This window comes from Electrophorus electricus, chromosome 3 (genome assembly GCF_041902795.1).
Source record: "Electrophorus electricus isolate QZ-2024a chromosome 3, ASM4190279v1, whole genome shotgun sequence".
Taxonomy (NCBI): domain Eukaryota; kingdom Metazoa; phylum Chordata; class Actinopteri; order Gymnotiformes; family Gymnotidae; genus Electrophorus; species Electrophorus electricus.
Genome location: NC_137499.1, coordinates 21,916,308 through 21,973,428, shown reverse-complemented (window position 1 = coordinate 21,973,428; position 57,121 = coordinate 21,916,308). Strand labels below are relative to the sequence as shown.

General features: G+C 41.4%; 1 protein-coding gene and 6 long non-coding RNA genes across 7 annotated transcripts; all 7 read right to left on the bottom strand.

The window, feature by feature from the left end:
* Positions 1–14,981: 14,981 nt before the first annotated feature.
* Positions 14,982–17,801, bottom strand: LOC113578870 (uncharacterized). The gene is made up of 3 exons (XR_004776152.2): positions 16,186–17,801; positions 15,830–15,910; positions 14,982–15,519 (listed from the first exon to the last, which is right to left on the bottom strand). It is a non-coding gene; the product is annotated as an uncharacterized LOC113578870 (long non-coding RNA).
* Positions 17,802–18,321: 520 nt separating this feature from the next.
* On the bottom strand, positions 18,322–21,105 carry LOC118241914 (uncharacterized). The gene is made up of 4 exons (XR_014119891.1): positions 20,986–21,105; positions 20,579–20,629; positions 20,093–20,143; positions 18,322–19,893 (listed from the first exon to the last, which is right to left on the bottom strand). It is a non-coding gene; the product is annotated as an uncharacterized LOC118241914 (long non-coding RNA).
* Positions 21,106–24,691: 3,586 nt separating this feature from the next.
* LOC118241537 (uncharacterized) lies at positions 24,692–27,399 on the bottom strand. The gene is made up of 4 exons (XR_014122657.1): positions 27,361–27,399; positions 26,962–27,012; positions 26,476–26,526; positions 24,692–26,276 (listed from the first exon to the last, which is right to left on the bottom strand). It is a non-coding gene; the product is annotated as an uncharacterized LOC118241537 (long non-coding RNA).
* A 5,167-nt stretch (positions 27,400–32,566) lies between these two features.
* On the bottom strand, positions 32,567–33,376 carry LOC118241538 (uncharacterized). Its single transcript, XR_004776156.2, has 3 exons — positions 33,323–33,376; positions 32,837–32,887; positions 32,567–32,637 (listed from the first exon to the last, which is right to left on the bottom strand). It is a non-coding gene; the product is annotated as an uncharacterized LOC118241538 (long non-coding RNA).
* Positions 33,377–37,658: 4,282 nt separating this feature from the next.
* Positions 37,659–39,760, bottom strand: LOC145653725 (uncharacterized). Its single transcript, XR_014119890.1, has 3 exons — positions 39,720–39,760; positions 39,234–39,284; positions 37,659–39,034 (listed from the first exon to the last, which is right to left on the bottom strand). It is a non-coding gene; the product is annotated as an uncharacterized LOC145653725 (long non-coding RNA).
* A 4,263-nt stretch (positions 39,761–44,023) lies between these two features.
* LOC145653723 (uncharacterized) lies at positions 44,024–46,577 on the bottom strand. Its single transcript, XR_014119889.1, has 4 exons — positions 46,488–46,577; positions 46,085–46,135; positions 45,599–45,649; positions 44,024–45,399 (listed from the first exon to the last, which is right to left on the bottom strand). It is a non-coding gene; the product is annotated as an uncharacterized LOC145653723 (long non-coding RNA).
* A 6,073-nt stretch (positions 46,578–52,650) lies between these two features.
* LOC118241536 (protein phosphatase 1 regulatory subunit 12C-like) lies at positions 52,651–56,362 on the bottom strand. Its single transcript, XM_081707921.1, has 5 exons — positions 56,237–56,362; positions 55,456–55,560; positions 55,029–55,079; positions 54,543–54,593; positions 52,651–54,343 (listed from the first exon to the last, which is right to left on the bottom strand). The coding sequence occupies exons 1-5, from the start codon at positions 56,360–56,362 to the stop codon at positions 54,257–54,259; spliced, it is 420 nt and encodes a 139-aa protein (XP_081564047.1). The 3' UTR covers positions 52,651–54,256.
* Positions 56,363–57,121: the final 759 nt, after the last annotated feature.

Genomic DNA, 57,121 nt, shown 5'->3' with positions numbered 1-57,121 from the left:
TATATATATATATATATATATATATATATATAAAATACAGATACCATTCCCCCCCAGCCCAACCCCCACACCAACCTGTATGGACCTAATGTGCCCATAATGAATAATGAATAATGTCATGAGAATAGTATTTAGTAATAGATATTAAACATGTCTACAGTGTCATATAAGTGTCAAAAGCAAAATGAAAGCTATAATCAAATGAAGGAAATGCGTTTATAAATGAAATCCCAGCAAGACTGCGCTGTTATATATCCTCAGAGATGTCTCCCCAAATCAAAACCTCAGTACATAATCTGTACCGGATCACTCCAACAGACATGACACACAACCTTGGAATAATTCTGCACAACCAACTATCGTTCTCTCCTCATATTGATAAATTGTCTTGGTCATACAGGTTCATCTTCTACAAAATCAGGAGAACTTGGCCAGTTGTCTCTCTCCACAAAAGCCACTCCTTTGTCATCCCTTTGCCACATTGGTCCAGTGTAGTGGCTCACATCAGATTTAAAACCTTTATGCTTGCCTGCAAAGCAAAAACTGGACCAGCTCCCATGTACCTAAAACCACTTATCGAACTCTCACTTCAATACCTTAGTACGCCTCGACTCTAACCCCTACCCCTCAAAACACAAAGAAGGCATTAATCATGCCTTTTCTTTGTCCTGGCATCCAGGTGGTGGAAGGAATATCCCCTGGTTGTCTGCACACCTAAGATACTGCCTGTCCTGAAACGAAAACTGAAGCCACCGAGTCACTGAACACATAATCTGTCCTTTATTACATTTAACTTGAAGCTTTATTTTTGATTAGACAGACACCGGGGGCCTCATTTTTCTATCATAGCCCCTTAGTGTTAAAGAGGGGTGTTTCTAAATGTTTTGATCTTCAATTGCGTTTTGGACTAGTTTGCCTGTAACCTCTATTAAATGGATCACATGTATCCTGGATCACATGTATCCTGTTTTAACGCAGCCATATGTCAATTTGATTGGTAAAACACATGTATTTATATTAGCTAGTTAGCGGCCAGTGTCAAACTAGCACGAAGTTAATGTCCATTTTCACTTATTTCATTTTACAAGCTAACTTCCACACAGCTGCCGATGTTAGCTGGGTAGCTAAGATTTATTCATGCGATAGTATAACGTCGAGCGTTAAGGAGGCGGACGCATGTGTGGAGAAGAGCGAGATTTAATAGGGGCAAATCCAGAATCAGAGTCGTTATAACAGTGCAGGGTTAAAGAGCCGACACGGAGAGCACGTGGACTGACGAACGAGACAAGGCCTAGGATACACGAGAACTAAACACACAGGCTAATACAGAGACTAGGGACCACAGAGCACAAAGAAACAACCATCAACAAACGGCCAAAACACAAGCCTCAAGACAGGGTTTAAATACATGAACTTAACAAGACTCGAAACGAGAGACAGGTGTGGAAAATTAAACGAGCCTAGGAGAAAACGAAAATATGGAATGGAACTAAGATACACAAGACGGAAAAACACGGAACACGGAAGATGGGAGGGACTGATCGTGACAGATAGCATAATTTAATATGGTGTTGCAAACTCAAAAAGCTGTGCATTGTTGTTGAAGCATATATTTATTGTAGATTATTATTATTATTATTTTTTATCAATTATTCTTCCAATAACGTTAGCAACGTATTTGTAGACTGTGGCCCCACAAATTTGGAGGTCGTGCTAGGGGATCACACTGTTTTGACATTGCGCATTGGACACTGTGCATATTTGAACAACCAAAGAAGATTCCAGGTAAGTAACTGCAATGTTTTCTAGTAATGTAGAGATATTAAAAATTGTAGTGAAGTACACCAGACGTGCTTTGCTTGCATAGCTGATGAAGGACCTGTATCCGAAGCGTCCTGTTAGGGTCGGTGCCAGGCCGAGGCCCCCTCCGGCCACCAGAGGGAGGCGTCGAGTCAGAAAATGGAAGTAACGCAAATGACACCTTTACATAATAGTTTGTGCATCTCAGTCATATCATCAGAATCTGTAAATGGTCTGCTTAATATTGATAACACATTATTAGAATTGGTGTGTCTAATTCTTCTCACATGACATGATTCACTGACTCTCCTCTCTTGAGTTTCACTCATTCTCATCTGGTCGCCCTAGCCCACAGCAACTCAGTACTCAATGAGAAAAAATGCTATACATTGATATGGATCTATTTGTTTTTATTTTATTTTATTAATTAAAATACTCATTGTGTGATTATTGGTTATATTTGCCAATTGGTTGGCAGCACAAAGAGGGAGAGAGAGCAGGACTGCGAGCAAGAACCAGCTGAGAAAGTTGACAGCTAACGTTATACAAGACCATATAGTTATTATACCACGGCAGCTTCTGTTTCCTGCCCATATGGTGCTGAAGAGTACACGATGACTTGTGTCTGCTTTTTGATATTGTGATTGCTTGCATTTGTGTGTATGACTTTGGATTCTCCTCTTGACATATGGTTGGTTCGCTTTGTCCCTTATTGGTTTGGTTGCTGGTTATTATATGTCTCATGTATATAATGTCCTGGATATGGTTACGCACGGGTGGTGGGGAGTGGCTGCCAGTTTGTTTGGGTGTGGATTTATGTGTTTATATCAGTATAGTCGGTGTAGTCATTGTATGTTTCTTTTTGTAGCTTAGTCGGTTGTCTTTTTGTTTCTAGTGTGGCTTTGTTTGCTGTGTTGGCCTGGGCCACTCTTGAAACTGTTGTACCAGTTCACCAAAGCTTGTAAATACACTTGCCATGAGTAAAGTGGATCACTTGAGCATGAGTGGGAAGGACTCACCCAGACATTTCTCTGTTCTAAGCTGAGATAGATGGCACAAGAATTCTGTTTCTCTGCAGTATATTTTAATACTATTCAAAGATATTACTTTTTTATATTGTTGTCATTATTCTTTATAGTTTGGATGTGTTTTCTGAGAATCCCCTCTTAATAAGAAACAGACTTACTTTCCCTGGATCTGCAAGATACAAAAACATGGAACTGTCACATGTACAACACGCATGAGAGATTAGAACCGGTCCAGTGTTTTAAAGAGAAGCCATGGACTTTACTTATAGGAGGGACTAAGGATACACTGTGGTCAACAGGCATCACTGCAATCACTCTACATAACACATCGTGAGGATGTAAATTACTGATATATTTTTATAGACACATCCCTCAGAAATTGACCTATAAATTCATACAACATAATAAAGTAACTTAAGAAGATCTGTAACGTACAGAGCCCTGATGGTGACATCCCTTAATTAAATGTTTATTTTATCAACATGTACATGGGCTAATCTTGTATTGGATAAGCATATAACTTAGTGTATCAAATGAAAATACAAATCACTGTTTACACGTGCAACTGCACGGGAGCTTCTGGGTTCTGTTGACTTTTAACACTCATGTGTTTACCTCGTTGCGCAACCAGTGAGATAAGAGTCTGTTTATACTTGTTTATGTAGCTTTTGTGATGCCGGTTAGTTAATAGTAAAGTGTGTTACAAGCTAAGATAGTTAACAATCGTTAAGATAATTAACTGGTGATAGAGCATATAGTCAAAGTCCCAGTGTTATTATACTCTATATTAACACTCATGCATAGTGATAAATATTATAATGAACTCATAAGGAGAAAGGAGTACCCTATAAGTTAAAACTTTAATTTGTTAAAGTCAATAGTACACTTCATAGTGCCCCAGTTTGTTTCAGTTTTGTAGTCTACAATTTTAGAACACTTGGCAAGATGTCTTTTATTAGTTTCTGTATCAACAAATAAACAGGCACTGTTCTGCAGTTGTTCTGTGTAGACAATTCTGTGTAGACCTATAATAGCTGTTGAGTAGAGCAGCAGATACTGAGCTGGACCCATATGCTGTTAATAATATACAATTAAATGTCCAGTAGAGCATTAATAATTTTATAGCTAAATTGCCAGGAGGTATAATAGTGTTATATTTTTTTAAAAAACCACTCAATGTACGCTTCTGATAAACAATGTAAAATATACAAACAAATAATACATGCTTATGATGACATTGCATTACCTAATTTCCACAGTGCTCTGATTATTTATAGAGTAAACAGCAGGTGACCACTGAAAGTGTTGTGGTGATTCATGTTGTCAAAAACAGTGCTGTTCTCCCATAACTCCACAGAAACCACGTCTCCTGCTTCCAGCTGTAGAGACGCTCCATTGGAGGAGGTCACAAAATGTGGACCAACTTGGAAGCTATATGACATGAGCACTTGCTGACCGTTCTTTATTAAAAGGGTACTTACAGGGTGTAATGCACTAGCAGAAGCAAGATTATGCATCATGAACTGGTAAACGCCTCTCACAGGTGCTCTGAAATTCCCTGTGTAATAAATGAATAATAGTTATTTATGAATAAGAAATTATTATAATTCAAAATATTATAATGATTGTTATTAGTATTTGTAGGAATAATGTGAATCATAAATTATCATTTAGAATATTATAGTTATTGTTATTAGTATTTGTAGGAATCATATTTAAAAAATAACTTCTGATTAAAATTAGGCAGATTACATATAATAGCACTGATAACAGCATAAAAAGTTTGAATACAAAGCATAATTTTGTTGTTTCTGTAATGGATCTGTAGTGTTTGTACCTGTGTTTGGATCATGTGCATTGCCGACGTTTGTGAAAACGTATACGAGAGGAATTCTAGTGCTCACTGGCCCAAATTTCTGCTCATGTGACTGCACAAGTGCAGCTGAGAATGCTACCTTTAAGTCTAAAAAATACATGAAATATAATTAGATTCTCATTTAGAAACAACTATTTTTTAAAAATAAAACCAGACAGCATACAAAAACATACTTTAAATTTTGCTACTAGTCACAGTATTGACAGGTAGCAGGTAGTTTTTCTTCTGACTGATTTGTTTTATACCTTTATGACTTTTTTCCAGATCCTCTACTTTCTTGTCAGTGAGGTTTAACTGGGCACTTAATCCTTTCAGCTCCACTAACTGTGCTGAAATAAACATAACAGGAAGAGAGTTTTGTACTTTATGTCCAATTAAGGCAGTTCAGTTTCAAGAATAAAAGAAGACACTCTCCTTCTGTAGGGTCTTCATCTCTGCCTTGGTGTTTCGGAGCTCATTTCTCTTCCAGTGCGGTGTGTATCTGGGTCAGAATATGGTCAATATCAGGATCCATCTGTCGTGCGAAAAACCTCTGTCTAATAATCAAGAAAAATGCTAATGCACAAAGAGGCAGGAAAAAAGTAACCAACTTTATTGTGCACAAAAAATCTAAAGTAAACTTAGTTGGTCTGGAGAACAACCGAGGAGCAGGTACTAGGCTCACTTTTTATGCCAACCTTCTCAGAGGAGGAGCTTTTTCCACCAGTTACTGACATTGCTTGCTCCTCCCTGTTATGTAACCTATTAGAGTTTTACCACTGTTATCTATTTTTAATATATTCAATCACTTTAATTCATACAGTATTCTTTCCATTATGTCCGCTTAATGATACCGCTTTCCCCCCCCCATTATCCCTGAATCTGCTATGTTTCAGAAAGGACGCATGTGAAAGCAAAAATGCAGGTTTCATAGACTTCCATACAACATTAGTGACGAGGATGGTCAGGCAGAACCCAATCAAACTGAGGCAGCCTGAGGCAAAGTCCAAAACAATTCAAAGTCAAACGGGTTCAGACAAGAATGAAATGTTACCGTGTGCAGAGGGAGGCAGAAAGCAACCGCTGAATGGAGTAATGTTTATTTCAGCCATATCCAGAATCAGAGTCCATCAAACGGTCTGCGGACAAAAGCCAGAGGGCTTAGACAAAGAAACATAACCAGTATACATAATTAAAATACAAAGCCAGACGCACAACACAAGGGAACATAAAGAAAATAGCATGTAAATGATGGTACAGCATGTAAACAAATGAGAAGTATTACAGACTAGAAAACATATTTTTTAAATAGACAAGGGAATCGCAGAGAAACAAGGAACACCTGGGGACAATTAGGAGTGGAGAAAGATGAAACACGACAAGGAGCGCAGAGGAAGAAACTGAAACCAAAACACGAAAAAGCACAAAATAGAGCAGACAAAATGCAAAAAAAAATCTCCAAATATGGCCCAAGGTGAAAAGGGGAAAACAAGATGGGGTTTTTTGTTTTGTTTTTTTACATATCCTTGTTGTGCAACAGGAGCATGGCTTGGAAACTTGGCACAAATGACTTCTGAGGAAATTGTAGAAGTTGCTTATAAAAAGTCCATGCTGATAATAAACTGGTGTGATTGCAGGCCAGTGATAACACACCAGCGAGGCTGATCTACAGGGTGTTCTGCTGTAGTTGGGAGTGTGACAGTAGCAGCCCACATATTCTCTGATCTATTAGACAGCAGTTAACTTTTACTGCCTTAGTTGTCCTTTTTAAATGTACACATTTACATCCTGTTCTGTCCCAGCAGGTGCTATTAAACAATCATTGGGTGGATCCTGTGTGGTTATAATAAATTCTTTCTCTATTGTTTATACCATTATTTATGAGTGACCACGTGCAGTCTATTACTAGGGACAGGCCCCTGATTAATGTATCTAACATATTCATAACACAAAGTTACCCCTCCTCTACCCTGCCATGTGCTCTTTTGGTTTCTTGTCAAGCCATGTGCTTTCTGTTTGTTTTGGTTCTGAGCCACACGTTCCACCTGTGTCTGCTTCATTGTCCCGCCCATGTGTAATCAGCCCCAGGTGTTTCCTATTCGTTATCCTGTGTATTTAAGTCGTTTTTCACCTGTATGGATACTGATGCTTGTTTGATGCCTTAGGTTGTCTCACCGTGTACGTGGGATCTTATATGTCATTGTCTGACCAGCCTTCTTTGACTGGCCATAAGCAGTTCTCTAACCCTTAATTATTGGCTGGATTCTCCATGAGTGAGTCAGACAGCAGATCATCATTTTATTACCTTAATTTATCTGAAAAGCCACTTGAACCCAACTGAAAGACCGTAGACAACAGCCCTCCCAATAGATATATCAATATTCATATACTAACTAATGATTAAATATGTACTCTGTATCAATTATCAGCATGGTTAACCATATTCCATTTAAGTTCCACTTTTATATTCCATTATATATTCCATTTAACTTCCACTTTTGCGGTGAGCACTGCGTAATGGTCCTCAATGTTGTCCCTTTCTTTGTGCTTCTTCAAAAGAGTTTGTGCAGCATATTGAAACCCCAGTGTGATTTGAAATCTTGGCCTGGGAAAGGCCTTGTTGATGCACTAGGCACCTTGCTTACTTTTGCACCCTTGATGTACCTTGTGTCTTGTTGCTGAGTTTTGCCATGGTGACCTGTAATATGAATCTCATGAACCTTCCACAAACTTACCTTTGTAGCAGAGTTTGGCTATTCCTTATTCAGGTTTAAGCCTCCTACACACCTCTTAATGACTGCTGTTTCTGTTTCAGTTAATGACTGTGTTAATGACTTCTGTTTCAGTTAATGACTGTGTTAATGACAGTGTTAATGACTGTTATTGACTTCTGCTTCACTTAATGGCTTTGTTACTGACTGCTGTTTAAGTTTCAGTTAATGAGTATGTTAATGACTGCTGTTTCAGTCAGACTGTGTTAATGATTGTGTTATGACTGTGATAATGACTGCTGTTTCAGTTAATGACTGTGTTAATGACTACTTTACATATATATATATATATATATATATATATATATATATATATATATATATATATATATATATATACTCTTACCACAAAGAATACATACAACTCATCATGCATGTACGAATGTGTACATTTGTTTTCAACAGGGGCTTTTCCATTTAAAAAACAAAATACTGGATTCATGTCAGAACTGATACACTCAACTTTAAAATGTAATAAAGGCACAAATATTGCTTTCCACTTAAAACAAATGTGCCTCACTGAAATGCATAAGCTAGCAGCCCTCTTCTGTGAAGAAAGGGTTAATTACCTTCACCTTCATGCATTAGTACATTCAATGGTTATTTAATTCTGAGTGATTTAACCATCAGTTCATGTATTTTTATTATAAAGTGTTTTACAATTTTTTTTTAACATTCTTGACTGATCATTATAATGTTGATGCAGATTTGCTTAAGGCATTTCTTTGTTATCAGCTAAATGGCACTAATGTTTAAGAATTCTGTTATTCTACAGTATGTTATTAATGTGCATTTTAATTTTTATATAGTGTTATAGATGTTTTTATTGTTTTACAATAATCCTGTTAAACAGAAGCACAAAAATGCAAAAACTATAATACTTTGACATGTCTCACTAAGAAATAAAATAAATGTAAATGTTACTAACATGGGGTATTTAAATGAATGGAACAAAAAAAATGACAGTAAATGTAGCCTCAAACATACAACACAGTCCGTAAAGTATAATTTTGTACTTGGAGATTTGCATGTATGTTACATTCACTTTCTTAAAACAAAAAGCCCACAATTTTAAAATAGAAAAGGGGCTGATGTCAGGAAGAACTGCACTGTGAGGAATCAGTGCATCTTTTAAAAAAATAATCGCAACAGAATTTATAACAATTATAAAGGTTCTTATATACCCTTAAGGAGACAACCCCAGTACAGTATGTAACGTTTTAGCAAGGATGAGGCGAGAGGCAGAAGGCTAATGCAGGAGGCTGTTTAATGAGTGGGGGTAATTAAACATGGTAGGCTAATAAACAGAGACACAGAGAAAACACTGAGGCAGAGTAACACACGAACTAACTACACAAAGAAACCAAGGACGATAACGGCGACGACTCCACGGATGACCAAACTTACCAAAATAACTTATAACATGGGAATCCAAACACAGGGCTTAAATAACCAAGACAATTAAGCTCTAACCAGACACAGGCGAACACAGGAACAGGGAAAACCAAATGAAGGACTGGAATAAAGGAACAGACGAGGGGCGGAGAAAACAAAACAAGGAACAGAACAAGGGAGTAAAGGAAAACAGACACGACAGGGAAACCAAAGAAACAGGGATGCCAGGAGGGTGGCATTTAAATAGTTAATCAAACGTAATATTGACAGTATATCAGCACTGAATGAGCAGATATAGCAAGTTTCTTACTTTTATAAAATGTGCAGCTGTATTATCTACAAAAACAAACCTTGGTACTGGCTGGTGGGATGTCTGCTAACACTTTTCACTTAAGGGTGTGCTTTAGGTACACAGACAGAAATGATCTTTTAGTGCTCTGGTGCTCTTATTTAAGGTCTGACATGCTCCAGGAATCCTCCATTACGTAAACTCTTTTTTCTTTCAGCCCTTCCGTATGTTTCTCACAGGATTTCGGCTTGAGCACAGTGGTCATCGCTGCATGGACAGCCTGCATAAGGCACAATAAAACACCCTCTCCACTGCCCACACACACACACACACAAATCTCACTGTTGGTTGTGTGATACAGATACAGAGCTCTTGATGTAGTACTCACAGTATACCTCCGTTTTAATTTAAGTGATATGGGCTCATCTCTGTATAGAAACAGTAACTGTCAACATTGCAGTGGATATTTATGGTAGGCTAAAAAACAAACAAACAAAAAAAACCACTGGCAAACAGTGCAGTATAGTTTGTGGCATTTAATATTATATATATATATATATATATATATATATATATATATATATATATATATATATATATAAATTGTGGCTTATAACTCAAACAATTACACTCAATTACACTCAATTATTAGATTGAAGATTCACCACCAGAGGCCACTCAAGTAAAGTGAAGGGCCCTGTACTAAGAGTGATTTCACTCAAATTTGATTTTCCAATTTGTAAGTCAATATTCAAACAATATTTAAAACCTCACCCCACACCACCACCCAAAAGACAAAAAATAATACTTCTTACATACCACTAACAGGTTCAACATGCCAGATGTATAAAAAAGACAGTCAGACAAAAGGAAATGTCCAAAAGAGTGCCACTGAAACATAACACAAAAATCTGTAGGTTGGTTCTAGCATGAGAGTGGTCTTTTGACTTCGGCCAACACTAGCCACACCATAACTTCTTTCTCCTTGTATGTTTTAGCTTTAAAACAGCATTAGCTGATACCAAACATAATAAATTCACAAAATGATGTTGAAAGTTTTGTTTAATTAATTCAAGCCGAGTACATATAAGACAAAATTGTTATATCGCTGCGTTTTTGTGATGGCAAACTGTACTATCTTCAGTTACCCAATTTCAAGATGGCTATAATATTTTACTGGATTAAAATATAAGATGCATGCTCCCCCTATACTCTGCACTTCATGCATCATGCAGTCCTCATATGATGACATATGACCTTCGAAAGAAGCTAATTTGCTTATTAAAACATTGCAAATTTTAGTTTGCTATTACATATTTACAAGAAATGTTTTGATTTTTAAAAAAACTTTCATGACTTTTCAGATATTCGACCATTGAGGCTCACTCCAGAGCACCTCACCCTATACCACCCCACTCCTTAAACCAAGAATGGCAGCAAGACCAGACATTCTGTTCACTAACACAACAAGCAACATTAATACTGGCCAAGCACTGTGCACATTTATATTTACAGTGTTTAGCTGACGCTTTTATCCAAAAAGACAATTATGATGGAATACAACTTGAACAACTGAGAGTTAAGGGCCTTGCTCAGGGGTCTGACAGTAGTGATTTGGTGGTAGTGGGGCTTGAATCGGTAACTTTCTGAATAGTAGTCAAATAACATTAAGCACTCAGCTACCACTGCTGTTTTTCTGTTGCTTCTTTGTCAGATCTGGTTTTCTTGATTATACCACATTGATTTCAGTTTCGATTCGTAGAAAATAAGCGTGGCGTGGAAAGTGTCATGTCTTAACTAACCAGAAAATCTCACACTCTCATCGTCCAGGAAGTCTGTGTGCGTGCTGCTCCACGCCCTTCGGCACTCGTGCCACAAGCGTTACACAAAGTACTTATGCATTTTGCATGATTATTTAATACTTTTCTTACATTTTGTGAGGCGGGATGCACAGATGAGCTGTGTTGTAAACACACGGGCGTTTATTAGCACACGTAACAAAACGTAACCAAACACAAAGAATGTTAAACTCGAACACTACTTAGTACGCAATAGCACAACGACACACAGCTTACTTGGGGTCAGACCAATCGGTGGCCGCTCTGCCGGACGCTCTGGATGACACAGACTGGGACATGTTCCGCAGCACTGATGATGTCAGCGAGTTTACGGAGGCAGTAGTAGGGTTCATTGGGAAACTGGTGGACGACACGATTTCAAGAATCACCATCAAGAAGTTTCCCATCCAGAAGCCCTGGGTGGACAAAACCATCCGCGAGGCTCTGAACTCTCGCACTGCTGCCTACAATGCGGGGATCATCAGCGAGAACATGGACGAGTACAAGTCTGCAGCATACGGAGTGCGCAGGGCGGTGAGGGAGGCGAAGCGGCGCTACGGGAGGAAACTAAAGACACAGTTCCAGCAGAGTGGCTCTAGAGCCTTGTGGCAGGGACTACGGACGATCACGGACTACAGGAGCCCACCCTCCGGACTGATGAGTGCGGATGAGTCTCTGGCGAACGAGCTGAATACATTCTTCGCTCGCTTCGAGGCTACATCTAGCAGCGCTAATGCTAGCCGCGCTAATGCTAACAGCGCTAATGCAAATGGTAATGGTACTATCGGCGCAGCCAACGGTGCATGCGCAGAGCCCACCATAGAACAGCGCCCTCTCATCATCACGGAGAGTGACGTGAGGAGAGTGTTTAAAAGGGTGAATACCAGGAAAGCGGTGGGACCAGACGGTATCTGCGGGAGAGTCCTCAAAGCTTGCGCAGATCAGCTAGCCCCGGTATTCATCGACATCTTCAATCTCTCCCTGACGCTCGGTATCGTCCCGTCCAGCTTCAAGCGGTCCACCATCGTCCCCATCCCGTAGAAACCTCGACCCTCCGGCCTCAATGACTACCGCCCTGTTGCCCTCACATCAGTCGTGATGAAGTGCTTTGAAAAGCTAGTCAGAGACTTCATCACATCTTCACTGCCAGCCTCCATGGACCCACTGCAGTTTGCATACCGCCACAACCGCTCCACAGTTACACATCTGCTCCACACCACACTGACCCACCTGGACAAAGGGAAGGGTAATTATGTTAAAATGCTGTTTGTCGACTACAGTTCAGCATTTAACACTATCATCCCCTCCCTACTCACTACTAAGTTGGAGGATCTAGGACTGCATACATCCCTGTGCGACTGGATCTCCAACTTCCTAATAGACAGACCACAATCTGTCATCATCCACCCTCACCCTCAGCACTGGAGCTCCTCAGGGTTGTGTCCTAAGCCCCCTGCTCTACTCACTGTACACCTATGACTGCACAGCCACTTCCAGCTCCACCATCATTGTCAAGTTTGCTGACGACACCGTTGTCATGGGCCTGATCTCGGACAACGATGAGAGGGCCTACCTGGAGGAGATTAAACACCTGGAAAACTGGTGCCAGGAAAATAATCTCCTCCTAAACGTCAGTAAGACAAAAGAGCTGATCGTGGATTGCAGCAAGAAGCAGGAGCGGCACTACTAACCTGTGAGGGTCAGTGGAACCACGGTGGAGAGAGTAGATAGTTTCAGGTACCTTGGTGTTCACATCTCACAGGACCTGTCCTGATCCCGCCATACCAACTCCCTGGCAAAGAAGGCTCGCCAGCGTCTTTACCACCTCAGACGCCTAAGAGACTTCAGACTGCCCTCCAAGGTACTGCGGAACGTCTACACCTGCACTATTGAGAGCATCCTCGTGGGGAACATCACAGTCTGGTTTGGGAATAGAACCAAGCAGGACAGACAAGCACTCCAAAGGGTGGTGCGTTCACGAGAACGCATCACTCACACGGAACTTCCTGACCTGCAGACCATCTACTACAAGCGGTGCCAGACCAAGGCCAGGAGGATTGTGAAGGACCCCACTCATCCCAACAATAGGCTCTTCTCTCTCTTGAGGTCAGGGAAGCGCTTTCGCTCCCTGAAGACCAAGACAGAGAGACTGAAGAGGAGCTTCTTCTCACAGGCCATTCGGGCCCTGAATCAGAGAAACTGATAAACTGTGGGGACCACCACCACCATGTAACATAACTGTAAATATGTTCAATTACCACCATGTAACATAAAAACTGTAAATGTCATTTACAAGATGGAACTGTACATTCTGTACATTGTGTACATACATATATACATAACCATATACATTGTACATTGTGTATATAAACATAATATACATATATTGTACATACATTGTTAATATATTTTTGTACATATATAGAATATATATTTTTCTATGCACCCCTGTTTTCTTTTTCCTCAGTTTGGACAGAGCACTCTCAACCATTTCACTGCGAGTTATACTGTGTATGACTATGTATGTGACAAATAAACGAAACTTGAAACACTGACAAAGACCAACACCTGAGTAGGACTTTATATATACAAAAGGTAACAACAAAAAACAAGGAACAGGTGTGATACAGGGGAGGGGTGTGGCCATGCACACACACACGCAATAGAATCTGATGACACTTTCATGGAGTTTGAATAATGTTCAGTTAAGGCTAAACTACAAAATACCTACATGTAGAGCTGTTACATTGATGCTACATTAATGCTTTTGGCATTGTGTATTTATTTTTTTACCTCAATTTTCTCCCAGTCTTAGTAGTGTCTAGTTCTACCAATTAGCTAACTAAGTCTCCCCCAATCATAACACCACCAAGCCTTCATCTGATACACATGTAACCACCCACTGCATCCTTTCAGCCTGCCACCTGCACATCACTGGATGGCTCAAGGGAGAGAACCAACCACCAGTTCTATTTACACCGACAAGCAGAAACCCAGTTTGGTTGGTGCTGTGTTGGGGGATCCAATTCACCCAGAGAGCAAGGCCAATTACGCTTTCCTGGACGCTCAGCCAGGAATGGGTCTGGAGAACATTATTTACTTTATCATAAAGACCAGGGGTCAAATCTGCGATCACCCAATGAGTGCTTAGACTACAGAGCCACACCTGGTGTTGCATAATCGTCTCACTTTTTTACTGTTTACTGGCATCATTGTTTTTACTCTCTATATGTTAAATATATAAATTTAGGAAAAAGAAGTGTGCTTTTACTTTTTCAGTTGGCTTATACAACACACAAACCAACCAACCAGGGATCCTGATTCACACAGACGGATGACTCCTTTCATTTGACCCAAGTCCGATTCTGAACAATGTCCCTGCCAATCACAGAAATTCTTGCCATTCCTGGGCATCTGTTAGGTAACTGAGTATAGCTACATAATTTGCAGAACCATCACCCTCCTGAGTTGGTATCAACCATAATCAGCCAAAAGCTGAATGACTCTTATTTCCTGCCTTGCCTATAATGATATCCACTTTTGCCTCCTGTGCTCTCTGCTCTGGAGAACACCAACACACAGACACTGAGGAAGAAGTGCTGGCTTGTACTTGGGTTCTGGAGAAGTGCCGAGGTCGGCCATCACTTCATGCCACCTGACCACTGTGCTGCCCACAGAAGACACTGGTGTGAGTGGTAAGGGAGTTTTCAGGCTTCCTCTGCTATGAATCCATTATACACTGCCATGATTCACAGAGTGTAACTGCTTGACCCATTTGCATCTACCCATCTCTGATCCCAAGTCCAATAATATTGAGAGTCATACCTTTTTCTGCATGTTCAGTTGTGGAGTCTTTCTGTTCTCATGTGCTCATGGTGTTATATGAAGTAAGACTGAACAATGATAGTTTTTCTGTTTGCACTGTTCTGTATGCACTGACAGTAAACTTATGGTTGGTTTATTTTTGCAGTGAGCAGCTTTAAACATTTTTATTCATGTATTTTATTTCTTTTTTTAAGATTGGAAAGTTTTATTCATGTATTTTGTTTGTTTTTTTAAGATTGGAAAGTTACAGATCTGTTTTGCTTCAGACACTGATAATATACAAATCTGATCATCAAATAAATATGGATAGGAGACTGCCCTGAAAACTCAGGGGACTGACTTCTAACTATTAGTAACTACAGCAATTATTGAATTATTGTTTTTTTTCACCCATACCACCACCCCCTCCAAAATCTCTGGAGGACCAAAAACTTGATTACATTTATTAATGCCAAAATAAATAAGTGGAGAAAATAAACAAACCAAAATTCCCAAACCCCAAAACAAAACCAAGACATACTAAACTAACAAAGAAATATGTACAGTCATATTTACAATATTTACAGAATTGCCTAATAACATTCATCACATGTAGCCTGTATAAGAGCAAGGCCTAAAGTGGTCATCCACCACTTCATTTGCATATCTCCATTTCATCAGCATTCAGATCCAGTCTGTGAAGAGCCTGCTCAATGTCATCTAGTTCATTGTTGATGTTCTGCCGGGGAAAAATAACTCGTTTTACTGAGCACAGAGGAAAACATTCTTCTACAAGCTTTGCTTCACATCTGACATTTCTTTTCAATGTATCAAAATAAATATAAAACAATTGTACTACAAATATATTTTTAAGCATAGTTCTGATATGCCTTGTGTGGTTCAGTGCTGATATTCTTGACAAACATGGCATACACTTTTCGTGAACCTCTTCCTTTCAGCCCCAGCACTGATTTCTTTTCAGTGAAAGTGCATGTCTGAGGATTTGATTTCTTAAAGATAATGCAAAATCACTACCAACTCATGCTTACCTGGTCCACATCCATCTCAACACTGCTGAGACTCAGCTTCTGGAAAGACTCAATGACCTGGCTGGCATCAACATATGGTGTCTGTGCAAATGGGACAAAAGATGATTCAGAGATGAATCAGATGAAGGTTGTTTTGTAGGAAGCAAACAATTTGCCTGTAGTGCAGGAAGCAACCAGTTTTATCATTATATTTTTGGCACTGGCATCTAAAAGGAGCTGTAGCCAATAACTAAAGAAATGCAAACATTTCTAGATTATCATCCATATTGATAGTTGATGCATGTAGCCATGAAATTGGGTAAATCTGAATCAACGTGCCCAGGTGAGCTGGTCGTTGTAGCTAGAGGGAAACCTACCCACTCCATGTCTTCACTGGCGTCTTTGGTTTCGGTGTGGAATCTCCTCCATGCACTGCCAAGGCAAGCAGAGTCCACCTGAAACGAGACATAGCGGAGGTGAAGTTGTGACCATTCTTCCACTAACTACGTCCTCTCTTTCACTTTTCTAATAAAGAGCTAGCAGTTTAAAACCTATACAGGTAATCCTACTATTGATGTGCCATCCTAAGTAGGTGTTATGCTGTAATTACTTTAAACCAAATTTCTGAGAATAATACTAACTACATCTAATAGATAACTGTCACGGAACGCTCGCCTCCCGCGAGTCACATGGCTTGGCCCGCCACGTGCAGTGGGAGGGTTGTTTTGTTTGTAAACGCACCTGCTCCTTCGTCTTTATGCATATAAACCCTTGTCAAAGTGTGCAGTGTTGGTCATTGTTGATGTAGCGTGTTGATGTAAATGTTCGCGTCGTCACTATAAACTTGTACTTTTCATCATTGTTAAAGGTAGTCGTGTTCATTGTTTCGTAATTTTCGTCATTGTTAAAGGTACTTGTATTCATCGGTTTGTACTTTTCGTCATTTAAAGGTAGTCGTGTTCATCGTTTTGTTCAGTGTTAACCGTTAACTGTTCACGTTTATTGCTCGTGTTATATGTGAGGGCCGTTTTGTGTTATGTCAATAAATGTTCGTCTCTGTCGATGAAGTCTGTGCGCCCTGTTCCATGCCCTTCGGCACTCGGGCCACACCGTTACAATAACAAACAATAATAAATGTGACCACATAATTAATAATTTCATTAATTACAGTATCATAAGCAACATCTTAATTAACTTCTAAGTCAGGCATGAGAGAGAAGAGAAAGATTCCACTTAGCAGTTGTTGGGCTTGGTTTCATTGTGCCATTTCTTTTTAGCATCATTGCTTTCGTGAGTCATACGCCTGGTATGAGTTGTCCTTAGGTTCCGTGCTGAACCTAGCATTTGTGTTCCAGTTTAGTGGAAATTAAGAGAACAGAGGACTGTAGAGAAGAAGAGGTAGAGGGGATGCCCACAAGCCCACTTCAGTCAACCTCGGGTACCGCCACTGGATGGTCATTGTTTGGCAATTGTGACCAATTACGGTTCAGTTTGGTTTAGTTCAGCGAATGCTCAGTGAGTGTGTGGGTGTGGGCAGGGGAGGGGTCAAGCGGAGGAGAGTGGCAAAAGTAATGGTGAGCAGGGAAGTAAGATGGTAAGAAGGAAGAGGAAGCAGGGATTGAAGTTGAGGAGAAAAAGGAGGGGTGGATGACAGAAGGAGAGAAAACAATGGTTAAAACAAACAAAAACATACACAATAATGTATACAATAATTAAACTAATAAAGAATATATTTAGTAAATGTATTATCACAATGATGTTCCCACATTGCCACACACAGCCACACATAAGATGTCCACACATTGCCATTGCTGTCACAAAGCCCCATCACAAAAAAATCATTATATAAAAAGTATAGAAGTATAAAAAGTATTTAAAAAGAAAGAAAAATATAAGATAAAAAGGGCAAAACAAGACAATACAACGTTCTGCATTAAGTTGCTTCTTTTAATATGGTCTTATAATAATTCATCAGTTGTCTTTTTTTTCCACAAAACATATTTAAAGGGTCTTACCTAACTCTTTCTCTGACATTACGTGAGGAAGTTTATAAGTAAATATAGCATCCACAGAGGCTCCGCCCCTTCAAAATGAAAACTTAGACGCCTAACGAAAGATTAGAAGCTCTAAAATGAAACTTATGAAAGACACCGGGAAACTTTAGCTAATGTACAGAAAACACACGTGAACCATGCGATTTACTTTCTCGTCAGAATAACGTGGATTTATACAGATCCCCAACTTACTGCGGCAATTTAGCTAGTTTATTATAGCACTGTGGCAGGCTAGTTAGTACTTGCCTTTCGCCTTGGAAAAATGTCAATTATATATATATATATATATATATATATATATATATATATATATATATATATATATATATATATATATAAGGTGGACTAAGACTGGCAGGCTCATGATACTGAACTGTTTGCAGTTTATTGGTCATTTCAAAAGGCCCTTTTAACGAATGATGGTTGTGGTGGAAATTCAATGAAACGGGGAGTCAGATGTGGATAATAAGTAAAAAAGGTTTTAATAGAAAAGAAAGATTCCACAGAGTGTTGGGCTCACTACCAAGAGAAGCCCCGAGTCATACAGAGCATTGCTTGATATACAATTCTAACTGTATGCCTTGACCAATCACGGACTTCCTGCCTCTTGTTGCTATGGCTTATACACCAATCAGCTTTAAGCGTTGCTTATCTCTTTCAGGCCGGCTGGTAACAATCTGCTTGAGTGTCATCTCTTAATTGCAGGCAATAAAACAATTGCAAGCAATAAAGCAATTGCAGGCAATAAAACGAGACATTTTCCTGCTTATCTGATTTATTGTCTCACTCCCTTAAAGTTCTTTGCTTACATAAACATTTTTCCAAGGGAACAGGATACTGCTGAATGTATGTGAATCACTGAAGCACATAGTATTTCCTTTACATGGTGGAGCTAGACGTGTTTCTGATGACAGTGAAGCGTTAGGAGTCTGTTATAGTACTACTGAACTAGCCCAGTATTTGAGAGAATGTGGGTGGGGTGCGGGGGAACAATTCACTACAGTGGGTCCACTAACAAGCATATTGGAGCACATAAGAGTGGAAAATAACGTTTGGCACATGGTTGCATCTCTGCAGTGTCCAAGATATACAAGCACTTCTTTAGGTCATGTGGCCAGAGCTGAAACACCTGATTCACGTGCTTCCCTGATCAGTGGTGCCCACTAGTGTTGAGCACTATCAGAGCAGTTGTTACAAGTTACAGTGACTACCCATGGCTAGCGTACAAAGAAGAGGGGTAAAGAAAAACAATAAATAAGCTGTTACCCATGTACTGGCTTTTTTCATATAAAGCTACAAGGTAAAGATATCAAGCACAGCGCACATGAAAGAATTCCTTACATTTTAAATATACAGAACAAAAGCGGCTTACAATTATTCTCCATTCTGCAGCACTTCAAGTATTTAATTTGCATTTACATTGAACAAAACCAGACTCGATGAAACTGTAGTCCCAGAATTTTGTGCTAGTTCTGCTCAAAGGGTTGTGGCTTCCAGAACGACAAGGGTGATTTGGTCAAGACTTCACTCAACTACACTCAGAGGAATTGGAGTTCTAGCGTTCTCTGCTGGACGTGAGCAAAGAGCAGAGGGCTCTAGAACTGTATCTGTACTGGGTCTAGTCTTCACTGGGTTCTGAGGATCTGGAGTAGTAGAATCTCCTGACAGTTGTGCACAAGGAGCTCAAATTTCTCGAACTGTGGGTTAGGCTGGGTCTACATGTTCCTTTAGGCTTTATCGTTATGTGCATTTTAGTTTGGAAAACAGTAGTTTAGGCAACACAAGGGTGAGAGGCCAGTCCCAGACAAACACACACAAAGATTCTATGTGCTATGGCCATGCAGAAAGTGAACAGCGTCATTCCAGTTTACTCTGGGCAGAGATGTGCAGAATGGCACAGTGCTGCCACTTAGTGGTTTGGGAGGGTAGCGGCACATATAGAGCTCATCTGGAGATCTTGCTGATGACGCGGATGAGGGAGGCGTTCTCATCTTTCAGACGCTGCTTATCGGCACGCAGGTCAATCAGAACCTTTGCAAAAGGGAGACGGTAAATAGAACAAGAGGAAGACAGTCAAAGGGGAAGGTTTAGTTTGATTGGTGGGACTGACTTAACGAGCAGGGAATTTGTTTATTAAAAATTTTAACTGAAAGTAATTATTTGTTACAGTTCTGAAAGCCATGCAGTACTGCACCTTTTTAAGAGCAGCTACCATATAAACACACTCTACCTTGAGCTCATCCTCCAGCTCTGATGCTTTTCTCTCAAGTGCCTTCTTCTCCTGCAGCACACAAAGAGTTGATCAGACAGCAGATGGTCAGCACGGCAGCATGGCAGACAGAGATCAGCTAGCCTTCTCTAAATCTTTCTGCTGGTTCTGTCTCATGCATTCTTCCTGGCATGGCCCTAATAACAACCCATCACTGTAAGGTCGTAATGGTGGCCGTGTCAAAGCTCCAGCCACTAGAATTTCCACATCATGCATTTATGCCTCGTGCAACGAGACACCCGGGAACGCCTTGTCTGACAAAAAGCGGAAGGAAAGGAAAATCATCTCCCCCTGAGCGAAAGTAAGTGCTAGAGCTAGACCCCAGAAAAGAAAAAGAGATAGAAAGTGGCACACAAATGCAAGTTTCTGGTTCTAACAAGTAAAGCGGAAAAAGAAGGAAATCTAGGGTCAGGGCTAGAAACACAGCAAAGAGCAAACCACACTTACAAATCTCTCCAGCTCCAGTAGAGCAGGGCGCTCACAGCCATTCTCCTGACTCTGAGTGCAGACAGACAGACAGACAGACAGACAGACAGACAGACGTTAGATGATTAGATTACTGTATATACGTTAGTCTTTCCTTCAGACTCACTAAACATGATCTCATTTAAGTTGTTCTAAAAAAACAATCAATGAATCTATTATTTGTAGCATAAAACAAAAAAAGTAGTAGTACATTTGGTCACTGAATATTAAAACCATGCATGGAAATGAACTGATGGGAAGGAAAATTTGTTCCCAGAGAATGAACAAATGATCAGAAAAACACACTACAGTTAATACCCGCTGGAATTCCTTGAATAATAGTGCATTCTAGCATCATCACTTTAATAAGGCTACACACACACCCTTACCTGTCGGAGTCGTTCCAGCTCCACTTTGCTCTCACTGAGCTGCAGCTGTGTTTCCTGGAGCTTCTCCCTCAAAGCAGTGTTCTCCTTCAACACATCCAAATATATCTAGAGAGAGAGAGAGAGAGAGAGTGTGTGTGTGTGTGTGTGTGTGTGTGTGTGTGTGTGTGTGTGTGTGTGTGTGTGTGTATGTGTGTGTGTGTGTGTATGTGTGTGAGAGAGTGAGTGACAGCAGGTGAGGAGGAGGAAGAGAGGGAGGGAGAGAGAAGTTTACATTTAATCCTCCCCTTCTAGAAGAAAGTGAAACAATCTAGCAAAATAGGAAAATTAGGTCCAATTCAGTTGTACCTTCCTAAAGTCCAGTCATGATGGCAATCTGACATCTTCTGCTTGAGGATCCCTATAGAGATGACTGGCAATATCACAGACCAGGACAATTAGTAAAGAGCACTGTTCTGAAAATGAAACTCCAGATTTGACACAGAACTATGAAAATGTGAAAGAGAGAGTGAATAACCTTGAAGTGCCATCTGCTTGTGCAGGCTCATTCACATCCAAGTCTTCAGTCTGAGAGGAGAACAAGCAGAGATCATTTTCATTCCAACTTTAGGACCAGTGTTCCAGTCCATTTACTGGAGGTGCCATTGTAAAATGGGCTAATGGACTTTACTACAGGTTTGATTCTGGAGATGTTCTTCTAGATGTGCTTTGGGCATGTCGTTCTGAATGGGGTCTCTTTCACCATAATATGTTTATGTGTGTGTATGTGTGTTTTAATTCACCTCGCCTATCGTGCCTATTCCAGTGGATCGCCTCTTCCCCTGGCTCTTCTCCGATCCCTCACTCCCAGTTTGCTCTCGATCTCTGATCCTGACACCTTCCCACGTTCCTGGTGTGCAGAAGAGCATTCTAGTACTCAAGCCAGACTCAGGTAATAAGGTGATAAGCTCAAGATATGTTCAGGCACTAACGCTGCACTTAGGAAATTACAAAGATGCTTAAGATTTAAACCTGTACTCAAGAATGAACCCTAGGGTTAGGGATATCGGGGTTCCCATACATTTTAGAAAATAATATTTCAGGACTTTTCAGGAATTTTCCAGGGCACTTTCCATGACCAAGCAAGCAAGATTACATTCATATTTTCATCTTATAAAGTTTCAATAAAAAAAAGAAAGAAAAAAGTAAAGGTTTGGTTACCCTGCGTGATCAGTACTTAGTAACACCCTCTTTGGCAAGTGTCAATGAATCTCTGGATCCCTCAGTCCCTGGGGATGGGGGGGATTTGCTCATTCTACGTTGTGAAAGGCACCTACTTCTGCAAGATTCTGGGGCCGTCTTGCCTGAACTGCTTTTTAAGAAGTTTTTTAGCTCTAGCCACAGTTTTCCCATTTTGTTTCAGTAGGGCTGTGAAGGCCACGAAGAAATCCGTCAGCTTGCTTGTCTTGAGGTAGTCCACTGTGGATACTGACGTGTGTTTTGGATCATTTTCCTATTAATGAAGTCATTCTCTTCAACTCCCACTTTTTTTTGGTAAACTGAAGGTGTGGTGTTCTTAGAGTTTGTTGGCATTTAAATTAATCCACTCTTCCCTCTATGATTGAAATGATCCACCTCCATACCTCTGTTCTTTTCGTGAAATTCTGCACCCTTTTTTCTTCAGACTCAACTTTGTTCATTGCAGGCAAAAACTGTGGCCTGTTTTAACCTCAGAAGTGCACATGACTGAAATCCATCAGGCTTGTTTAGGTGCCATTTTGCCAATGTCTGATGTTGAATTTTGTGCCGATAGCCTGGAAAGGTTTTCTTCTGATGAAGGTGCACCACCGCTCCAGTCTGCTGAATCTTCCCGGAAGGTTTGAGAAAGCTTTGAGAAAGCTCAGTTAAATTTCGGTTTTGATTCGACATTCTAACGATCCTGAAAAACATTTCTCTTCAAACATTTTCTCAGTCTTCCAGACCCCAACTTGACCTCCACCAGTCCTGTTAACTGTTATTTTTAATTACAACATGGACTGAGGAAATGACTGCCTGAAGACAATCTGCCATCTTTTTCTACCCTTCTCCTGCTTTGTGGGCATCAGTTATTTTAATGTTCAGAGTGCTAGACAGCTGCTTAAGAGAGACCATGGCTGCTGGTTGTTGGGACAAAGTCTAAGGAGGAGTCAGAGTAGAGTAGAGCTTGGGGGGGATGGATGTGAGAGGCAGTATGAAGTGAGGATCATTTTTAGAGCTTTATGTAATGGTTTTGTGTGTGGCATGGTCCATCTTTGGATTGCCATCTTTTCATAAAGGCATGAGAAGAGTGGAAAGACAACAGAGAAACCTCCATCAGTAGACGGCCCTGACGCCCCTCGCTAACATACTCTGATCGCCGTGTTTTACAAAATGCTCAGAAATCAGCCATATGACATATTGATTAATCATCGGCACAAACATGCAATCTAAGTGGTTTAATAAACCAGCTTTACAATTTTCCAGGACCTCAAAAATGTCCAAATCTTTGTGTTTTAGAATTTTTTTTTTTGCAATTTTCTCAAATTCCAGGAGTTTCTATGACTGCAAACCTAGCCTCTAAATTTCCAGGTTTTCCAGTATATGTGGGAACCCTGATTATACCCTAAATACGCTAACCAGAGGTATACTTAGAAAGGCTGAAGCTTCTTCACTCAGGATTAAACAGGATTTAAACACTGTGCACTCAAGAATTAGTTTTGGTGGGTTAATAAAGCTACGTTTATAGGACAATGCTGTTCAGGAATGCTGAACACTTTATGGATGTAGCTCTTTACACTTTTTCATCCAAAGGTAAGACAAGGTTGAGGGGGGAGCCCTATAGCAGGACCGTTTTTCGATTTCGTGCTGTACATTTTGCAACAAGCCACAGCGTGCAACACCAGGGGACGTCTTCACGAGTCTCTCTTCAGCTGCGCCAAGATGCTACAGTGTAGTGAAGTTCAGCGTTGTCTCTGCATCCGCACAAAGAGAAGCGATGCATGTCCAACAGCGGCTGCGAACTCTGACGCAATTCCGAGCTCCTGCAATCCAGGGCCATGTGGCTTTGTGTCGAAAGGATTGTGAAGGCTTGCAAAACATCAGTTCCCCGGTGCTCCATGATACTTGACTTTATGCGTAAGTCACTAAGAGCTTGAATTATTGAGCTGAATCGAGAGTGGGGGAGGGGGGGCTTGTGCTGGAAAACACGTGACTGTGCAGCCTGCACTACTTGGTGCATGTTTTAGATGCAAGGCGTGCAGGCCTACAGTTTTGGTTGTGAGCATAGAACTGCTTACCTCTCTCAGCTCTCATTCATTTTATATATAAATAAATGATATTTTTCCAAGGCGAAAGGCAAGTACTAACTAGACTGCCACAGTGGAGACAAAATGTAAATAAAAGATTGATTAAACTTTGAAGCAATGATGCTCAGTCATGAATTACACTCAATTAAGGCCGGATATGTATATTATTTTATGCAGTTGGCTACAGCAAGCAACATATGTAAACCACAATTATCGTTAGCATGGAGTATTCAGTACAAGCATGAACAAATAGCCTGCCATTTCCCAAATGAAAGTAGATGCCCCCTTTCCCCATGCTGCAATCTGGGTATTATTCCAGTAGTCATCTAATTTAAAATCACCTGGATGATATGAATCTTCAAATGTAAACCATCAAAGACAAGTAAGGTGGACTAAGACTGGCAGGCTCATGGTACTGAACTGTTTGCAGTTTATTGGTCATTTCAAAAGGCCCTTGTACCGAATGATGGTGGAGCCAGACGTGTTTCTGATGACAGTGAAGCGTTAGGAGTCTGTTATAGTACTACTGAACTAGCCCAGTATTTTTCAACCAAGCAACATAGATATATTAAAATAGATATGTAGAAAGGCACATATTTTGTCAAAATACAATTTTGGCATGCATTGGCTTAAAAAAAAACCTAAGAACAAAAGCAATAAAAAATGGTGGTAAACTTTCCAAGGCTTTCACCTTATAAAGCGCCTGCTCCTCTGAGAGACCAGGACTCACAGTATAAACATTCCTGTTCCTCTTGGAGAGAAAAATAAAGACCATACCACCATTGGTACAGGACACAGGCCTCATAATACATCACTTACACTCATAAATACTTGTTAAATGAGAAACAGCAATAATGCAAAGGCCTGTTTGGTCCAACACAGTAGCAGTCTGCTCAAATACAGTGTAGATCTGGGCTTGTCCTGAGAGAATGTGGGTGGGGTGCAGGGGAACAATTCACTACAGTGGGTCCACTAACAAGCATGTTGGAGCACATAAGAGTGGAAAATAACGTTTGGCACATGGTTGCATCTCTGCAGTGTCCAAGATATACAAGCACTTCTTTAGGTCATGTGGCCAGAGCTGAAACACCTGATTCACGTGCTTCCCTGATCAGTGGTGCCCACTAGTGTTGAGCACTGTCAGAGCAGTTGTTACAAGTTACAGTGACTACCCATGGCTAGTGTACAAAGAAGAGGGGGAAAGAAAAACAATAAATAAGCTGTTACCCTTGTACTGGCTTTTTTCATATAAAGCTACAAGGTAAAGATATCAAGCCCAGCGCACATGAAAAAATTCTTTACATTTTAAATATACAGAACAAAAGCGCCTTACAATTATTCTCCATTCTGCAGCACTTCAAGTATTTAATTTACATTTACATTGAACAAAACTGGACTCAATGAAACTGTAGTCCCAGAATTTTGTGCTAGTTCTGCTCAAAGGGTTGTGGCTTCCAGAATGACGATGGTGATTTGGTCAAGACTTCACTCAACTACACTCAGAGGAATTGGAGTTCTAGCGTTCTCTGCTGGACGTGAGCAAAGAGCAGAGGGCTCTAGAACTGTATCTGTACTGGGTCTAGTCTTCACTGGGTTCTGAGGATCTGGAGTAGTAGAATTTCCTGACAGTTGTGCGCAAGGAGCTCAAATTTCTCGAACTGTGGGTTAGGCTGGGTCTACACGTTCCTTTAGGCTTTATCGTTATGTGCAGTTTAGTTTGGAAAACAGTAGTTTAGGCAACACAAGGGTGAGAGGCCAGTCCCAGACAAACACACACAAAGATTCTGTGTGCTATGGCCATGCAGAAAGTGAACAGCGTCATTCCAGTTTACTCTGGGCAGAGATGTGCAGAATGGCACAGTGCTGCCACTTAGTGGTTTGGGAGGGTAGCGGCACATATAGGGCTCATCTGGAGAGCTTGCTGATGACACGGATGAGGGCGGCGTTCTCATCTTTCAGACGCTGGTTATCGGCATGCAGGTCAATCAGAACCTTTGCAAAAGGGAGACGGTAAATAGATCAAGAGGAAGACAGTCAAAGGGGAAGGTTTAGGTTGACTGGTGGGACTGACTTAACGAGCAGGGAATTTGTTTATTAACAAATTTAACTGAAAGTAATTATTTGTTACAGTTCTGAAAGCCATGCAGTACTGCACCTTTTTAAGAGCAGCTACCATATAAACACACTCTACCTTGAGCTCATCCTCCAGCTCTGATGCTTTTCTCTCAAGTGCCTTCTTCTCCTGCAGCACACAAAGAGTTGATCAGACAGCAGATGGTCAGCACGGCAGCATGGCAGACAGAGATCAGCTAGCCTTCTCTAAATCTTTCTGCTGGTTCTGTCTCATGCATTCTTCCTGGCATGGCCCTAATAACAACCCATCACTGTAAGGTCGTAATGGTGGCCGTGTCAAAGCTCCAGCCACTAGAATTTCCACATCATGCATTTATGCCTCGTGCAACGAGACACCCGGGAACGCCTTGTCTGACAAAAAGCGGAAGGAAAGGAAAATCATCTCCCCCTGAGCGAAAGTAAGTGCTAGAGCTAGACCCCAGAAAAGAAAAAGAGATAGAAAGTGGCACACAAATGCAAGTTTCTGGTTCTAACAAGTAAAGCGGAAAAAGAAGGAAATCTAGGGTCAGGGCTAGAAACACAGCAAAGAGCAAACCACACTTACAAATCTCTCCAGCTCCAGTAGAGCAGGGCGCTCACAGCCATTCTCCTGACTCTGAGTGCAGACAGACAGACAGACAGACAGACAGATGTTAGATGATTAGATTACTGTATATATGTTAGTCTTTCCTTCAGACTCGCTAAACATGATCTCATTTAAGTTGTTCTAAAAAAACAATCAATGAATCTATTATTTGTAGCATAAAACAGAAAAAGTAGTAGTACATTTGGTCACTGAATTTTAAAACCATGCATGGAAATGAACTGATGGGAAGGAAAATTTGTTCCCAGAGAATGCACAAATGATCAGAAAAACAAACTACAGTTAATACCCGCTGGAATTCCTTGAATAATAGTGCATTCTAGCATCATCACTTTAATAAGGCTACACACACACCCTTACCTGTCGGAGTCGTTCCAGCTCCACTTTGCTCTCACTGAGTTGCAGCTGTGTTTCCTGGAGCTTCTCCCTCAAAGCAGTGTTCTCCTTCAACACATCCAAATATAACTAGAGAGAGAGAGAGAGAGTGTGTGTGTGTGTGTGTGTGTGTGTGTGTGTGTGTGTGTGTGTGTGTGTGTGTGTATGTGTGTGTGTGTGAGAGAGTGAGTGACAGCAGGTGAGGAGGAGGAAGAGAGGGAGGGAGAGAGAAGTTTACATTTAATCCTACCCTTCTAGAAGATAGTTAAACAATCTAGCAAAATAGGAAAATTAGGTCCAATTCAGTTGTACCTTCCTAAAGTCCAGTCATGATGGCAATCTGGCATCTCCTGCTTGAGGATCCCTATAGAGATGACTGGCAATATCACAGACCAGGACAATTAGTAAAGAGCACTGTTCTGAAAATGAAACTCCAGATTTGACACAGAACTATGAAAATGTGAAAGAGAGAGTGAATAACCTTGAAGTGCCATCTGCTTTTGCAGGCTCATTCACATCCAAGTCTTCAGTCTGAGAGGAGAACAAGCAGAGGTCATTTTCATTGCAACTTCAGGAACAGTGTTCCAGTCCATTTACTGGAGGTGCCATTGTAAAATGGGCTAATGGACTTTACTACAGGTTTGATTCTGGAGATGTTCTTCTAGATGTGCTTTGGGTATGTGGTTCTGAATGGGGTCTCCTTCACCATAATATGTTTATGTGTGTTTATGTGTGTGTGTGTGTGTGTGTGTGTGTGTGTGTTTTAACTCACCTCGCCTATCGTGCCTATTCCAGTGGATCGCCTCTTCCCCTGCCTCTTCTCCGATCCCTCTCTCCCAGTTTGCGCTCGCTCTCTGATCCTGACACCTTCCCATGTTCCTGTTCCGCAGAAGAGCATTCTGGTACTCCAGCCAGACTCAGGTAATAAGGCGATAAGCTCAAGATATGTTCAGGCACTAACGCTGTACTTAGGAAATTACAAAGATGCTTAAGATTTAAACCTGTACTCAAGAATGAACCCTAGGGTTAGGGTTATTGGGGTTCCCGTAGATTTTTGAAAATAATATTTCAGGACTTTTCAGGAATTTTCCAGGGCACTTTCCATGACCAAGCAAGCAAGATTACATTTATATTTTCATCTTATAAAGTTTCAATAAAAAAAAGAAAGAAAAAAGTAAAGGTTTGGTTACTCTGCGTGATCCGTACTTAGTAACACCCTCTTTGGCAAGTGTCAATGAATCTCTGGATCCCTCAGTCCCTGGGGATGGGGGGGATTTGCTCATTCTACGTTGTGAAAGGCACCTACTTCTGCAAGATTCTTGGGCCGTCTTGCCTGAACTGCTTTTTAAGAAGTTTTTTAGCTCTAGCCACAGTTTTCCCATTTTGTTTCAGTAGGGCTGTGAAGGCCACGAAGAAATCCGTCAGCTTGCTTGTCTTGAGGTAGTCCACTGTGGATACTGACGTGTGTTTTGGATCATTATCCTATTAATGAAGTCATTCTCTTCAACTCCCACTTTTTTTGGTAAACTGAAGGTGTGGTGTTTTCTTAGAGTTTGTTGGCATGTAAGTTAATCCACTCTTCCCTATACGATCGGAATGATCCACCTCCATACCTCCGTTCTTTTCGTGAAATTCTGCACCCTTTTTTCTTCAGACTCAACTTTGCTCATTGCAGGCAAAAACTGTGGCCTGTTTTAACCTCAGAAGTGCACATGACTGAAATCCATCAGGCTTGTTTAGGTGCCATTTTGCCAATGTCTGATGTTGAATTTTGTGCCGATAGCCTGGAAAGGTTTTCTTCTGATGAAGGTGCACCACCGCTCCAGTCTGCTGAATCTTCCCGGAAGGTTTGAGAAAGCTTTGAGAAAGCTCAGTTAAATATGGGTTTTGATTCGACATTCTAACGATCCTGAAAAACATTTCTCTTCAAACATTTTCTCAGTCTTCCAGACCTCAACTTGACCTCCACCAGTCCTGTTAACTGTTATTTTTAATTACAACATGGACTGAGGAAATGACTGCCTGAAGACAATCTGCCATCTTTTTCTACCCTTCTCCTGCTTTGTGGGCATCAGTTATTTTAATGTTCAGAGTGCTAGACAGCTGCTTAAGAGAGACCATGGCTGCTGGTTGTTGGGACAAAGTCTAAGGAGGAGTCAGAGTAGAGTAGAGCTTGGGGGGGATGGATGTGAGAGGCAGTATGAAGTGAGGATCATTTTTAGAGCTTTATGTAATGGTTTTGTGTGTGGCATGGTCCATCTTTGGATTGCCATCTTTTCATAAAGGCATGAGAAGAGTGGAAAGACAACAGAGAAACCTCCATCAGTAGACGGCCCTGACGCCGTGTTTTACAAAATGCTCAGAAATCATCAACATGACACATATTGATTAATCATCGACACAAGCATGCAATCTAAGTGGTTTAATAAACCAGCTTTACAATTTTCCAGGACCTCAAAAATGTCCAAATCTTTGTGTTTTAGAATTTTTTTTTTTTTGCAATTTTCTCAAATTCCAGGAGTTTCTATGACTGCAAACCTAGCCTCTAAATTTCCAGGTTTTCCAGTATATGTGGGAACCCTGATTATACCCTAAATACGCTAACCAGAGGTATACTTAGAAAGGCTGAAGCTTCTTCACTCAGGATTTAGCAGGATTTAAACACTGTGCACTCAAGAATTAGTTTTGGTGGGTTAATAAAGCTACGTTTATAGGACAATGCTGTTCAGGAATGCTGAACACTTTATGGATGTAGCTCTTTACACTTTTTCATCCAAAGGTAAGACAAGGTTGGGGGGGAGCCCTATAGCAGGACCGTTTTTTGATTTCGTGCTGTACATTTTGCAACAAGCCACAGCGTGCAACACCAGGGGACGTCTTCACGAGTCTCTCTTCAGCTGCGCCAAGATGCTACAGTGTAGTGAAGTTCAGCGTTGTCTCTGCATCCACACAAAGAGAAGCGATGCATGTCCAACAGCGGCTGCGAACTCTGACGCAATTCCGAGCTCCTGCAATCCAGGGCCATGTGGCTTTGTGTCGAAAGGATTGTGAAGGCTTGCAAAACATCAGTTCCCCGGTGCTCCATGATACTTGACTTTATGCGTAAGTCACTAAGAGCTTGAATTATTGAGCTGAATCGAGAGTGGGGGAGGGGGGGCTTGTGCTGGAAAACACGTGACTGTGCAGCCTGCACTACTTGGTGCATGTTTTAGATGCAAGGCGTGCAGGCCTACAGTTTTGGTTGTGAGCATAGAACTGCTTACCTCTCTCAGCTCTCATTCATTTTATATATAAATAAATGATATTTTTCCAAGGCGAAAGGCAAGTACTAACTAGACTGCCACAGTGGAGACAAAATGTAAATAAAAGATTGATTAAACTTTGAAGCAATGATGCTCAGTCATGAATTACACTCAATTAAGGCCGGATATGTATATTATTTTATGCAGTTGGCTACAGCAAGCAACATATGTAAACCACAATTATCGTTAGCATGGAGTATTCAGTACAAGCATGAACAAATAGCCTGCCATTTCCCAAATGAAAGTAGATGCCCCCTTTCCCCATGCTGCAATCTGGGTATTATTCCAGTAGTCATCTAATTTAAAATCACCTGGATGATATGAATCTTCAAATGTAAACCATCAAAGACAAGTAAGGTGGACTAAGACTGGCAGGCTCATGGTACTGAACTGTTTGCAGTTTATTGATCATTTCAAATGGCCCTTGTACCGAATGATGGTGGAGCCAGACGTGTTTCTGATGACAGTGAAGTGTTAGGAGTCTGTTATAGTACTACTGAACTAGCCCAGTATTTTTCAACCAAGGAACATAGACATAATAAATAGATATGTAGAAAGGCACATATTTTGTCAGAATACAATTTTGGCATGCATTGGCTTAAAAAAAAAACTAAGAACAAAAGCAATAAAAAATGGTGGTAAACTTTCCAAGGCTTTCACCTTATAAAGCGCCTGCTCCTCTGAGAGACCAGGACTCACAGTATAAACATTCCTGTTCCTCTTGGAGAGAAAAATAAAGACCATACCACCTTTGGTACAGGACACAGGCCTCATAATACATCACTTACACTCATAAATACTTGTTAAATGAGAAACAGCAATAATGCAAGGGCCTGTTTGGTCCAACACAGCAGCAGTCTGCTCAAATACAGTGTAGATCTGGGCTTGTCCTGAGAGAATGTGGGTGGGGTGCGGGGAAACAATTCACTACAGTGGGTCCACTAACAAACATGTTGGAGCACATAAGAGTGGAAAATAACGTTTGGCACATGGTTGCATCTCTGCAGTGTCCAAGATATACAAGCACTTCTTTAGGTCATATGGCCAGAGCTGAAACACCTGATTCACGTGCTTCCCTGATCAGTGGTGCCCACTAGTGTTGAGCACTGTCAGAGCAGTTGTTACAAGTTACAGTGACTACCCATGGCTAGTGTACAAAGAAGAGGGGGAAAGAAAAACAATAAATAAGCTGTTACCCTTGTACTGGCTTTTTCATATAAAGCTACAAGGAAAAGATATCAAGCACAGCGCACATGAAAGAATTCCTTACATTTTAAATATACAGAACAAAAGCGGCTTACAATTATTCTCCATTCTGCAGCACTTCAAGTATTTAATTTGCATTTACATTGAACAAAACCAGACTCGATGAAACTGTAGTCCCAGAATTTTGTGCTAGTTCTGCTCAAAGGGTTGTGGCTTCCAGAACGACAAGGGTGATTTGGTCAAGACTTCACTCAACTACACTCAGAGGAATTGGAGTTCTAGCGTTCTCTGCTGGACGTGAGCAAAGAGCAGAGGGCTCTAGAACTGTATCTGTACTGGGTCTAGTCTTCACTGGGTTCTGAGGATCTGGAGTAGTAGAATCTCCTGACAGTTGTGCACAAGGAGCTCAAATTTCTCGAACTGTGGGTTAGGCTGGGTCTACACGTTCCTTTAGGCTTTATCGTTATGTGCATTTTAGTTTGGAAAACAGTAGTTTAGGCAACACAAGGGTGAGAGGCCAGTCCCAGACAAACACACACAAAGATTCTGTGTGCTATGGCCATGCAGAAAGTGAACAGCGTCATTCCAGTTTACTCTGGGCAGAGATGTGCAGAATGGTACAGTGCCGCCACTTAGTGGTTTGGGAGGGTAGCGGCACATATAGGGCTCATCTGGAGATCTTGCTGATGACGCGGATGAGGGCAGCGTTCTCATCTTTCAGACGCTGGTTATCGGCACGCAGGTCAATCAGAACCTTTGCAAAAGGGAGACGGTAAATAGAACAAGAGGAAGACAGTCAAAGGGGAAGGTTTAGTTTGATTGGTGGGACTGACTTAACGAGCAGGGAATTTGTTTATTAAAAAATTTAACTGAAAGTAATTATTTGTTACAGTTCTGAAAGCCATGCAGTACTGCACCTTTTTAAGAGCAGCTACCATATAAACACACTCTACCTTGAGCTCATCCTCCAGCTCTGATGCTTTTCTCTCAAGTGCCTTCTTCTCCTGCAGCACACAAAGAGTTGATCAGACAGCAGATGGTCAGCACGGCAGCATGGCAGACAGAGATCAGCTAGCCTTCTCTAAATCTTTCTGCTGGTTCTGTCTCATGCATTCAGCCTGGCATGGCCCTAATAACAACCCATCACTGTAAGGTCATAATGGTGGTGGTGTCAAAGCTCAGGCCAGTGGAATTTCCACATCATGCATTTATGCCTCGTGCAACGAGACACGCGGGAACGCCTTGTCTGACAAAAAGTTTAAGGAAAGGAAAATCATCTCCCCCTGAGCGAAAGTACATGCTAAAACTAGACCCCAGAAAATAAAAAGAGATAGAAAGTGGCACACAAATGCAAGTTTCTGGTTCTAACAAGTAAAGCAGACAAAGAAGGAAATCTAGTGTCAGGGTTAGAAACACAGCAAAGAGAAAACCACACTTACAAATCTCTCCATCTTCAGTAGAGAAGGGCGCTCACAGTCATTCTCCTGACTCTGAGTGCAGAGAGACAGACAGACAGACAGACAGACAGACAGACAGACAGACAGACAGACAGATAGATAGATGTTAGATGAAAAGATTACTGTATATACGTTAGTCTTTCCTTCAGACTCGCTAAACATGATCTCATTTAAGTTGTTCTAAAAAAACAATCAATGAATCTATTAATTGTGACATAAAACACAAAAAGTAGTAGTACATTTGGTCACTGAATATTAAAACCATGCATGGAAATGAACTGATGGGAAGGAAAATTTGTTCCCAGAGAATGCACAAATGATCAGAAAAACAAACTACAGTTAATACCCGCTGGAATTCCTTGAATAATAGTGCATTCTAGCATCATCACTTTAATAAGGCTACACACACACCCTTACCTGTCGGAGTCGTTCCAGCTCCACTTTGCTCTCACTGAGTTGCAGCTGTGTTTCCTGGAGCTTCTCCCTCAAAGCAGTGTTCTCCTTCAACACATCCAAATATAACTAGAGAGAGAGAGAGAGAGTGTGTGTGTGTGTGTGTGTGTGTGTGTGTGTGTGTGTGTGTGTGTGTGTGTGTGTGTGTGTGTATGTGTGTGTGTGTGAGAGAGTGAGTGACAGCAGGTGAGGAGGAGGAAGAGAGGGAGGGAGAGAGAAGTTTACATTTAATCCTACCCTTCTAGAAGATAGTTAAACAATCTAGCAAAATAGGAAAATTAGGTCCAATTCAGTTGTACCTTCCTAAAGTCCAGTCATGATGGCAATCTGACATCTTCTGCTTGAGGATCCCTATAGAGATGACTGGCAATATCACAGACCAGGACAATTAGTAAAGAGCACTGTTCTGAAAATGAAACTCCAGATTTGACACAGAACTATGAAAATGTGAAAGAGAGAGTGAATAACCTTGAAGTGCCATCTGCTTTTGCAGGCTCATTCACATCCAAGTCTTCAGTCTGAGAGGAGAACAAGCAGAGGTCATTTTCATTGCAACTTCAGGAACAGTGTTCCAGTCCATTTACTGGAGGTGCCATTGTAAAATGGGCTAATGGACTTTACTACAGGTTTGATTCTGGAGATGTTCTTCTAGATGTGCTTTGGGTATGTGGTTCTGAATGGGGTCTCCTTCACCATAATATGTTTATGTGTGTTTATGTGTGTGTGTGTGTGTGTGTGTGTTTTAACTCACCTCGCCTATCGTGCCTATTCCAGTGGATCGCCTCTTCCCCTGCCTCTTCTCCGATCCCTCTCTCCCAGTTTGCGCTCGCTCTCTGATCCTGACACCTTCCCATGTTCCTGTTCCGCAGAAGAGCATTCTGGTACTCCAGCCAGACTCAGGTAAAAAGGCGATAAGCTCAAGATATGTTCAGGCACTAACGCTGTACTTAGGAAATTACAAAGATGCTTAAGATTTAAACCTGTACTCAAGAATGAACCCTAGGGTTAGGGTTATTGGGGTTCCCGTAGATTTTTGAAAATAATATTTCAGGACTTTTCAGGAATTTTCCAGGGCACTTTCCATGACCAAGCAAGCAAGATTACATTTATATTTTCATCTTATAAAGTTTCAATAAAAAAAAGAAAGAAAAAAGTAAAGGTTTGGTTACTCTGCGTGATCCGTACTTAGTAACACCCTCTTTGGCAAGTGTCAATGAATCTCTGGATCCCTCAGTCCCTGGGGATGGGGGAGATTTGCTCATTCTACGTTGTGAAAGGCACCTACTTCTGCAAGATTCTTGGGCCGTCTTGCCTGAACTGCTTTTTAAGAAGTTTTTTAGCTCTAGCCACAGTTTTCCCATTTTGTTTCAGTAGGGCTGTGAAGGCCACGAAGAAATCCGTCAGCTTGCTTGTCTTGAGGTAGTCCACTGTGGATACTGACGTGTGTTTTGGATCATTATCCTATTAATGAAGTCATTCTCTTCAACTCCCACTTTTTTTGGTAAACTGAAGGTGTGGTGTTTTCTTAGAGTTTGTTGGCATGTAAGTTAATCCACTCTTCCCTCTACGATCGGAATGATCCACCTCCATACCTCCGTTCTTTTCGTGAAATTCTGCACCCTTTTTTCTTCAGACTCAACTTTGCTCATTGCAGGCAAAAACTGTGGCCTGTTTTAACCTCAGAAGTGCACATGACTGAAATCCATCAGGCTTGTTTAGGTGCCATTTTGCCAATGTCTGATGTTGAATTTTGTGCCGATAGCCTGGAAAGGTTTTCTTCTGATGAAGGTGCACCACCGCTCCAGTCTGCTGAATCTTCCCGGAAGGTTTGAGAAAGCTTTGAGAAAGCTCAGTTAAATATGGGTTTTGATTCGACATTCTAACGATCCTGAAAAACATTTCTCTTCAAACATTTTCTCAGTCTTCCAGACCTCAACTTGACCTCCACCAGTCCTGTTAACTGTTATTTTTAATTACAACATGGACTGAGGAAATGACTGCCTGAAGACAATCTGCCATCTTTTTCTACCCTTCTCCTGCTTTGTGGGCATCAGTTATTTTAATGTTCAGAGTGCTAGACAGCTGCTTAAGAGAGACCATGGCTGCTGGTTGTTGGGACAAAGTCTAAGGAGGAGTCAGAGTAGAGTAGAGCTTGGGGGGGATGGATGTGAGAGGCAGTATGAAGTGAGGATCATTTTTAGAGCTTTATGTAATGGTTTTGTGTGTGGCATGGTCCATCTTTGGATTGCCATCTTTTCATAAAGGCATGAGAAGAGTGGAAAGACAACAGAGAAACCTCCATCAGTAGACGGCCCTGACGCCGTGTTTTACAAAATGCTCAGAAATCATCAACATGACACATATTGATTAATCATCGACACAAGCATGCAATCTAAGTGGTTTAATAAACCAGCTTTACAATTTTCCAGGACCTCAAAAATGTCCAAATCTTTGTGTTTTAGAATTTTTTTTTTTTTGCAATTTTCTCAAATTCCAGGAGTTTCTATGACTGCAAACCTAGCCTCTAAATTTCCAGGTTTTCCAGTATATGTGGGAACCCTGATTATACCCTAAATACGCTAACCAGAGGTATACTTAGAAAGGCTGAAGCTTCTTCACTCAGGATTTAGCAGGATTTAAACACTGTGCACTCAAGAATTAGTTTTGGTGGGTTAATAAAGCTACGTTTATAGGACAATGCTGTTCAGGAATGCTGAACACTTTATGGATGTAGCTCTTTACACTTTTTCATCCAAAGGTAAGACAAGGTTGGGGGGGAGCCCTATAGCAGGACCGTTTTTTGATTTCGTGCTGTACATTTTGCAACAAGCCACAGCGTGCAACACCAGGGGACGTCTTCACGAGTCTCTCTTCAGCTGCGCCAAGATGCTACAGTGTAGTGAAGTTCAGCGTTGTCTCTGCATCCACACAAAGAGAAGCGATGCATGTCCAACAGCGGCTGCGAACTCTGACGCAATTCCGAGCTCCTGCAATCCAGGGCCATGTGGCTTTGTGTCGAAAGGATTGTGAAGGCTTGCAAAACATCAGTTCCCCGGTGCTCCATGATACTTGACTTTATGCGTAAGTCACTAAGAGCTTGAATTATTGAGCTGAATCGAGAGTGGGGGAGGGGGGGCTTGTGCTGGAAAACACGTGACTGTGCAGCCTGCACTACTTGGTGCATGTTTTAGATGCAAGGCGTGCAGGCCTACAGTTTTGGTTGTGAGCATAGAACTGCTTACCTCTCTCAGCTCTCATTCATTTTATATATAAATAAATGATATTTTTCCAAGGCGAAAGGCAAGTACTAACTAGACTGCCACAGTGGAGACAAAATGTAAATAAAAGATTGATTAAACTTTGAAGCAATGATGCTCAGTCATGAATTACACTCAATTAAGGCCGGATATGTATATTATTTTATGCAGTTGGCTACAGCAAGCAACATATGTAAACCACAATTATCGTTAGCATGGAGTATTCAGTACAAGCATGAACAAATAGCCTGCCATTTCCCAAATGAAAGTAGATGCCCCCTTTCCCCATGCTGCAATCTGGGTATTATTCCAGTAGTCATCTAATTTAAAATCACCTGGATGATATGAATCTTCAAATGTAAACCATCAAAGACAAGTAAGGTGGACTAAGACTGGCAGGCTCATGGTACTGAACTGTTTGCAGTTTATTGATCATTTCAAATGGCCCTTGTACCGAATGATGGTGGAGCCAGACGTGTTTCTGATGACAGTGAAGTGTTAGGAGTCTGTTATAGTACTACTGAACTAGCCCAGTATTTTTCAACCAAGGAACATAGACATAATAAATAGATATGTAGAAAGGCACATATTTTGTCAGAATACAATTTTGGCATGCATTGGCTTAAAAAAAAAACTAAGAACAAAAGCAATAAAAAATGGTGGTAAACTTTCCAAGGCTTTCACCTTATAAAGCGCCTGCTCCTCTGAGAGACCAGGACTCACAGTATAAACATTCCTGTTCCTCTTGGAGAGAAAAATAAAGACCATACCACCTTTGGTACAGGACACAGGCCTCATAATACATCACTTACACTCATAAATACTTGTTAAATGAGAAACAGCAATAATGCAAGGGCCTGTTTGGTCCAACACAGCAGCAGTCTGCTCAAATACAGTGTAGATCTGGGCTTGTCCTGAGAGAATGTGGGTGGGGTGCGGGGAAACAATTCACTACAGTGGGTCCACTAACAAACATGTTGGAGCACATAAGAGTGGAAAATAACGTTTGGCACATGGTTGCATCTCTGCAGTGTCCAAGATATACAAGCACTTCTTTAGGTCATATGGCCAGAGCTGAAACACCTGATTCACGTGCTTCCCTGATCAGTGGTGCCCACTAGTGTTGAGCACTGTCAGAGCAGTTGTTACAAGTTACAGTGACTACCCATGGCTAGTGTACAAAGAAGAGGGGGAAAGAAAAACAATAAATAAGCTGTTACCCTTGTACTGGCTTTTTCATATAAAGCTACAAGGAAAAGATATCAAGCACAGCGCACATGAAAGAATTCCTTACATTTTAAATATACAGAACAAAAGCGGCTTACAATTATTCTCCATTCTGCAGCACTTCAAGTATTTAATTTGCATTTACATTGAACAAAACCAGACTCGATGAAACTGTAGTCCCAGAATTTTGTGCTAGTTCTGCTCAAAGGGTTGTGGCTTCCAGAACGACAAGGGTGATTTGGTCAAGACTTCACTCAACTACACTCAGAGGAATTGGAGTTCTAGCGTTCTCTGCTGGACGTGAGCAAAGAGCAGAGGGCTCTAGAACTGTATCTGTACTGGGTCTAGTCTTCACTGGGTTCTGAGGATCTGGAGTAGTAGAATCTCCTGACAGTTGTGCACAAGGAGCTCAAATTTCTCGAACTGTGGGTTAGGCTGGGTCTACACGTTCCTTTAGGCTTTATCGTTATGTGCATTTTAGTTTGGAAAACAGTAGTTTAGGCAACACAAGGGTGAGAGGCCAGTCCCAGACAAACACACACAAAGATTCTGTGTGCTATGGCCATGCAGAAAGTGAACAGCGTCATTCCAGTTTACTCTGGGCAGAGATGTGCAGAATGGTACAGTGCCGCCACTTAGTGGTTTGGGAGGGTAGCGGCACATATAGAGCTCATCTGGAGATCTTGCTGATGACGCGGATGAGGGCGGCGTTCTCATCTTTCAGACGCTGGTTATCGGCACGCAGGTCAATCAGAACCTTTGCAAAAGGGAGACGGTAAATAGAACAAGAGGAAGACAGTCAAAGGGGAAGGTTTAGTTTGATTGGTGGGACTGACTTAACGAGCAGGGAATTTGTTTATTAAAAAATTTAACTGAAAGTAATTATTTGTTACAGTTCTGAAAGCCATGCAGTACTGCACCTTTTTAAGAGCAGCTACCATATAAACACACTCTACCTTGAGCTCATCCTCCAGCTCTGATGCTTTTCTCTCAAGTGCCTTCTTCTCCTGCAGCAAACAAAGAGTTGATCAGACAGCAGATGGTCAGCACGGCAGCATGGCAGACAGAGATCAGCTAGCCTTCTCTAAATCTTTCTGCTGGTTCTGTCTCATGCATTCAGCCTGGCATGGCCCTAATAACAACCCATCACTGTAAGGTCATAATGGTGGTGGTGTCAAAGCTCAGGCCAGTGGAATTTCCACATCATGCATTTATGCCTCGTGCAACGAGACACGCGGGAACGCCTTGTCTGACAAAAAGTTTAAGGAAAGGAAAATCATCTCCCCCTGAGCGAAAGTACGTGCTAAAACTAGACCCCAGAAAATAAAAAGAGATAGAAAGTGGCACACAAATGCAAGTTTCTGGTTCTAACAAGTAAAGCAGACAAAGAAGGAAATCTAGTGTCAGGGTTAGAAACACAGCAAAGAGAAAACCACACTTACAAATCTCTCCATCTTCAGTAGAGAAGGGCGCTCACAGTCATTCTCCTGACTCTGAGTGCAGAGAGACAGACAGACAGACAGATAGATAGATGTTAGATGAAAAGATTACTGTATATACGTTAGTCTTTCCTTCAGACTCGCTAAACATGATCTCATTTAAGTTGTTCTAAAAAAACAATCAATGAATCTATTAATTGTGACATAAAACACAAAAAGTAGTAGTACATTTGGTCACTGAATATTAAAACCATGCATGGAAATGAACTGATGGGAAGGAAAATTTGTTCCCAGAGAATGCACAAATGATCAGAAAAACAAACTACAGTTAATACCCGCTGGAATTCCTTGAATAATAGTGCATTCTAGCATCATCACTTTAATAAGGCTACACACACACCCTTACCTGTCGGAGTCGTTCCAGCTCCACTTTGCTCTCACTGAGTTGCAGCTGTGTTTCCTGGAGCTTCTCCCTCAAAGCAGTGTTCTCCTTCAACACATCCAAATATAACTAGAGAGAGAGAGAGAGAGTGTGTGTGTGTGTGTGTGTGTGTGTGTGTGTGTGTGTGTGTGTGTGTGTGTGTGTGTGTGTGTATGTGTGTGTGTGTGAGAGAGTGAGTGACAGCAGGTGAGGAGGAGGAAGAGAGGGAGGGAGAGAGAAGTTTACATTTAATCCTACCCTTCTAGAAGATAGTTAAACAATCTAGCAAAATAGGAAAATTAGGTCCAATTCAGTTGTACCTTCCTAAAGTCCAGTCATGATGGCAATCTGACATCTTCTGCTTGAGGATCCCTATAGAGATGACTGGCAATATCACAGACCAGGACAATTAGTAAAGAGCACTGTTCTGAAAATGAAACTCCAGATTTGACACAGAACTATGAAAATGTGAAAGAGAGAGTGAATAACCTTGAAGTGCCATCTGCTTTTGCAGGCTCATTCACATCCAAGTCTTCAGTCTGAGAGGAGAACAAGCAGAGGTCATTTTCATTGCAACTTCAGGAACAGTGTTCCAGTCCATTTACTGGAGGTGCCATTGTAAAATGGGCTAATGGACTTTACTACAGGTTTGATTCTGGAGATGTTCTTCTAGATGTGCTTTGGGTATGTGGTTCTGAATGGGGTCTCCTTCACCATAATATGTTTATGTGTGTTTATGTGTGTGTGTGTGTGTGTGTGTGTTTTAACTCACCTCGCCTATCGTGCCTATTCCAGTGGATCGCCTCTTCCCCTGCCTCTTCTCCGATCCCTCTCTCCCAGTTTGCGCTCGCTCTCTGATCCTGACACCTTCCCATGTTCCTGTTCCGCAGAAGAGCATTCTGGTACTCCAGCCAGACTCAGGTAAAAAGGCGATAAGCTCAAGATATGTTCAGGCACTAACGCTGTACTTAGGAAATTACAAAGATGCTTAAGATTTAAACCTGTACTCAAGAATGAACCCTAGGGTTAGGGTTATTGGGGTTCCCGTAGATTTTTGAAAATAATATTTCAGGACTTTTCAGGAATTTTCCAGGGCACTTTCCATGACCAAGCAAGCAAGATTACATTTATATTTTCATCTTATAAAGTTTCAATAAAAAAAAGAAAGAAAAAAGTAAAGGTTTGGTTACTCTGCGTGATCCGTACTTAGTAACACCCTCTTTGGCAAGTGTCAATGAATCTCTGGATCCCTCAGTCCCTGGGGATGGGGGAGATTTGCTCATTCTACGTTGTGAAAGGCACCTACTTCTGCAAGATTCTTGGGCCGTCTTGCCTGAACTGCTTTTTAAGAAGTTTTTTAGCTCTAGCCACAGTTTTCCCATTTTGTTTCAGTAGGGCTGTGAAGGCCACGAAGAAATCCGTCAGCTTGCTTGTCTTGAGGTAGTCCACTGTGGATACTGACGTGTGTTTTGGATCATTATCCTATTAATGAAGTCATTCTCTTCAACTCCCACTTTTTTTGGTAAACTGAAGGTGTGGTGTTTTCTTAGAGTTTGTTGGCATGTAAGTTAATCCACTCTTCCCTCTACGATCGGAATGATCCACCTCCATACCTCCGTTCTTTTCGTGAAATTCTGCACCCTTTTTTCTTCAGACTCAACTTTGCTCATTGCAGGCAAAAACTGTGGCCTGTTTTAACCTCAGAAGTGCACATGACTGAAATCCATCAGGCTTGTTTAGGTGCCATTTTGCCAATGTCTGATGTTGAATTTTGTGCCGATAGCCTGGAAAGGTTTTCTTCTGATGAAGGTGCACCACCGCTCCAGTCTGCTGAATCTTCCCGGAAGGTTTGAGAAAGCTTTGAGAAAGCTCAGTTAAATATGGGTTTTGATTCGACATTCTAACGATCCTGAAAAACATTTCTCTTCAAACATTTTCTCAGTCTTCCAGACCTCAACTTGACCTCCACCAGTCCTGTTAACTGTTATTTTTAATTACAACATGGACTGAGGAAATGACTGCCTGAAGACAATCTGCCATCTTTTTCTACCCTTCTCCTGCTTTGTGGGCATCAGTTATTTTAATGTTCAGAGTGCTAGACAGCTGCTTAAGAGAGACCATGGCTGCTGGTTGTTGGGACAAAGTCTAAGGAGGAGTCAGAGTAGAGTAGAGCTTGGGGGGGATGGATGTGAGAGGCAGTATGAAGTGAGGATCATTTTTAGAGCTTTATGTAATGGTTTTGTGTGTGGCATGGTCCATCTTTGGATTGCCATCTTTTCATAAAGGCATGAGAAGAGTGGAAAGACAACAGAGAAACCTCCATCAGTAGACGGCCCTGACGCCGTGTTTTACAAAATGCTCAGAAATCATCAACATGACACATATTGATTAATCATCGACACAAGCATGCAATCTAAGTGGTTTAATAAACCAGCTTTACAATTTTCCAGGACCTCAAAAATGTCCAAATCTTTGTGTTTTAGAATTTTTTTTTTTTTGCAATTTTCTCAAATTCCAGGAGTTTCTATGACTGCAAACCTAGCCTCTAAATTTCCAGGTTTTCCAGTATATGTGGGAACCCTGATTATACCCTAAATACGCTAACCAGAGGTATACTTAGAAAGGCTGAAGCTTCTTCACTCAGGATTTAGCAGGATTTAAACACTGTGCACTCAAGAATTAGTTTTGGTGGGTTAATAAAGCTACGTTTATAGGACAATGCTGTTCAGGAATGCTGAACACTTTATGGATGTAGCTCTTTACACTTTTTCATCCAAAGGTAAGACAAGGTTGGGGGGGAGCCCTATAGCAGGACCGTTTTTTGATTTCGTGCTGTACATTTTGCAACAAGCCACAGCGTGCAACACCAGGGGACGTCTTCACGAGTCTCTCTTCAGCTGCGCCAAGATGCTACAGTGTAGTGAAGTTCAGCGTTGTCTCTGCATCCACACAAAGAGAAGCGATGCATGTCCAACAGCGGCTGCGAACTCTGACGCAATTCCGAGCTCCTGCAATCCAGGGCCATGTGGCTTTGTGTCGAAAGGATTGTGAAGGCTTGCAAAACATCAGTTCCCCGGTGCTCCATGATACTTGACTTTATGCGTAAGTCACTAAGAGCTTGAATTATTGAGCTGAATCGAGAGTGGGGGAGGGGGGGCTTGTGCTGGAAAACACGTGACTGTGCAGCCTGCACTACTTGGTGCATGTTTTAGATGCAAGGCGTGCAGGCCTACAGTTTTGGTTGTGAGCATAGAACTGCTTACCTCTCTCAGCTCTCATTCATTTTATATATAAATAAATGATATTTTTCCAAGGCGAAAGGCAAGTACTAACTAGACTGCCACAGTGGAGACAAAATGTAAATAAAAGATTGATTAAACTTTGAAGCAATGATGCTCAGTCATGAATTACACTCAATTAAGGCCGGATATGTATATTATTTTATGCAGTTGGCTACAGCAAGCAACATATGTAAACCACAATTATCGTTAGCATGGAGTATTCAGTACAAGCATGAACAAATAGCCTGCCATTTCCCAAATGAAAGTAGATGCCCCCTTTCCCCATGCTGCAATCTGGGTATTATTCCAGTAGTCATCTAATTTAAAATCACCTGGATGATATGAATCTTCAAATGTAAACCATCAAAGACAAGTAAGGTGGACTAAGACTGGCAGGCTCATGGTACTGAACTGTTTGCAGTTTATTGATCATTTCAAATGGCCCTTGTACCGAATGATGGTGGAGCCAGACGTGTTTCTGATGACAGTGAAGTGTTAGGAGTCTGTTATAGTACTACTGAACTAGCCCAGTATTTTTCAACCAAGGAACATAGACATAATAAATAGATATGTAGAAAGGCACATATTTTGTCAGAATACAATTTTGGCATGCATTGGCTTAAAAAAAAAACTAAGAACAAAAGCAATAAAAAATGGTGGTAAACTTTCCAAGGCTTTCACCTTATAAAGCGCCTGCTCCTCTGAGAGACCAGGACTCACAGTATAAACATTCCTGTTCCTCTTGGAGAGAAAAATAAAGACCATACCACCTTTGGTACAGGACACAGGCCTCATAATACATCACTTACACTCATAAATACTTGTTAAATGAGAAACAGCAATAATGCAAGGGCCTGTTTGGTCCAACACAGCAGCAGTCTGCTCAAATACAGTGTAGATCTGGGCTTGTCCTGAGAGAATGTGGGTGGGGTGCGGGGAAACAATTCACTACAGTGGGTCCACTAACAAACATGTTGGAGCACATAAGAGTGGAAAATAACGTTTGGCACATGGTTGCATCTCTGCAGTGTCCAAGATATACAAGCACTTCTTTAGGTCATATGGCCAGAGCTGAAACACCTGATTCACGTGCTTCCCTGATCAGTGGTGCCCACTAGTGTTGAGCACTGTCAGAGCAGTTGTTACAAGTTACAGTGACTACCCATGGCTAGTGTACAAAGAAGAGGGGGAAAGAAAAACAATAAATAAGCTGTTACCCTTGTACTGGCTTTTTCATATAAAGCTACAAGGAAAAGATATCAAGCACAGCGCACATGAAAGAATTCCTTACATTTTAAATATACAGAACAAAAGCGGCTTACAATTATTCTCCATTCTGCAGCACTTCAAGTATTTAATTTGCATTTACATTGAACAAAACCAGACTCGATGAAACTGTAGTCCCAGAATTTTGTGCTAGTTCTGCTCAAAGGGTTGTGGCTTCCAGAACGACAAGGGTGATTTGGTCAAGACTTCACTCAACTACACTCAGAGGAATTGGAGTTCTAGCGTTCTCTGCTGGACGTGAGCAAAGAGCAGAGGGCTCTAGAACTGTATCTGTACTGGGTCTAGTCTTCACTGGGTTCTGAGGATCTGGAGTAGTAGAATCTCCTGACAGTTGTGCACAAGGAGCTCAAATTTCTCGAACTGTGGGTTAGGCTGGGTCTACACGTTCCTTTAGGCTTTATCGTTATGTGCATTTTAGTTTGGAAAACAGTAGTTTAGGCAACACAAGGGTGAGAGGCCAGTCCCAGACAAACACACACAAAGATTCTGTGTGCTATGGCCATGCAGAAAGTGAACAGCGTCATTCCAGTTTACTCTGGGCAGAGATGTGCAGAATGGTACAGTGCCGCCACTTAGTGGTTTGGGAGGGTAGCGGCACATATAGAGCTCATCTGGAGATCTTGCTGATGACGCGGATGAGGGCGGCGTTCTCATCTTTCAGACGCTGGTTATCGGCACGCAGGTCAATCAGAACCTTTGCAAAAGGGAGACGGTAAATAGAACAAGAGGAAGACAGTCAAAGGGGAAGGTTTAGTTTGATTGGTGGGACTGACTTAACGAGCAGGGAATTTGTTTATTAAAAAATTTAACTGAAAGTAATTATTTGTTACAGTTCTGAAAGCCATGCAGTACTGCACCTTTTTAAGAGCAGCTACCATATAAACACACTCTACCTTGAGCTCATCCTCCAGCTCTGATGCTTTTCTCTCAAGTGCCTTCTTCTCCTGCAGCAAACAAAGAGTTGATCAGACAGCAGATGGTCAGCACGGCAGCATGGCAGACAGAGATCAGCTAGCCTTCTCTAAATCTTTCTGCTGGTTCTGTCTCATGCATTCAGCCTGGCATGGCCCTAATAACAACCCATCACTGTAAGGTCATAATGGTGGTGGTGTCAAAGCTCAGGCCAGTGGAATTTCCACATCATGCATTTATGCCTCGTGCAACGAGACACGCGGGAACGCCTTGTCTGACAAAAAGTTTAAGGAAAGGAAAATCATCTCCCCCTGAGCGAAAGTACGTGCTAAAACTAGACCCCAGAAAATAAAAAGAGATAGAAAGTGGCACACAAATGCAAGTTTCTGGTTCTAACAAGTAAAGCAGACAAAGAAGGAAATCTAGTGTCAGGGTTAGAAACACAGCAAAGAGAAAACCACACTTACAAATCTCTCCATCTTCAGTAGAGAAGGGCGCTCACAGTCATTCTCCTGACTCTGAGTGCAGAGAGACAGACAGACAGACAGATAGATAGATGTTAGATGAAAAGATTACTGTATATACGTTAGTCTTTCCTTCAGACTCGCTAAACATGATCTCATTTAAGTTGTTCTAAAAAAACAATCAATGAATCTATTAATTGTGACATAAAACACAAAAAGTAGTAGTACATTTGGTCACTGAATATTAAAACCATGCATGGAAATGAACTGATGGGAAGGAAAATTTGTTCCCAGAGAATGAACAAATGATCAGAAAAACAAACTACAGTTAATACCCGCTGGAATTCCTTGAATAATAGTGCATTCTAGCATCATCACTTTAATAAGGCTACACACACACCCTTACCTGTCGGAGTCGTTCCAGCTCCACTTTGCTCTCACTGAGCTGCAGCTGTGTTTCCTGGAGCTTCTCCCTCAAAGCAGTGTTCTCCTTCAACACATCTAAATATAACTAGAGAGAGAGAGAGAGAGAGAGTGTGTGTGTGTGTGTGTGTGTGTGTGTGTGTGTGTGTGTGTGTGTGTGTGTGTGAGAGAGTGAGTGACAGCAGGTGAGGAGGAGGAAGAGAGGGAGGGAGAGAGAAGTTTACATTTAATCCTCCCCTTCTAGAAGAAAGTTAAACAATCTAGCAAAATAGGAAAATTAGGTCCAATTCAGTTGTACCTTCCTAAAGTCCAGTCATGATGGCAATCTGACATCTTCTGCTTGAGGATCCCTATAGAGATGACTGGCAATATCACAGACCAGGACAATTAGTAAAGAGCACTGTTCTGAAAATGAAACTCCAGATTTGACACAGAACTATGAAAATGTGAAAGAGAGAGTGAATAACCTTGAAGTGCCATCTGCTTGTGCAGGCTCATTCACATCCAAGTCTTCAGTCTGAGAGGAGAACAAGCAGAGGTCATTTTCATTGCAACTTCAGGAACAGTGTTCCAGTCCATTTACTGGAGGTGCCATTGTAAAATGGGCTAATGGACTTTACTACAGGTTTGATTCTGGAGATGTTCTTCTAGATGTGCTTTGGGTATGTGGTTCTGAATGGGGTCTCCTTCACCATAATATGTTTATGTGTGTTTATGTGTGTGTGTGTGTGTGTGTGTGTGTGTGTTTTAACTCACCTCGCCTATCGTGCCTATTCCAGTGGATCGCCTCTTCCCCTGCCTCTTCTCCGATCCCTCTCTCCCAGTTTGCGCTCGCTCTCTGATCCTGACACCTTCCCATGTTCCTGTTCCGCAGAAGAGCATTCTGGTACTCCAGCCAGACTCAGGTAAAAAGGCGATAAGCTCAAGATATGTTCAGGCACTAACGCTGTACTTAGGAAATTACAAAGATGCTTAAGATTTAAACCTGTACTCAAGAATGAACCCTAGGGTTAGGGTTATTGGGGTTCCCGTAGATTTTTGAAAATAATATTTCAGGACTTTTCAGGAATTTTCCAGGGCACTTTCCATGACCAAGCAAGCAAGATTACATTTATATTTTCATCTTATAAAGTTTCAATAAAAAAAAGAAAGAAAAAAGTAAAGGTTTGGTTACCCTGCGTGATCCGTACTTAGTAACACCCTCTTTGGCAAGTGTCAATGAATCTCTGGATCCCTCAGTCCCTGGGGATGGGGGGGATTTGCTCATTCTACCTTGTGAAAGGCACCTACTTCTGCAAGATTCTTGGGCCGTCTTGCCTGAACTGCTTTTTAAGAAGTTTTTTAGCTCTAGCCACAGTTTTCCCATTTTGTTTCTGTAGGGCTGTGAAGGCCACGAAGAAATCCGTCAGCTTGCTTGTCTTGAGGTAGTCCACTGTGGATACTGACGTGTGTTTTGGATCATTATCCTATTAATGAAGTCATTCTCTTCAACTCCCACTTTTTTTGGTAAACTGAAGGTGTGGTGTTTTCTTAGAGTTTGTTGGCATGTAAGTTAATCCACTCTTCCCTCTACGATCGGAATGATCCACCTCCATACCTCCGTTCTTTTCGTGAAATTCTGCACCCTTTTTTCTTCAGACTCAACTTTGCTCATTGCAGGCAAAAACTGTGGCCTGTTTTAACCTCAGAAGTGCACATGACTGAAATCCATCAGGCTTGTTTAGGTGCCATTTTGCCAATGTTTGATGTTGAATTTTGTGCCGATAGCCTGGAAAGGTTTTCTTCTGATGAAGGTGCACCACCGCTCCAGTCTGCTGAATCTTCCCAGAAGGTTTGAGAAAGCTTTGAGAAAGCTCAGTTAAATATGGGTTTTGATTCGACATTCTAGCGATCCTGAAAAACATTTCTCTTCAAACATTTTCTCAGTCTTCCAGACCTCAACTTGACCTCCACCAGTCCTGTTAACTGTTATTTTTAGTTACAACATGGACTGAGGAAATGACTGCCTGAAGACAATCTGCCATCTTTTTCTACCCTTCTCCTGCTTTGTGGGCATCAGTTATTTTAATGTTCAGAGTGCTAGACAGCTGCTTAAGAGAGACCATGGCTGCTGGTTGTTGGGACAAAGTCTAAGGAGGAGTCAGAGTAGAGTAGAGCTTGGGGGGGATGGATGTGAGAGGCAGTATGAAGTGAGGATCATTTTTAGAGCTTTATGTAATGGTTTTGTGTGTGGCATGGTCCATCTTTGGATTGCCATCTTTTCATAAAGGCATGAGAAGAGTGGAAAGACAACAGAGAAACCTCCATCAGTAGACGGCCCTGACGCCCCTCGCTAACATACTCTGATCGCCGTGTTTTACAAAATGCTCAGAAATCATCAACATGACACATATTGATTAATCATCGGCACAAGCATGCAATCTAAGTGGTTTAATAAACCAGCTTTACAATTTTCCAGGACCTCAAAAATGTCCAAATCTTGTGTTTTAGGATTTTTTTTTTTTTGCAATTTTCTCAAATTCCAGGAGTTTCTATGACTGCAAACCTAGTCTCTAAATTTCCAGGTTTTCCAGTATATGTGGGAACCCTGATTATACCCTAAATACGCTAACCAGAGGTATATTTAGAAAGGCTGAAGCTTCTTCACTCAGGATTTAGCAGGATTTAAACACTGTGCACTCAAGAATTAGTTTTGGTGGGTTACTAAAGCTACGTTTATAGGACAATGCTGTTCAGGAATGCTGAACACTTTATGGATGTAGCTCTTTACACTTTTTCATCCAAAGGTAAGACAAGGTTGGGGGGGGAACCCTCTAGCAGGGTCGTTTTTCGATTTCGTGCTGTACATTTTGCAACAAGCCACAGCTTGCAACATCAGGGGACGTCTTCACGAGTCTCTCTTCAGCTGCGCCAAGATGCTACAGTGTAGCGAATTTCAGCATTGTCTCTGCATCCACACAAAGAGAAGCGATGCATGTCCAACAGCGGCTGCGAACTCTGATGCAATTCCGAGCTCCTGCAATCCAGGGCCATGTGGCTTTGTGTCGAAAGGATTGTGAAGGCTTGTAAAACATTAGTTCCCCGGTGCTCCATGATACTTGACTTTATGCGTAAGTCACTAAGAGCTTGAACTATTGAGCTGAATCGGGGGGGGGGGGGGGTTGTGCTGGAAAACACGTGACTGTGTACTTGGTTCACATGTATCCTGTATAAAAGCAAGGCCTAAAGTGGTCATCCACCACTTCATTTGCATATCTCCATTTCCTCAGAGTTCAGATCCAGTCTGTGAAGAGCCTGCACAATGTCATCTAGTTCATTGTTGATGTTCTGCTGGGGAAAAATAACTCGTTTTACTGAGCATAGAGGAAAGCATTCTTCTACAAGCTTTGCTTCAAATCTGACATTTCTTTTCAATGTATCAAAATAAATATAAAACTACAAATATATTTTTAAGCATAGTTCTGATATGCCTTGTGTGGTTCAATGCTGATATTCTTGACAAACATGGCCATACACTTTTCGTGAACCTCTTCCTTTCAGCCCCAGCACTGATTTCTTTTCAGTGAAAGTGCGTGTCTGAGGATTTGATTTCTTAAAGATAATGCAAAATCACTACCAACTCATGCTTACCTGGTCCACATCCATCTCAACACTGCTGAGACTCAGCTTCTGGAAAGACTCAATGACCTGATTGGCAGCAACATATTGGCATCAACGTGTCTGAGGATTTGATTTCTTAAAGATAATGTAAAATCACTACCAACTCATGCTTACTTGGTCCAAATCCGTCTCAACACTGCTGAGACTCAGCTTCTGGAAAGACTCAATGACCTGATTGACATTAACATATGGTGTCTGTGCAAATGGGACAAAAGATGATTCAGAGATGAATCAGATGAAGGTTGTTTTGTAGGAAGCAAACAATTTGCCTGTAGTGCAGGAAGCAACCAGTTTTATCATTATATTTTTGGCACTGGCATCTAAAAGGAGCTGTAGCCATTAACTAAAAAAATGCAAACATTTCTAGATTATCATCCATATTGATAGTTGATGCACGTAGCCATGAAATTGGGTAAATCTGAATCAATGTGCCCAGGTGAGTTGGTCGTTGTAGCTAGAGGGAAACCTACCCTCTCCATGTCTTCACTGGCGTCTTTGGTTTCGGTGTGGAATCTCCTTCATGCACTGCCAAGGCAAGCAGGGTCCACCTGACACGAGACACAGCGGAGGTGAAGTTGTGACCATTCTTCCACTAACTACGTCCTCTCTTTCACTTTTCTAATAAAGAGCTAGCAGTTTAAAACCTATACAGGTTATCCTACTATTGATGTGCCATCCTAAGTAGGTGTTATGCTGTAATTACTTTAAACCAAATTTCTGAGAATAATACTAACTACATCTAATAGATAACTGTCACGGAACGCTCGCCTCCCGCGAGTCACATGGCTTGGCCCGCCACGTGCAGTGGGAGGGTTGTTTTGTTTGTAAACGCACCTGCTCCTTCGTCTTTATGCATATAAACCCTTGTCAAAGTGTGCAGTGTTGGTCATTGTTGATGTAGCGTGTTGATGTAAATGTTCGCGTCGTCACTATAAACTTGTACTTTTCATCATTGTTAAAGGTAGTCGTGTTCATTGTTTCGTAATTTTCGTCATTGTTAAAGTGTCGTATTCATCGTTTTGTAATTTTCGTCATTGTTAAAGGTACTTGTATTCATCGGTTTGTACTTTTCGTCATTTAAAGGTAGTCGTGTTCATCGTTTTGTTCAGTGTTAACCGTTAACTGTTCACGTTTATTGCTCGTGTTATATGTGAGGGCCGTTTTGTGTTATGTCAATAAATGTTCGTCCCTGTCGATGAAGTCTGTGCGCCCTGTTCCATGCCCTTCGGCACTCGGGCCACACCGTTACAATAACAAACAATAATAAATGTGACCACATAATTAATAATTTCATTAATTACAGTATCATAAGCAACATCTTAATTAACTTCTAAGTCAGGCATGAGAGAGAAGAGAAAGATTCCACTTAGAAGTTGTTGGGCTTGGTTTCATTGTGCCATTTCTTTTTAGCATCATTGCTTTCGTGAGTCATACGCCTGGTACGAGTTGTCCTTAGGTTCCGTGCTGAACCTGGCATTTGTGTTCCAGTTTAGTGGAAATTAAGAGAACAGAGGACTGTAGAGAAGAAGAGGTAGAGGGGATGCCCACAAGCCCACTTCAGTCAACCTCGGGTACCGCCACTGGATGGTCATTGTTTGGCAATTGTGACCAATTACGGTTCAGTTTGGTTTAGTTCAGTGAATGCTCAGTGAGTGTGTGGGTGTGGGCAGCGGAGGGGTCAAGCGGAGGAGAGTGGCAAAAGTAATGGTGAGCAGGGAAGTAAGATGGTAAGAAGGGAGAGGAAGCAGGGATTGAAGTTGAGGAGAAAAAGGAGGGGTGGATGACAGAAGGAGAGAAAACAATGGTTAAAACAAACAAAAACATACACAATAATGTATACAATAATTAAACTAATAAAGAATATATTTAGTAAATGTATTACCACAATGATGTTCCCACATTGCCACACACAGCCACACATAAGATGTCCACACATTGCCATTGCTGTCACAAAGCCCCATCACAAAAAAATCATTATATAAAAAGTATAGAAGTATAAAAAGTATTTAAAAAGAAAGAAAAATATAAGATAAAAAGGGCAAAACAAGACAATACAACGTTCTGCATTAAGTTGCTTCTTTTAATATGGTCTTATAATAATTCATCAGTTGTCTTTTTTTTCCACAAAACATATTTAAAGGGTCTTACCTAACTCTTTCTCTGACATTACGTGAGGAAGTTTATAAGTAAATATAGCATCCACAGAGGCTCCGCCCCTTCAAAATGAAAACTTAGACGCCTAACGAAAGATTAGAAGCTCTAAAATGAAACTTATGAAAGACACCGGGAAACTTTAGCTAATGTACAGAAAACACACGTGAACCATGCGATTTACTTTCTCGTCAGAATAACGTGGATTTATACAGATCCCCAACTTACTGCGGCAATTTAGCTAGTTTATTATAGCACTGTGGCAGGCTAGTTAGTACTTGCCTTTCGCCTTGGAAAAATGTCAATTATATATATATATATATATATATATAAGGTGGACTAAGACTGGCAGGCTCATGATACTGAACTGTTTGCAGTTTATTGGTCATTTCAAAAGGCCCTTTTAACGAATGATGGTTGTGGTGGAAATTCAATGAAACGGGGAGTCAGATGTGGATAATAAGTTAAAAAGGTTTTTAATAGAAAAGAAAGATTCCACAGAGTGTTGGGCTCACTACCAAGAGAAGCCCCGAGTCATACAGAGCATTGCTTGATATACAATTCTAACTGTATGCCTTGACCAATCACGGACTTCCTGCCTCTTGTTGCTATGGCCCATACACCAATCAGCTTTAAGCGTTGCTTATCTCTTTCAGGCCGGCTGGTAACAATCTGCTTGAGTGTCATCTCTTAATTGCAGGCAATAAAACAATTGCAAGCAATAAAGCAATTGCAGGCAATAAAACGAGAGACATTTTCCTGCTTATCTGATTTATTGTCTCACTCCCTTAAAGTTCTTTGCTTACATAAACATTTTTCCAAGGGAACAGGATACTGCTGAATGTATGTGAATCACTGAAGCACATAGTATTTCCTTTACATGGTGGAGCTAGACGTGTTTCTGATGACAGTGAAGCGTTAGGAGTCTGTTATAGTACTACTGAACTAGCCCAGTATTTGAGAGAATGTGGGTGGGGTGCGGGGGAACAATTCACTACAGTGGGTCCACTAACAAGCATATTGGAGCACATAAGAGTGGAAAATAACGTTTGGCACATGGTTGCATCTCTGCAGTGTCCAAGATATACAAGCACTTCTTTAGGTCATGTGGCCAGAGCTGAAACACCTGATTCACGTGCTTCCCTGATCAGTGGTGCCCACTAGTGTTGAGCACTATCAGAGCAGTTGTTACAAGTTACAGTGACTACCCATGGCTAGCGTACAAAGAAGAGGGGGAAAGAAAAACAATAAATAAGCTGTTACCCATGTACTGGCTTTTTTCATATAAAGCTACAAGGTAAAGATATCAAGCACAGCGCACATGAAAGAATTCCTTACATTTTAAATATACAGAACAAAAGCGGCTTACAATTATTCTCCATTCTGCAGCACTTCAAGTATTTAATTTGCATTTACATTGAACAAAACCAGACTCGATGAAACTGTAGTCCCAGAATTTTGTGCTAGTTCTGCTCAAAGGGTTGTGGCTTCCAGAACGACAAGGGTGATTTGGTCAAGACTTCACTCAACTACACTCAGAGGAATTGGAGTTCTAGCGTTCTCTGCTGGACGTGAACAAAGAGCAGAGGGCTCTAGAACTGTATCTGTACTGGGTCTAGTCTTCACTGGGTTCTGAGGATCTGGAGTAGTAGAATCTCCTGACAGTTGTGCACAAGGAGCTCAAATTTCTCGAACTGTGGGTTAGGCTGGGTCTACACGTTCCTTTAGGCTTTATCGTTATGTGCATTTTAGTTTGGAAAACAGTAGTTTAGGCAACACAAGGGTGAGAGGCCAGTCCCAGACAAACACACACAAAGATTCTGTGTGCTATGGCCATGCAGAAAGTGAACAGCGTCATTCCAGTTTACTCTGGGCAGAGATGTGCAGAATGGCACAGTGCTGCCACTTAGTGGTTTGGGAGGGTAGCGGCACATATAGGGCTCATCTGGAGAGCTTGCTGATGACACGGATGAGGGAGGCGTTCTCATCTTTCAGACGCTGCTTATCGGCACGCAGGTCAATCAGAACCTTTGCAAAAGGGAGACGGTAAATAGAACAAGAGGAAGACAGTCAAAGGGGAAGGTTTAGTTTGATTGGTGGGACTGACTTAACGAGCAGGGAATTTGTTTATTAAAAATTTTAACTGAAAGTAATTATTTGTTACAGTTCTGAAAGCCATGCAGTACTGCACCTTTTTAAGAGCAGCTACCATATAAACACACTCTACCTTGAGCTCATCCTCCAGCTCTGATGCTTTTCTCTCAAGTGCCTTCTTCTCCTGCAGCACACAAAGAGTTGATCAGACAGCAGATGGTCAGCACGGCAGCATGGCAGACAGAGATCAGCTAGCCTTCTCTAAATCTTTCTGCTGGTTCTGTCTCATGCATTCTTCCTGGCATGGCCCTAATAACAACCCATCACTGTAAGGTCGTAATGGTGGCCGTGTCAAAGCTCCAGCCACTAGAATTTCCACATCATGCATTTATGCCTCGTGCAACGAGACACCCGGGAACGCCTTGTCTGACAAAAAGCGGAAGGAAAGGAAAATCATCTCCCCCTGAGCGAAAGTAAGTGCTAGAGCTAGACCCCAGAAAAGAAAAAGAGATAGAAAGTGGCACACAAATGCAAGTTTCTGGTTCTAACAAGTAAAGCGGAAAAAGAAGGAAATCTAGGGTCAGGGCTAGAAACACAGCAAAGAGCAAACCACACTTACAAATCTCTCCAGCTCCAGTAGAGCAGGGCGCTCACAGCCATTCTCCTGACTCTGAGTGCAGACAGACAGACAGACAGACAGACAGACAGACAGACAGACAGACAGACAGACAGACGTTAGATGATTAGATTACTGTATATACGTTAGTCTTTCCTTCAGACTCGCTAAACATGATCTCATTTAAGTTGTTCTAAAAAAACAATCAATGAATCTATTATTTGTAGCATAAAACACAAAAAGTAGTAGTACATTTGGTCACTGAATATTAAAACCATGCATGGAAATGAACTGATGGGAAGGAAAATTTGTTCCCAGAGAATGAACAAATGATCAGAAAAACACACTACAGTTAATACCCGCTGGAATTCCTTGAATAATAGTGCATTCTAGCATCATCACTTTAATAAGGCTACACACACACCCTTACCTGTCGGAGTCGTTCCAGCTCCACTTTGCTCTCACTGAGCTGCAGCTGTGTTTCCTGGAGCTTCTCCCTCAAAGCAGTGTTCTCCTTCAACACATCCAAATATAACTAGAGAGAGAGAGAGAGAGAGAGTGTGTGTGTGTGTGTGTGTGTGTGTGTGTGTGTGTGTGTGTGTGTGTGTGTGTGTGTATGTGTGTGTGTGTGTGTGTGTGTGTGTGAGAGAGTGAGTGACAGCAGGTGAGGAGGAGGAAGAGAGGGAGGGAGAGAGAAGTTTACATTTAATCCTCCCCTTCTAGAAGAAAGTTAAACAATCTAGCAAAATAGGAAAATTAGGTCCAATTCAGTTGTACCTTCCTAAAGTCCAGTCATGATGGCAATCTGGCATCTCCTGCTTGAGGATCCCTATAGAGATGACTGGCAATATCACAGACCAGGACAATTAGTAAAGAGCACTGTTCTGAAAATGAAACTCCAGATTTGACACAGAACTATGAAAATGTGAAAGAGAGAGTGAATAACCTTGAAGTGCCATCTGCTTGTGCAGGTTCATTCACATCCAAGTCTTCAGTCTGAGAGGAGAACAAGCAGAGATCATTTTCATTCCAACTTTAGGACCAGTGTTCCAGTCCATTTACTGGAGGTGCCATTGTAAAATGGGCTAATGGACTTTACTACAGGTTTGATTCTGGAGATGTTCTTCTAGATGTGCTTTGGGCATGTCGTTCTGAATGGGGTCTCTTTCACCATAATATGTTTATGTGTGTGTATGTGTGTTTTAATTCACCTCGCCTATCGTGCCTATTCCAGTGGATCGCCTCTTCCCCTGGCTCTTCTCCGATCCCTCACTCCCAGTTTGCTCTCGATCTCTGATCCTGACACCTTCCCACGTTCCTGGTGTGCAGAAGAGCATTCTGGTACTCCAGCCAGACTCAGGTAATAAGGTGATAAGCTCAAGATATGTTCAGGCACTAACGCTGCACTTAGGAAATTACAAAGATGCTTAAGATTTAAACCTGTACTCAAGAATGAACCCTAGGGTTAGGGATATCGGGGTTCCCATACATTTTAGAAAATAATATTTCAGGACTTTTCAGGAATTTTCCAGGGCACTTTCCATGACCAAGCAAGCAAGATTACATTTATATTTTCATCTTATAAAGTTTCAATTAAAAAAAGAAAGAAAAAAGTAAAGGTTTGGTTACCCTGCGTGATCAGTACTTAGTAACACCCTCTTTGGCAAGTGTCAATGAATCTCTGGATCCCTCAGTCCCTGGGGATGGGGGGGATTTGCTCATTCTACGTTGTGAAAGGCACCTACTTCTGCAAGATTCTGGGGCCGTCTTGCCTGAACTGCTTTTTAAGAAGTTTTTTAGCTCTAGCCACAGTTTTCCCATTTTGTTTCAGTAGGGCTGTGAAGGCCACGAAGAAATCCGTCAGCTTGCTTGTCTTGAGGTAGTCCACTGTGGATACTGACGTGTGTTTTGGATCATTTTCCTATTAATGAAGTCATTCTCTTCAACTCCCACTTTTTTTTGGTAAACTGAAGGTGTGGTGTTCTTAGAGTTTGTTGGCATTTAAGTTAATCCACTCTTCCCTCTATGATCGAAATGATCCACCTCCATACCTCTGTTCTTTTCGTGAAATTCTGCACCCTTTTTTCTTCAGACTC

Coding starts and splice junctions, on each gene's coding strand:
- LOC118241536 (XM_081707921.1), bottom strand. CDS start 56,362: ATGCTCTTCTGCACACCAGGAACGTGGGAAGGTGTCAGGATCAGAGAT. Junction 55,561..56,236: donor GAATAGGCACGATAGGCGAG/GTGAATTAAAAC, acceptor CTCTCTCTCTAG/TTATATTTGGATGTGTTGAA. Junction 54,344..54,542: donor AGCTGGAGGATGAGCTCAAG/GTAGAGTGTGTT, acceptor CCTTTTGCAAAG/GTTCTGATTGACCTGCGTGC.